At 44.3% G+C, this 71,881-nt stretch overlaps 1 protein-coding gene across 1 annotated transcript; it reads left to right on the top strand.

Moving 5' to 3' along the window:
• The first annotated feature begins 11,716 nt into the window (after positions 1-11,716).
• On the top strand, positions 11,717-45,949 carry AKR1D1 (aldo-keto reductase family 1 member D1). Its single transcript, XM_086740157.1, has 9 exons — positions 11,717-11,968; positions 28,332-28,499; positions 32,964-33,080; positions 36,453-36,530; positions 38,763-38,885; positions 40,666-40,775; positions 41,264-41,429; positions 42,203-42,285; positions 45,775-45,949. The coding sequence occupies exons 1-9, from the start codon at positions 11,876-11,878 to the stop codon at positions 45,815-45,817; spliced, it is 981 nt and encodes a 326-aa protein (XP_086596283.1). The 5' UTR covers positions 11,717-11,875; the 3' UTR covers positions 45,818-45,949.
• Positions 45,950-71,881: the final 25,932 nt, after the last annotated feature.

Consider the following 71,881-nt stretch of genomic DNA (forward strand, 5'->3'; position numbering starts at 1 on the left):
AGCAGATGTTTTCCAGTTTTCAGTTAGTGGAGGGCTGACCAGGGTTTATACACCAGATCCTGTTCCTGTTAAAATTAACAGCTAAATCCCAACCAATATCAATAGGAGGAAGAGTAAAAAGGAGTGCTCAAAACCATGTGCTTCTATCAAAAATCTCAGCTTTTTTCACAAACATGGCCAGCTTAGAGTCTCTCTGATCCCACTAATCACATTTCCATAGCATCACCACAGTAACAAAGTGCAAGAGTTTAACAAAACCTCTCAGAAAACCCTCAAGTTACCTTTCCTTTTTTTTTTTTAATTCAGGTTTCTAATTATATTTGCACAAAAGACATAAGATGCTGTATAGAGGTATAATTGAATGACAGCTGTCTTCATCAAATCCCATTTGCATTCCTAGAAGTGATGGGAAGCACTTTACGGCCACGTTTTTCCCCCAGAGAAACATTGAGCTCCTTCAAGTTCCCAGCCCCAGGGAAGATCTGGCTGGTGAGAAACAGGATGAACCCCGGCAGCCGCAGGGATTACAGCACTGGAGAATATGAAGGAGAAAGTTTAATTCCTTGGTGTAACAGATTTCAGCAAAGGCTTGAACTTCTGTCTCCTACATTGCACCCAGCTGCTCTCCTCTTATAAATAAGTTAATCGCTATTTGTTTTTTTCTCATTTTTCTTCTCACTTTCTGTATCTTTAAACATTGGTCAAGAGGGGAGCAGCCCTAGGCAGCAAGTTCACAGAGGCAGGGGCTTCAGGTCCACATCCAGGTCCATCCGAGTTGTGGCGTGAAACCTTCACCTCCCTCCCCACCAGAAAGGGCTTTATCTTCCGAAATCTCCCCTCCTCAGGTTTCTTCCCACCATCATTTATAAGTCTACTTTTGCTTTGATGAAGAATGAAAACCAGACGTGCCAATCCTGACTTTTTCAAGGGAAAAGTCTTCCATCACTGTTTCCTGCCAGCTCCAGTTGTTGCCTTATTAACATTTCAGGGCTACAGACTGCCTTGACAGTACTGGAAATTTAGGTGGGAATTGTGGAGCAAGGACACAACGTGCAACACAACAAGGATCTAGATAAGGAGAAAATTAGGACTATCAATATTTGTACAAATGTGTTTCTATATTATCTGTGATGATTTTTGCAAAACAGAGGGTCTTTCCAAAAATGAAATTGTCCTGAAGGAAATGACAAATGAAGAAAATGAACAAAGGAGAAGCAGAAAAAAAATGAGATTTATAAAAGAAAGGGACCTCTAAAAATACAATGATGGGGCAGGGTATAGTGAATTTAAACACCAGCCTGTAATAAACTCAGTGTAACAGGATCCCTAACCGCAGCCCGGCTCTCAGGGAGGTTTCAGCTCCACTTTCCAGGCCTATCTCTTCGACCTTGTCTCTGTCACATAAACGAGCTGAAATGAACATATGTTTTTAAGTTTGTTTCTAAAATAACCAGATCGAAGCAGAAATACTGCACTGCCCACACCAGTCTCCCCCTGCCTTCCTCAGGGGAAGGAGCAGAGAAAAACCACGCGTGTTAGTCACATCAGATGAAGTGCTACAGCTACAAGGGTTTATACAAAACAGAGCCAAAAAAAAAAAAAAAAAAAAAGTCTGTCGGGTCCCAGCTGCAGGCGAACAATGAGCTGTGAGGCCAAGCAGTGACAGCGGGATGAGGCTCGCTCACCCCTGGCCTTGCTGGGCTCCCCGAGGCACGCATCGGCCCTGCGAGTGTGCAGGGGATCACCGGGCGCCTTCTGCAACCTTCAGGCCTGAGGATGGGCACCGAGAGCATCCTGTGAGTGGACTGGGCAGGAGGGGCAAGGTATTGCTGCCCCAGCCTTTGCTGTCCTTTCAGAGGCAGAGGCAGAGCACATCCAAGGGACCCGAGGTACCAAGGAGATGCTTTTGTCCTCCAGAGGATGCTACAGCAGCCCAAGAGGTGCCCTGACAGGCTCCTTTCTGAAAAGCAAGGACTTTTAATCACAGTTACTTCTAAATCCCTTTTTAGTTGTTAAGAGACGCGTGTGGATCTGGGAAGGAACAAGCATAAGCAGAGAATAAAGAGCAGATTAAATCGGCTGCTTCCCAGAGAGACAGGAGACAGTTAAAAGAGCATGCGCACTTTTCATGTTGATTGATCCCAACAAAAGTAATTTCTGTTTCAAAATCAAAATGTGAAGGAAATTGTCACAATGAAGTTACCAAGTCTAAAAAACTGTTCTTTACCTCATCTTATTCCACACTCAGTGAACACTGTAACCTCAGGGAGGCTTATTTTACTTCCAAGTTTATATCCCAAGGAATAGGTTTGTACCTGATGAAGATAAGGAAAGCACAGGGCTCCAGCAGTCTCCAACCTTTTATTCCCACTTTGTCTGGGAATGTGCTGGCTTGTGCTGCAAGAAACTCAAGGCAAATCCTATGGCCCAGCATCAATGTTTCCCTGTAGTTCCTCTGCGTATTTCTCATATTGCTGCAAGCACATCATTACCTACAAAAGCCAACTGTGACTGCATCTCCATCCACTTGTCTTCTTTCTGCCCTAAACACTGACTCTTGCAAAGCTTTTTCCTTTCACAGGGCTGCTTGTTCCTTGAAAATCCAGGCTGAATACTCTCCATGGGAAAAAAAAAAAAAAAAAAAAGACATTTTACACCCATGTTGACAATAAGCAGAACAATGTACCTGAAATGGCAGCTTGGCTTTTAATGAAAGATAATTTTCATAAAATTCAGACATATGGTCTATCTAATAATTGTTACAATGCTCAGAAAAGAATTTTCTCATTTCTCACTTTGGAGACTTGATAGTTTTTAGGAAGCCTATCTGAAAGACGTCATCAAATTGGCAGGAGAACCCAAACCCTCCTGTCTAAAATGTCTTTTACTGAGGCTACAAGTAAGATCTAAAATACTTCTGTAAACGAAGGAAGCCAGGAAAAGTTATTTTCCGTTTCAGATAATTTTACTTGTTGTCTGTCCACAACAGTACTGTGCATAACTAGTTGAATTGCTATCACAGTATAGGGTCAGCATTAGCAGAGTATATGTAGGGGTTTTTTTGAAGTAATTAAATATTTCAGGATCTAGTACTTTAAAGGTGTTTTGACAACAATGGAGACAATTTACTTTGCAAAATTTTCAAAAGTTCAAATTAGCCATGTCTCTTTAACTGGTTTTAAAACATTTAACAAGACGTTTTATGGTACAAGCCTACCCTAGGGCCACCGTTAATCCCTTATGGCCATGAGAGATACCAAGTAACCTATAGAAACTGGAAGAGAATGTTTTGTCCTTTGTTTCCCACCTATTACTGTTCACTAAACTAATTACAGAAGATTTAATAAATCATCTCAGGAAAATAAGTTGCTGCAAGCTTCCCTTTCTTGTTATGACAGGCAGCCCCATGACTTATTCTGGGTTCTAGCCTCAGCTCTGCCCTGACTGTTTTTCCAGTCTTACGCAAACGAGGAACTGTTCGTCTGCCTCCATTTCCTAATCCCATATTGGATCCCTACCATTTGATTTGCAGGGATGCTACACAATGCCTCGGAGAGAGGCAGAACATCGTGCTACCTCATTGCACAAGAGGACATGAGGCATGGAAATGTGACAGAGTAGAAGGGCAGGCCTTTAACAAAAGGCAGCTATTTGGGCATAAGCTTGAAGAAACGTGACAATGAAGTTCAAAGGGGCAAGGTGGTATGGAAGACAAGTGAGAGGTTGGTAGCGCTTGGCAGAATACGGTAAGCATGTTACACAATACATCAGGAGATTTCCCAATCAGCCAATGTGCATGTGAGCACCAAAAATTCAGTGTGAACATGGGAAAAGAAAAGCAGGTGGTGAAAAAATATTTTTTTTTTTACCTCTGCTCCAAAGCAGACAAAAAAGAATCTCTATTGCAAATTGAGAGGGTACTGAGAGGAAAAAAAAACCACTTTGTGGTCAGTGTGCAGCACCTTGGTACCAAACATGGACTAAAGAGTCGAACGAGGCTGTAGATCCCACCAGCCCTGATAAAACCTCTGTTCATAACACACAGACACTCAAGTGGGACTTGGCCTCCTTTGGCAGCGCCGCGTTGGCCCTCCCAGTGCTGCCATCCTCCCTGCTGCCGAGATGCTCCCCTTCAGAGCACAGAGAGCTCTTCTGGCACGCCAGCTCCCAGAAAAGGACTACCCCATGCAAAGCCGAGCTTACCTGGCCTTTTAAAGTGCTCTGGCACACTTTAAAAAGCACGCAGGTAGACTAAAATACATCAATGGGATGTGTTTAAGTCTGTGCTTCTAAATTCCCTGTTCTTGTGTACAGAGAGCATCTCCTACTAGCAAGCAGCACCAGCAAAACCCACAATATCTTCTGTTTTTAAAGCATCCACAGGAAATATCTGCAAGGGAAGAAACCAACGGGCTGTTGGACTTTACCTGCAGGGCTCTTTTTACAAGCTGATTGTTTCCTCCTCCTGATGTTTGCTCTGGCCCAGGTGAGATGTACTTCAAAGGAAGAGCCTCCCCGGTAGGGACTGGAAGCTGGAAGTGCTGCGATTGACAGGGACTGGCCAATTTGGGAGCTTCATCTCCAAGCCTGTGTTGCTTTCACCCTTTTGAATAGTAAAAGATAAGGGAAAGGAACTGCAAGTGCCTGTTCCCTGCTATTTTATCTCAAGACCATTTGCCAGGTGGTGTGCTGTGCAAAAATGCTCTATGTTTTGCACGCTGTCCTGACTGCGAGAAGGTGCTAGTGCGGCTCTGTTGCAATTAGTCAGATTATTATTATTGCTGGAGGCAAGGAAAGAAATGAGGTGTCAGCAAGGCTATTAAAGCAGGTAACACGAAAAAAAAAAAATGCTGTTATCCAGCCCAAGGAAGTAAAATGATCACTCGTCAGACCTGAACTTAGAAGACCTGCTGTAGAGCCCTGAGGTGGACCCAAGGGAGCCGCGGGAGGTTATGTGTCAGGTAAACACAGGAGATGGATGAACAGCGGAAGTGTAACGGGGTGAGGCAAACCCTGGCCAAGCTCTGGATTAAAACGAGGCAAGAGAAACCTCATGTTTCTGGAACATGCTGAGATCTGATGATGCGGCTTACTCTGTCCCAAGAGCCTGGTTTGAAGCCCTCAAATGGGGGCATGGCCCTCTCAGTGAGTCACTGCCACTGAATCAGGAGTTAAAGAAAACCCAAACTCCCAAAACACCAGTATCAGCAGATGGCATACTGGAAATCATCAAGACGGGGCTTAGATTTGCAGGATGCCAAAGGAAAGGGCTTTGTACTGGGCAGGATCAAATAGCAGGCCAGACTAAATGAGGTGAGATATGAGGACGCTTACTCAGGGCCAAAGGTTAATGCCTCTCCACATGACAAGGGTTGGTATCCAAGGACTCCAGAGGCCACCACGCAGCTCCTGACCTTTGCTCGGGGATCTGAAAGACAGCGCTCACCAGCTCCAGCATTGTGTGCATGCCATAGCAGAGACAACCTGGGGCAGAAGCTGAGACGCTGTTGCTAGAAGAAAGTGGTAACATCAGTAAACAGACCGGAGGGAAATATAATCATCCGGCTTCTGGCCTGATCTGTTGCAAGCCTTGCTAACACCGAACTTGAGAGTGAGGACAGTGCCCGAAAGACGGCAGGCTCATGAGACAGTGTACACAACATGGGTAAAGAACTAGAGGAGTACCTTTCTGAAGGATTAGGAGGATTACCTTTTCAAACACAGCATCTCTTTCCCTCTCCCGACAGGAGTTCCTGGTCCTCCACAGGGCTTTTGGCCCATCAGTAACACTCCCTGGAGGGTAACAGAGCGACTCAGCACCTGAAATGGACCCCAAAGGGAGAAAAAAAAGCACATTTTAGGGGCCGTACTGCTAGTGCTGGCTGCTCTGCTGTTGTGCCAGAGGAAACACAGAGGCGGTGTATAAACAGCCCAGCTGATTTTGGCTCTCACGTTGAGAGATTTTGCTGCTTCTCCTCTTCCTGAGCTGTGGAGACAGCAAGCTTTGCCGCGTGGCTGCTGCCTCTGGCACGGCATCCACCGCAGACGCACTTGGATGCTACAATCCAAACAAGAGGAGGGTTAAACTGCTGAGCGGGCGCTCGCTATTTGTAGAACCGCCCGCCCTGGCAGAGCACCCTATGGCACCCCACAGCACTTGGCGCAAGGGCTGCGGCAGCGCGTGTTCAAGGTCACACCACAGCCCTGGGCTCTGTGCCTGCTCCCAGGTGGCACGGGGTCAGGGACGGACCGGGATGGCCATCGCTGGGCTGGCTCATGGGGAAGACCTCACATCTCACTGCAGTGTGAGCGCAGCTCTGCAGCCACTGGAAGTGGAGGGAGGATAATCTGGAGCAGCTGCTGGCATTGCTCCTCTACCCCAGGAGCAACCGAAGCAGTGGACTGACTTTTCCAGTCTTACTAGGAGCAATGGAACAGTGTCAAGGATACCTAGGAATTTCCCTTTTACTGCAGCTGTGGCCACAGTGCATTTATACAAAGCAGAAGGGGTAAGTGGCCCAGCCATCAAGTATTTTCCTAATTCTCTCCACAGGCACAAGTTGTAGGCATGTTTTCTCCCTGTCCTCATGCTCTCCATAAGGATCCAGCAGAAGTGCTGCACCAGAGCTGGAAAAATGTGTCCGGATGAGGTCTTTGGAGCTCAGGTACTGCTTTGTGGTCTTGCAGTGAAGAGCTTCACTACAAGTGCATGTATGTTATACTCCCATTACTACGAAGCTGTAAATCAGATACAATTTGCAAGCAAACTTAAGGTCTTCAAAGAAGGACCTACCAAGAACAAATCCTTAGCAGACATAAAAAATATTTAAATAAACAAAAGTGTGTCACTTAAGTGTTTCATTGTTTACATGCATCAGTGGCAGCTAGGGAAAAAGCGTTCACATAGAAACTGCTAAGAAGGCCTATTATATTGCACTTCCCAACAAAGTCCAGACTGCTATGCCAGCTGTGGTCAGCTTCATCGTGCAACAAGCGATCAAAGGGAAAAGATTACTAACGCTTCCATATGAGAAACTCCTTGGCCACTAAGGGAGGGAATCACGCAAGCGGTGTAAGGTACCATGCATCTCACCGGGTGTCCTTGGGAACTATGCCGTGACATAAGTGATGATAACTGGAATCTGCAAATAAAAAGTAAGAAGATGCTACGACATTTTTTTTCCAGAGAAGAAGTGCTCTCCAGTTCAGTTGATACCATTTGTTTCCACAATGAAAAAAGTAGCAAGAAGAAAAAAAAAAAACTCACTTTGTTTATAGTCCCCCTACAAAACACTGCACAGACCTTGTTTCTTAGAGTTATAAAAAGCTAAACTAGAAGTTTTTCTTAATATGTATTAGTTTATCACATTTAATTGTAAGAAAGGAAAAGAAATATGACACATGCTACCAAAATCTCTAAGCTAAGTAGTTGAAAACGTGTATTATAAATAGATATTCCACATACATACACAACGGACACATGCTAGTTTATGTGATTTATTAAAGGACTAGGCTGAAAATATGCAGACTTTAAGACCGTGTTTTAAGAAATTTTAACTAAAAACATATGCAGAGTATACATTCTAGCAGATAATTACACATAGAGTGGAGCACGGCTCATTCAGAAAATAGGAACAGTGTAACAACGTGCCCTTTTTATCTAATTGAGAGATACATGTATTATAAAAGTACTTCCTATTTTCCTTTCTAAAAAGGCTAATTTTTAGGCACTACAGGTCACCCACCTCTAGAAACTCACTAATCTAATCTACAATGTGTAAACAGAGCCAGATTTACAAGATCCAAGAGAATACTATTTTTAACATCTTCCCTTGTCCAAAACAAAACAAAACAAAACAAAAACAAACCCCAAAACCGAACAACAACAATTAAAAAAAAAATAAAAAAGGGGCAACTCACAAATCTCAAAGAAAACATGAAACCTAGAAGATGACAAGGCCAGTCCTTCCCAATTAAAGACTCCTTCTCATTCCCACCTTTTCTCTTCCAAGAACTAGGGAGGCTGTATTTAAAGGCCTTATATATTTTTTTTTTCCTATTCCCAGGATACTCAGCAATTTGAGATAAAACGAGTAAAAGGGTGACCTCTTTACTTTAAAAAACTGCTGACAAGTTTTGTTCAGGTAAGGAGGTCGTTAAGTACTTTCTTTACCTGAGATTTCTGCAATTTTTTAACAGTAAGAAAGCTCAGAAGTTTGATCTACTTTTCCTATGAAAACTTATATTTAATTTTTCTTTCTATTTTTCAATCTATTCTGTTTGTGTGTGCATACAGGGGGGAAAACCCACATTTAAGTATAAGATGCTGCTTTTCAAAACCCTGCTTTTTACTTGTCCGAGATGACGAATGTAGCTATAAAACTCTGCATCATCGATCCAGGAATTGTGAACCCACCTCAGTGGCTTTTGAAGGTGTTCTTGTGTGCGTTAAAGGCTTTATTAGAGACAGCGAACTTGTGTCGATAGGATGGTAATTCCCCTTACTTGCTAGTAAGGCCAGGCTGAAACCTCATTGTTTTTGTTTCCTAGAGAAAGAGCTGAGATCACATCTGCATTTTATAAAAGCTCCTGAATAGTTGCTGATCAACAACAACCAGCAGCCAAATCTTCGCCTCTAGAAACTTGCATTGTTTTGCAGTTGGAGTTTGCTAGATACTATGCCCTCGTAAAAAGTCTGCTTTAGTCATTTAAGCTCTGAAACTGAAAACTGTGCTCCCCTGAACAGCTAGCAGGAATTGTTACTAACAAAAAAAATTATATGCAACAGACACCAGGCTGCATTATTCGGCTTCCTTTGTTCTTTAAAGGATACTCATCGTCAGCTCAAAACCCGCTAGCATTTCTAGGTTCCATGAAATAAGGCTATTTCAAGTTAGTAACTCAGATGTAAATGGAAAAAAAAAACAAACAAACCCAAACCATTTTCCTGTCCATTTTCTGAAGTTTGATATAAAACCTGCAAAGGCATTAAACCAGTAGGGTAGGGAGCTAGAGCTGCTGTGGGAATTAAAAAGTCGCATGTGTGACAAATGTTGGCGCTATTTGCTGCCTGTTAAGGCACAGGGGTGGGGGGAAAGACTTGTAAAATCCTCTGCCTCTCTCCAGTTTCCCTGACAAGCACATTGGGTGTGTTTTTATAAGGATGAATCTAGAAGAGAGGTGACTTTTGCCTGTTCCTCCATGGCTGCCTGTCACCCTGACCCCGCCGAGCGCTGGGGACTTGCACCCACAGCAGGGCTGATGTGCCTGGCTTGCCTTGCTGGGTGATGGACTGCTTTGCCCGACCATTCCTAGAAGCAGGAGTTGTTCTCCTGCCCAAGCTTCCTTTTCTGTGAATTACAGCAAGTCCATCAATCCTGCTTTCCCAGTTGTCATTGAGGGCTATTGTGTGTCAGCCTGGTGCACTCCTGCCAGAGGGGCTCCTTACACTTGCTCACTTGCCCGGGACAGGCACTGCGGATGCAGTTGTGCTTTGCTTAGCTTGGGATCATGCGCGGCTCAGGGCACGCATTGCTCTGATGCCAGAGCACATGAGCAAGCTGGACGTGCTCAGAGTCTGAAGTAAATGAGCAAGCTATGCCGTAAAAGCCCCCTCAAGCTGTTGGGTTGGGAGGAATCATGGAAAAGTAGGTTGTGGGGTGGATGTGAAGTGTGGGAGCTCAGGGGTAGGAATCAGCCACTTGGCAGGAGGGTGTCTTCACAGGATACTAGGACGGGGCTGGAAATGGGGAGGTCTCTGAATGCCCTCTGCCACATCAGACTCTTCTCTATTCACCGCATTTCCATCTCCATGCTTTTGCTCCTCTATTGGAAACACAGCAGAACGAGGGCTTTAGCTCAGAGATGCTGCAGTCTGTTCCCCACGCTGGCATCAACTTGTCCTCCTACAAACACGCAGAGTGCGCTCAGGCGTGGCTGGCATGGAGAGAGGAGACAAGAGCTTCTCCTGTAGCGAGGAAATGGTAGCCAGTTACATGGGAACAAGGGGGAGGCATGGAGGAGGTCACTGGGTTCCCTTTCTCCACGTCACGTGTAGGTAGCTACACCCCCAGGTACCCACAGCTTACAAAAACACGTGGATGTAAATGGAAAAGGGGTCTAGTAGGTCCAGGCTGCCCACAGTAGCCACAGCCAGGCTGTAGTTTGCCCCAGCTTCCCCCCTTCTCAGATGAGAACCCAGTCACCTTACAGCTCGTTCCTTGCATTCCTTTGTCCAGGTAAAGCACAGGCTGTTGGGAACACCTCAGCCACACTCAGCCCACCTCCCAAGGAGCATTTTACACCGCAGCATGCTGCCTTTGTCCTGCAGGATGTCCTGGCTCTGGAGGAATTTTTAGGCAAGAATCAAGTGGGCTTGCACTTAGTCTTGAGCTGCTTGGCACATTCCTGCCAGTAAAAGCAGCAATTTCTCCATCTTCACTGGAGACCCTTGCAGACATCTAACCTGTAATGCTAAAAGGGTCTCTGGGAGAGGTGTTCTCCAGGTAGGTCCCCAGCCTTAATAGACACTAACCCTTTCCCCAGATGGAAACGAGTGCGCACCTATTGATTTCAAGAACCTGGCAGAGATAACTTATCAGGATGGAACTATTAACTCCTCTTGGAATTGCATAACTTGCTGAACTATTACCATGCACAGAAGGCTGTGTGGTACAAGAGGAGATAAAAAAATCCGCCAGGCAAAAGGAGGAGTTACAGCTGAGGAGTCATGTTCTCCGAGAGCTTAATTTCAGGTTGGTCTAGGAAAACACGTACGACCGTACACTTCAAAATCAAACGGGGAGAATTCAGCATTAGGCACAGTTGCAGGACACAAAGTAGCTGGCTCAGGACAGAGTACGTTTCTGTGGAGTAGCGTGAAGGCACGGCCCTCATGGTTTTTTATGAGGGTGAGAAAGAACGGTATGAGCTGTGGGTTGAGTTTCATAAAGGCCATTGTCCCCTTCTGGGATATCAGCGATGGGATACATACATTTTTTCCACAGCAGAGCAGAACCAGACTGTGAGGAACTTGGGCCCATTCTCTGTAATTTGGGACTCGTGCTGAGGCAGAGGAGCCGTTCACCAGCCTCCTGTCTGGGATTTCCTTCATTCCTTCCTTGTCCCTACAGCAGTGGTTTTCCACCTGTGGCCTGTAGCCTTTGGAAAAAAAGAGGTAGCAACCGTCCCCGGAGGACACAAAGTGTCCTCAGTAACCCCGAATTTGTTGGTTTTTTTTGGTTTGGTTTGGGGTTGTTTTCTTTTTTTTTTTTTTTTTTTTTTTAAAAAAAAAGGCTTTACACCTCTGTGGGAAAACTTCCAAGACCTGCCACTCCAAAGCCTGGGAAGCCCCTGCCCTGCTGCTGTGGGGGGGGGGTGGGAGAGCAGGGCACGGGATGGACCCCTCGCCGGCAGCTCCGGGCAGGGACCGGCCCCCCGGGGGCTGCGGGACTCCCACCGCCCCCTGACCGTCACAGGGAGCAGCCTTTGCCCCGTGTAAAACCCCGAGTAAACCCCGCGGAAGGGGTCCGCGAGGGGCGGTGCGGGGCGGTGCGCGGGGGTCCGCCGGGGGAGAGCGGGGAGGCGGGTGCGCGGGGTCCGCCGGTGGCCGCGGCGGGGCGGGGCGCGGGGCGGTGCGCGGCGGGGCGCGGTGCAGGGCCGCCACGGGCACACGTGGCTCAGCCCCCCCAAAAAGGCGCTCCCCGCTGACGGGAGCCGGCAGTTCGTACCTTGGCCCCTGCAGCGGCGGTCGGTCGGTCGGTGGGTCCGGTGGGTGGGTGCCGGTGCGCGGGGGCCGCGGTTGGCTGCGGAGCGGCGGTTCCCGCCCCTGCGGAGGCAGCCGGCGGGACTCAGGACGGCCCTACCTGCCGGCGCGATGAACCTGACCGCCGAGAGCCACCGCGTCCCGCTCAGCGACGGGAACAGCATCCCGCTGCTGGGGCTGGGCACCTACGCCGACCCCCAGAAAGTAAGTCCGGGGGCGCTCCGCTCGGCTAGCGGCCGCCCTCCCCGCAGATCCCCCCACCCCGAGCCGGGGCTACTCTCCCATATTCCCCTTCCCAGTTTCTCTTTCTGCTCCTTTGTCCCTGCAAAGTTAAAGCCCGAGCTCTCCCGTGAGCAGGAAAAGGTGTGCGGGGGCCGGAATAGAATAAATAAAAAAACCCGCACAGGTTGCGGTGTGCGCTCACCGCCCCGGCGGGCTCAGGGGAAGGGGGCGCGGGGTGGGGGACTCTGCCGCTGCCCTGGGTGGAACGGGAGGGGAGGTCCGGTGAGTGCAGCCCCGTGGCCGCCGCAGTCACCGGGACGGGAGGTGACACCCCAGCAAGCGGCGAGTCCCGGGGCAGGGCGGCCCCGGAGCCCTCGGTCCTGAGAAGCCCGGAGCGGGGAGGGTCGGTGCCGCTGGGGCACCCCATCCCGGCCTGGCCCCCCTCCCCTCCTCTGCTCCGAGTGCAGATAAGATGAGGGATTTCGGACCGTCTTGCAGCTGGCCCCGACACTTTCCAAGGAATGTTCCTGAAACAAAGACCCAAATTCCTGCATCCTGATTCCTGCGGCTCCCACAGCTGAGTGCCAGCGGCCAAACCGCTCTCAAATATTCTGCATCCTTCGGTTTTGCGTGTCCCGGGCAGGCATCCCTTCTCCCTGTCGCTGCTTTGGCCGCATCCGTGGAAGCACACCTGATGCTTCCTCCCTCTGCGCACCTGGAAGCGCAAAGGCAACTCGCTTGCAACCGCCTTTCCCTCTCCTAAGCTGCCTGATCTTTGAGCAGTTTTTTTTTTCTTTTTTTTTTTTTTTTCTTTATTTGAAGAGTAAGAAAAGAGATATCGTAGCCAGAACGCCTTTGGTGTAGTAGCATCAGAGTTGAGATGCAATACTGTGTGTATGACTGCACCTACCACACGGTGTTTAAAAACACCTTTTTAAAGAAAACTCTTGATTAAAGCCATTTAACTACCTCTAATTGTACTATGGTATATTAATAAAAGCGTCGAAGAAGATCTTCAATAAATGCTGCTGCAGGCAGCGCACGAGTGATGCAGAAAGGGTGTAAGAAATCCCCAGGGCTGCAGATCTCCCTGGTTAACAATGCTGGTGTACATGGGGAAAAAATAGCGGGAATCTGCAATTTCAGAAGCTGGGCACCTTTCCCCACATCGCCGGACTTTCTGGAGATATTTTCAGCTACTGCCTTCTTTAAGTAATGGTTAGTGAAACAAAATGAAGCTCTCTAACAGGAGTTTTAACGTAGCAAAGCAGAGTATTGTATAATTCAGTGATGAAATAGCTGTGAGCAAACTTGAAGCGTCCCTTTCCAGATTTGTATATCACACCCCCCCCAACTCTTGAGTTGCAGTTTTACAGTAGTTTTAGGTTGAGAAAAGCCAGGCTACCAGCAGATGGGCTGCTCCCGCTTCTCTGCGCTTCTCACTCGCCGTCCAGATGAGCCGTGACCCAGCGCTGTGGCATCAGCCCAGCTCAGGCGCGGAGCTCAGAGCGGCAGGTAACCTGCTGGAGCTGGGAAGGGAGGCGGATGGGATTCCCCTTGTGGGAATTGCTTCTCAGCAATGCTGTAACCCTGCAAAGAGTTCGTTCTGCAGAAATCCCAATGTCCCGAAATCAGGACGGCAGCAGCCCTGCTCCTTCTCCCTCAGTCCTGCAAAATCCCGCTGCCTCCTTTGCCCTCCCGCAGGTTGAGGTGGATGCCGAGCCTTTGCAAGGAGTTTATCCAGCAAAAATGGATCAGTTTTAGGTAGGGTTGGTTTTCAGCTGAATCAGCCCTGGGTAGTGGCTTTTTGCTTCTCGCCTGTACCTCCCATGTTTTCTGGTAACAGAACGGGGTGGGGGGTGGGGGGAGTACACAACAGGAAGATGCAGGCAGGGCATTGCTATAGCAACTCCAATTTAGAGCAATTGAAGCTCCTGTGTAACCGCATCCTCAGTGGGGATGGGTGCATGTACCCAACCACCCGTTCTCCCTCCCCCCCACATTTGTAGGAGTTTGATTTTCTGAGCTGTCTTTCTCTTTCTATGTGATAAACATGTTAGAAAGTTATGGGTGGGAGGAGGAGCTAGGAAGAGGTAGAGAAAGCAGCACGGATAAGGCACTTGCAAAAATCGCTTTTTAGCGGAAGACCAGGTGAAACACTGCATATGGAGCTGAAGAAGTTGGGCTGAAGCTTTACGCGAGGATTAGGACTGCGTATTTGAGTTGGGGAACTTGTCACAGAGAGCAGCTGGGGAAAGGTGGTAGCCGGGCGCTACGGGATCTGTCGCAGAATTTTTTTTGCAACTCCTGGTCAGTGATGGGGTGGGATGTTTAAATAGGTCACAGCTTAAAGCTCACCCATCTCAAAAAGGCTGCTTTGCTAGTAAGAGGACGGGAAAGGGGGGCTTTTGTCGACACCTTGCCATAGCAGCAAAGTGCCACTTAGCTGGGACAAGCTGCTCCGCCGAGTGCTGACTTGCACCTGGTGTAACTTCCACCAGGATGCCTGGCGAGGTTTCTGTCCTGCTCCTCCCGCCTAGAGAGCTGAAAGGCTTTGTGGCAACTCGGGACCGTTTCAAGGTTTATCTTAACAAGCCAGGCTATAAACTAGCACCAACATGTTTCCCTTAAAACGCTTAGCTGTAGCCTTTTGTGGCTGAATTGCTTAAGAAGCAGCATCTGAGCCACCCATTCTCCAGTGGTGGGGGCAGGCAGCTGGTAGTAGCAACGGTGCCAGCCGTCCCCGGCATGCTATTTCTGCTCATGAGTCAGATCTCTGCGACTTCGAGTCATTTTGTGCTTTGATATAAAATACATAGCCATTCATTTGTCATATTATTCATCTTGCTCTTAGAGGCAGATGATTTTTTTTTCTTCCCCCCCTCACCCCCCCAAAGGTTATTCACCCTGGCATCTCCATGTCAGAGCAGCTTGTCCAAAACAAATCTGTTTTCTCAATCTCGTGCTGTAGCCCAGTAGCTCGTAATGAGCCCAGAGTGTTCTTCCTGAAGTGCAGGAATGCACTCACTGGTTAAGCAAACCAGGCAGATCTAGTTAGCCACGGAGCAGGGAAAACTGCTTCTCCGACAGTCGGTAACAAGAAAACAGAGGCAGGAGACCAGCTTTCATGTTTCGGGGCTTTGTCTGGATAAACTGCACAGCAGTGCCTTCAGAATCAAAATGTGTCAGCAGATTGCCTTGCTCGTCTTAAATAACTTAATTGTTCTCCCAAAGACTACTTTGGGAGATAAGTCATGTTTCTCCAGTTGTGAAACACTGAATAAAAAAAAAAAATCTATTGACTGAAATTTGTTCCTGTGTAGAAGTTTACTGACTCAACAAGTACATCACCCAACTGGACCAGAGCTGGATCACTGTGGAAAAGGTCCATTTGATAATCAAATAATTTGAGTTGGATACTCTTTCTTCCTAGGTGTAAGAGAGCTTTCCTTCTGACAGGTCAGGATGACAAGAGCTGAGATAATCCTTTGAGACTGAAAACACTGGTGGTGCAATGTTGGGGATTTCTTTTTGCTTTGTTCTCCTAGCACAGCAGGAAAGTGCAATGAATCTGCTATCAGCTCATCTGCAGGCAGAAAGAAAGGAGTCTTCACCGTGTCATAAAATTAGTGATAAATTTGAGCTGGTTATCAAGAAAAGCACTTAGAAATATTTTTTGCTGCTTTAATTGGTGTTTTTTATCCTTATTTTTAAGGGAAGGTGATAACTGTATAACCAAAAAGCTTAGTTTGCTTTTTGGTGCAGATTTCAGTGCGTTGAAGTTTGGGTTTGCATTCTCCTTCACACAGAGAAGGAAATGTTGTAAGTTGTATTTGAGTCTTGTCTATGTAAATTAGGCTGTTCATCCTAGCAAGGATGGACTCAAGCGAAACACTGAAAATCTCAGTCACTGATTCCTTCCCCTCTTCTCTCTTCCCTTCCCCAAATACTGTCTTGTCCTTGTGGGTCTGGGAAGGAACCACAGCAGGAGCAGTGAATCTGGGCTATCAAGGCCCCCTCCAGATGGCTTTAAAATTTGAGGCCAACTCTGCCTCTGTCTGGCTCTGCGGATCCTTCTGGCAAAGCCCCGCGTGTGCAGGAGCGGCTCTGCCAAGGCTCCAGCCTATACGCCGCGTCCAGCTTTCCCTCCCTGAGGGCCCCCCGAGCCGTTGACCCAATTCTCCGGGGTATTAAATAGTTGGGGAGGGAGGAGGGACAGGGCAGCCCCACATGGGTTGGAGGGTGGAAGAGGACAGCCCCCTTGATGAGCCCACGGCACGGCCCCCGTGCTGCAGCAGAGCCAGATCAACCCCGCAGGCTCTCACCATCTCCCAGCATCAACGCTCGGTTCCCAGCACAGCCCGGCGAGCGGTACCGGTACCTGTCTGGAAGCGGATGGGGTGCGGGGACGAGCAGGCTTAGAGGGGAAAGGTGCTAAAAACACTCCTAAGTCCTGGAAATCCTATGCCTTGTTAAAATGGCACTTACGCCCGCTTCACTTCATAACTCATCCCTGTCAACACAGCTAAGATCATCAGCCCAGTGCCTCTGCTGTCTCCCTGGAAGGTCAGGGGGCCTTGGCCGCAGCTCCTCTCCTGCCTTCCTGTTTTGACTGAGGGAAGCGAGGGCTTGGAGGGAAGGTTGTAGCAACCGCACTGTACACAGGCACTGCTTCTGAAGCAGAAGATTGGGCAAAGCGCTCAAGAATAGCGCTGGGTGAGGGTTTTTGGCAAGTTGTGACTTTGCTAAAAATGAGGTTCTGAGGTAGCCAAATCCATTCATAAATTGGAAGCAGTTTTGTGGAATATTTTCAGGCAAAACAAATGGCAAAGCATTTCATTTTGGGCACTGGCAGTACAAGCTGAGGAATCAAAGGATTATTAAAGCAGTTGGAGGTAGCAAGTTCCCTTTTAGCAAGTTCCCTTTCCTTGCATAGCCTGCTGCTGAGGGAATCCACACCAGCGGTGGGAAACCAGATTCAATCCTCATCTCTGCCTCCGGGGATGAAATTCATATCGCATAGCCCAAGAAAATAACATGATCACAGGGGTATGTGATAGCTAGAGAGAGGCAAGAAGGAATATGTACAGGCTGGAGCGGGAGGAGCACCCTCCCCATGGGAAAGTGTGCTGCCCACCAGCCCCACAGCGCTGGATGCTGAAGAACTCGGGATGGCATCCAGCCAGGAGGGAGAGAGAGACCCGTTTCCCCAAATCCTTAACCTACCACAAAGTAACCCTTGTGAGCGCCCAGACAGTCTGGGTTTTGTGTAAGAAGAAATTGCTGGTTTGAATCAGGGAGAGGAAAAGTTCATCTAGGGCTCCCGTACCCAATCTGAGTGACCAAGTAAAAAAAAATAAAAAAATTAAAAAATCTGTTTCGGATAAGTAAAAACACTGTTTTGGCACCCTGAATTACTTTTTACACCCAAGTTAGAAGCTAAACAGAATAACTTTTCGTTGTAAAGGCCTAGCAGCCCCTCGTGCTCTTGTAGGACCTTTTATGCCAAAAAGTTCCTCGCACAAGGACAAGCGCGCACAAACTGTTTTCAGTCGCTGTTAATGGTGCAGGCTGCATCTCTGCTGCAGGCTGCATCTCTGCTGCAGGCTGCTTGCCTTGGGAGCTGCCGTAGGCTACCTTTAAATCACAAGAGGTAATAAGTAAGTGACTTGTCCTCGTGATGAGATCTGGATCTCTGAGCTGCAGTAAGGGGAGGAACACACACACTTTAATTCCTTTTGTTTTCCTCCTGGCCATCACTGGCTTCTGAAACACCACCAGCTGGAGACAGCAATGATTTCAGGCAACCTGTAGAAAAAGTTACCTGGCCTGACCCAAAGCTACAAAATGGGTCATGTACTGACAGTCTCAGCCAGGAGTGACACCTGAGGTCTCTGGAGACAGAATTGAAGCTTAAAGGCTTCTACTTCTCTCTTTCCTACAAAATTTCTCCTTCTCTGACTCAGACACCTGTCTTCCTCCTGAGGTAAACCTCCCACTCTGCTTCTAGATTTTTTTCTTGAAAGAGAAGCGAAGCAGCGGCAAGAGCAGGAACTGCCCTAACATGCAACAGTCCTTACAGCCTTAGCTTACTTCCCATGACATGCTATTAAAATAAATATATAAAGAAAATGCCACAATCCTTTTAATGTGAACAGTTACACATAAATATGTGTTTGAACTCAGCAAGTACTGTGTCTGAAGTTAGTTCTGTAATGAAGTAACAGAACTGTAAACGATAAAGAAATCACCACAGATGTAAGCCAGGGAGATATTTTGCCTTTTTCCTCCTTGAAAAGGGCACTGGGAACTTGATTTGAACAAACCTGAGGGGAATCAGCTGGGATATTTGGCTACAGAGCCTCATATTTATGCCCTGAACTTAAGTGAAGAAAGTTCCCAAAACAAAATTGTTTTTAAAAACTTTTTGGGCCATACCCCCTGACCAGCATTTCCAAAGGACTTTGTGCCCCTTTACAGTCCCTTTCAGTAACCACCACTGGCTTTCTCAAGCTGTTTGCTTTTTAAGCAGCAGTATTACCTCACGTAGTACTAATTCTTGTTGTCTTCAGGGAGTGCATTGGAGCAGAGGAGCCGTGGCTGGCCAACACATAGCAACGCACGGCCTTTCAGGGCTGGGATTTCTGAGATGCTTCAGAGGGTGGCCTTATGTTCCCTTGGTCTCTGAGGATACCCTAAAACCATACTCCCAAAGTGAGAGCTGAACACTTGAGGCAAGGGCAGAAGGAAAGGAAACGCATCTGCTACGTGTCCTGGAGGGCTCCTTGTCTGCCTGTTAGTAAACTCTTAGCCCAGCCTTCACGCTGAAAGACATTTATCCCAAAACTATATATCTGTAGCCAGATCACTCACTGACAAAGTTGTGACTCAGTTTCATGCTTGAAGGACTAAACCATACTCAGACAATTTGGCTCGCACAAACCGCAGATGGGATGCCTTTCCTTTAGTGGCTGGTGTCCTGGTGTGGAGTGATACCCTCATTGCTTAATCTCTCAGGTTTTACTCCTTATTCCTTGACTAAGTCACAGTAACTGGCAAGATCCAGTTGCCAAGAGTGGGTAAAGGCAGGATTTCTTGGTATTTGGCCCCCAGATGCCTTGAGGAGGGGTGGTAGCAGGCATCAGCTTTTAGCAGCAGAACAATGTGGAGGAGTGCAGCTGCTTGCCAGAGACACGATCAAAAGCACCATGAGTAAGAAGATACAAGAGAAGGAGTCTGCATGAGGTTTCAAGAAACTGCAGTGGCTCTGGGCTGTATTTTTGTCTGAATCCACCCCTGCCGTTTGCTACAGAGATGGCAAATATGCTGGAGGATGAGGGATGAACAGATGAACGTTTAAGATGCTGCTTTCACAGATCTGACTTCTCATAGCAAACGAGTGAGGGTACAGAGTAGAAGAATGCACCAAATTAAAAGGGTCTCAGACAAATTTTGCTTTCATCACTGACTTTGGTTAAAAACTTGACGCGTTTTTAAGTTCCCTTTCATATATGCTTTAATGGCATGTTTCCCACCTACAGAAAGCAGAGTTTGTTTATCTTACATTCACCTTTTCTGTTCTGCCGCTGGTCTTTCTACATGTCTGTGCCTTCAACACTTTGTCTTCTTGGTGTTCAGACATGACCTCTCCTCCCTGTAACCACCTCTTGACGCCTCAATTCCTGCTAGCTCCCTGCAATCTCATGTTATACAGTGGAACATTTTTGGCTTGCATAAATGCAAGATTGCATCTTTATCTCATTAAGAAAGGAAAATTAAGTAATCTAATTAGAAAAAAAAAACAGGTAATCAGAAAAGATAGCTGCTTTTTTTTCTGAAATGCAGCAGGCTCAAAAACTCATCGTTTTTGTGTAAGAACTGTACTTTAACCATTAAAGTTGGATTTTAAAGTTGGATTTGACTTATCACTCTCTATCATGCTGGAGGAAAGACTCTCACATGCACGTTTCTTGAGGACACAAGCTTTGTTCTTATGACTTTGATTGGCACAAAACCAATGGCTGTAAGACACTGTTGAATTTGCAGAAATGCTCATTTACCTCCGCGTAACTTCTCTGCCGGAATCTCTGTGGTTCCTCATTTCTATGAATCCTGAAGCTTAATAGAAAACAAATTGATAGTATGACTAATGTCTGCTTCGTGCCAATGGCTTCTGTGGTGTTTCCAGCTATGAGCACAGTTAGTGTCTAATCATGTGTGGCAGATTAAAAGCTGCATTTACTTAAATAGTCAACATGTAGAATTCCTGATGAGGATGAGCCCAGCCTTGTAGATGAAAGACTATCTTACTAACTAAAAAGTTCATCAACCTACGGAGGACTTCTGAGCCAAATGGCCACAAAATCACTAGTCCTGGAAAATGGTGGATTTTTCAGTTTGCTCTGAGGAGTAGATTATGTTCAGAATTACTCCCCCTCCAAACCTGAGCATGCCCTAAACTATAAGCCTTCAAAAAAACTCTTCTTAAAAAGGGGGTATCTCTAACCTAGGCTGACATGTCAGCTGCTATGTGAAAACATTTTCCACGTACTCCAGGACCAAGAGACATAACCCCCTGCAGAGTGGAGGACTTCTACTAATGAAACCGTTGACAGCCAGATAATCGCCTGGCCCCAGTGCAGCGATGCCTGCCTGATCCAAGCAGAGGGGCTGGCTCTTACAGCCAACCTGGCACTGTGTCACTTGGCTCCCAAACGCAGTACCGACACACACGGACTTGAGACACCGCAAGAGCGCTCCAGAGGAAAAAGTTCCCAGAGCAAGGTGACATTTAGGAGATGACATCTTTGTCTGGGAGTCAGTACAGCTTTCAGATGGTGGATATCAGATGCCAACGTCGCCCACCGAGCTACATGTCTGGCTATGATATAGGGTAGAATTGCGTTTAATCAGCCTAGGTCCCAAACTAATAGAAGGTTAATCCAGATAAGCTTTTAGGACAGGAGCACTAACCAAAACCAGTAATAGGGATTCTTGTTTGAAAAATAACCAAGCAGAAAGTAGAACTTTTCCACTCCATAACTGCATACTGCACTGACAAGCACTAGCTGTTTCAATATACTGCTCTTCCAAAAACTATAAAGCTAGCTGTTGCCAATGCAATAATATCAAGGCCAAATATTGATACTAAAAAAAAAAATACATTTTTTTTTTTCTCTTTTCCTCTGGCTTTCTAAACATGCTGTATTTTTAAGCCTGCTCAAGAGCCACAGGGAAAGCCCTCCTATGTAAATAAAAGTTACAAAGATTGTTCTACAGAAGATGAAACAGGAAATCACTGGCATTGTTGAGGAGGGGGAAAACTGAACCCCTATGAGTGAGTAATCTGAATTAACACAACTGAATGATAACGCTTGTTGGCAAGAACATTTAGAGTCCAATTTTCCAGACAAACCTCAATTTTCTAAAACATTCCAGACTGGCTCCATACGTTAAATATGGCTGTGCACTCCCGTGTGTCCCTGATTCCCCACAGTTCTCTGAAGAACAGTGTAAGCATGTTCTTACAGCCCATGCGGGAAGCTAACATCTGGGTTGTGTCTTCTGTTGACCTAGGAGGCCACATTTGTCGAAACTTGAAAATGCCGTGCAGAAAATGCCTCACTAGGCTTCATCAAAGCCAACTTTTGTTAGTTCAGCTAACTAGGTGGTGGAATTCCCCAAATTTTACATTTGCCTTTGCAAACACTTCTTCGAACTGGCGCCAGAAACCTCTCCCCTTTAACTCTAGGGAAGAAAGAAGAACTACTGGCAACCTTTTCCTTCTCCTCTGTTATTGCACAAGCTGGTTCTTTAGCTTCCTCTTGTACCTCACGCATCCCTGGGATCACATTTCTTGTCTGAAGGGTGTTTTGATAGCATCCACCCTTCCAGTTAGATCTGTGCTTTCCAGGGCTGGCTATTGTGTCCTCCCGCTCTTCAGGAAACTGTCCCAGTCCACCCTGCTGGCACTGCAAGCATGGGACCCAGGTGTGCACATCATTCATTTGGTTTGCTTTAATCCCCTGGCTATTGACAGAGGGGCATGGCAGCCCTTTAGCTTAGGCTTGCATTAAGGGAATTTGCATCAAGTGAAAAGTTGCGGCGATCCTAAAACTGAGGATTCTGCAATCAAGTGGTAAAAATTACTCCAGCAGCCTCTGCCAGCTACAACAATAAGGCTTTCCTGAACACAGCTTTGGCTAAATCCTAGAATAACAATGTCACAGGAATTCTAGAAATGCTAAATCTGCAGTTATGCAATCTAATTTCTGTTGTGCGGGCAATCAAACCTCAGGCTTCAGGCCACTGACAGGACATCAGACTAGAGGAGAAAGGCACCCCTTGTCCATGCTCATTCACACACGAGGAAGCAAACATCACCATTCCCCACCATCTTCTCCAGGCACATTTGCTATCCTCCACTTTCTAAGGTGATGCAGTGCATGACACAGAGCAAAACTCTAGGCTGGCAACTCGTGGCTCTCAACTGTGCTCTCAGCCTCGGTTCTCAGCTCTACCTGCTTTTGCAGAGATCCCTTCTCTGGGTTTTGCTTCCTGGATGGTGGCTGCCAATACTTCCGGGGGACGACAGCCAGATTTTCCTGTGTAGGAGAGGGGGGGGTGTGCTGGCGGTCGCATTTTCCAAGAAAGAGGTGTACAGTACAACTTCTCCTTTACAACATCAAACAATTCTAAGAATGTACCCTGTGTGGCTCATATCCTCTGGCTTTGTAAACTCAACCTGTGCTTCCCTGTAATGCCTTCAGCACACGTTTTCTATGCTCTGTTCCTAACATCTGAAGCCAGTCCTCTTTGCCAGTTTGTCCGGAAAACAGGCAAATGGAAATAAGCAACTGGGCTTCTAGAAACTTGCATAAGAATCCGTGTGTGAGTGCCGAGTGCTGGCGAAGGAAGCTCTGAGCCCAGGAATGCACCTACTTTCTCCTTCCTGTATTTAGCTGACTAAGATTCCTAAACAGCGGTTCAACATCTTAAATTATAGGTTAGGACTGGAGTGCTTAGCTTACAGTTTGGATCTCTTGTGTAATTCAGCTGCAGCTGCGTTCAGATTTTTCTAGGAGATGGCCCTGTCTCTCCCAACCTCAAGCTCTTCCTCCCAGGATCATTATTCCCAGCTGAGGGACTGGATACCATCACACTAACCAGGTGAGGTGCTCAGGACGAAGGCAAACGGCTCCTTCCCTGAAGTGCTGCTTCCTCAGCTCTCACATGCTACCGAGACTGGTGCAACTCTGTAGAGCTGCATGTGTGAAACAAGGCAGAGCAGAATCTGGGAGCCAAAATCAGACTGGTTTCCTTTACTGTATATAGTAATAAAGAATAAACGACAATAGCAATGCTAAGACACTTATAACAGTGGTGCCTATGCTAGTTGTTCACACGGTTTTGCAACTATCTGCCACTAATGCGTCCCGTTAGCTTTGTCTTTGGAGGTAACCAGAATCCCTCTTTATCAGCAGGAAAGCTGATGGAAATTGCTGATCAAAAAAGGATGCTATAGAAAATGCAACAGGATTGGCGGGCAGCTGAGATGCAACACTAAATAATAGTAATGAGCAGGGCAACTGCTAACACTGCTAAGTAAGTCCTGTTGTACTTGAGTAGTAAAATTCATGGGTATGCCTGCAAAAAAAATATTCTCCTGTGGCTTGGTCACATGTAATCATGAGCGAAACTGAAGCTGTACATTTTCTGTGGTAGGGAGAATAGTTTTTGACAAAATAGGATGTGAGGGAAGGTGTCTGGAATAAACATTAAAAAATAAAAAGTTTCATGGTCTCAGAGGAAAAAGAGAGCAGACCCTTTCAGAGAGGCAGAACAGATGAAGCACATTGCTTTTTCAGACTCATGAAATGTGGTAACTGGCCAGTTGGCTACTTCTTCTGTGGAGAAGTGGCCAAATTGCTTCTTCCTTTCTTTTAGTGAAGGTGCAAATCCAAGTCTGCTCCCTCGGCCCTTCTGCTGGTTTTATTTACCATAGAATATGAAGGAAACGGATACTGGTTTAATCTGTCACGCGTGGTGGTAAATCAGCAGGTTTACAAGCTATTGATTGATAGAGGGAATAATCGTCTGTGTTGTTTCCTTAAACTCTACGATCTTAAATATAGCCTAGATGCTATTGAAGCAGCAAGTGGTTCCAGTCAACCAAGCAGTTTTTCTTTCATCATAAAACATATAATAAATTTAATACCTTTTTTTGGCACAAATTAGTGACTGATTGTAAGAGCACTGAAGATAAGAATCTGACTTACAGTGTACAAGCGGTTATAAAATTCCAGTTCTAAAACAACAGCCCTTGATCAAAGTAGCATAGTTGCAGGGCACACCGATTAGAAGCTGAAACATTAATTATAGGTAAGGATCAAGCATACCTCTTATCTATACTTAAATAAAAAGTAGTAAAGAAGCAAAGACTTGTCTTAAGGCCAAAGAGTCTTGAATTACTACTGACAAAGCACAAAGGTTTACAGCATTGAGACACTTCAGTACCTCATCTGGCAATGGTGCTGCTTTAAGCATCAATGAGCCCTGCTTATTTGGGAATGGTGCAAGAATAAAGGCCTGCCTGAAATGAGTAGACGGCATGGGCAATCACGTTTTAGATAACGTACGCTAGTGAGTATAACCCGCAGTAAGGAGGAGGAGGTCTGGCTTTCCTGATAGAGTGCAGGTGGCTGCTCCGTGGCCAAGCGCTGCTCCATCAGCTGCTACGATTGAAGTGCCGACCCTTATACAACACCACAAGATGTACAAGCAGTCATATCACAGACTTCCATCTGCACTTCAGTAGAAGTTGGTTTTCAGTTGGTGATCTCTGATATGGTCACTACTAAAGACTTTATTTCCATGAAAAACAGCAGACTAAAATGCCTCAGGCTGAGCAGCGGGGTGGAGGGGCAAGACGTGCCTTCTCTGATGGAAAGATGGATGAGCAGTGGTGATCTGAGTCACCCAGCTTTAATATAGTCTGTCAGGAAACAATGGAATAAGATACGGCACTTAAGGCAACACTTCTAAAAAGTGGCAAAACCACAACATGACTAGCCTGTGCAACTCATCAGCACAGCTTACCACAGCCCATTACTGCAGGATTTGGAAGGATTAAATATGTGAAATGCTAGAAATGATAGTTTCTCTATTAGAATGAAAACAAACATACTGTATAGAGTTTCCAGACTCACAGATGTCCCAGGCCTTCAGCTGGGACAGTTCAATAGAGGCAGGATTTTCCAAAAACTGTTCCCTAGCTTGTCTTGCATTTTTATATGAAGCACCTTAGACCAGAATCTGTCAGACCTAATATACCACATCAGATGAAATGAACTAGTGCAATGAAAACATTTATATTTAATATAAACCCATCTCCGGCCATTGGTAATCAAGGCCTGATCCAAAAAAAGCTTCCTCAAGCCCCTAAAGAATAAGATTAATCCTTGAGATGGAGGAGTTTCGCAAGATTATTTGTACAGATGTGTGTAAGTTCCATGCAAAAGATGAAGAAACACATAGAAGTTCAGCTTTAGCATAAACTAACTGATTCAGCCAAAGGCAATCGCAGCAACTGCAAGCTTTCTCCGTCCCACCCTCCTCCCAAGTCTGCAATTATGCCATTGCCCCGTGTGTGAGACTCTACCCTTCTTCAACTATTCCTTCTGCTTTTGTTACCGACCAAAATGGCCCTGGTGCTTGAGAAAAGATGGAACTCAATAATCAACATTTCCTTGCTTTGTGGTGTTTAGTTTACAGCTTCGGGGAAAGACTGAGAGGCACGTTCAAGCAATCTCTCAAGAGTGCAAAAAGAAGAGAGAGGAAATCCTAGGATCAGGTCCATATCTCGTTTTCAGGTTCTTCAACAAAAGGGAAAAAGTTAAAAAAAAAAAAAAAACAAACAAACAACAAAACTTTTTTTTTTTAAATAAATCAATATTTATGTGTCACTGTACTCTAAATGTTCTGCTTTCATACACTTGAATGGTAGAAGTCAAAAAGGCTGAAAAAATCTAAAAGTCACACTGTGAAAAAACACGTTTCATAAAGAAAATGCTGATTGCACTTTTAAAAATATATTTCTCTTTTGGATAACTTGGACTTGAGCTCACAAGACCTTTGAGCTGAGCCCTGTTTCTCTGTGCTAGTCAGCCTGAGCTTTGCAACTGCGGCTGCAGTGCCGTGCAGCTTATTGCAGTGGCGGAGGTCTGAGGTTACCATCATCTGCAACCACAGGCTCGTAGTACTGCTCATGTCAGAGCTTTTTGCCTGCTGCCTTCCTCAAATCCTTCCTTGCAGGTTGAGGCAGGGACAAAGCAGTGAACATGTTGGAGGTTGTCACTGCTCTATGCCTCGCGCTTCTGTAACGCTGCCCAACATGCCCAGAGTGAAAACTAGCCATTGACTGCGCCTGAAAGGCTTTTAGCTGCCATGGTCTTCATTACATCCTACTAAAAACTAGGAAAGGGCCCTGGCCTCCTGGCAGACGCTGAGCACGTCTTTGGGAGGCTCCCACAACGAAAGCAGCAAAGCATTTAAACAAGTGTTTCATTGTCTCTCTCAATTAAGCAGACAACATTGCATCATCACTGCTGTAAATACTTCAGTGTGCCAAATTGTGCCATTTTGCAAGGGCAAGCGCCAGTGCCTTTGCATTTTAAGTAACCTTTAGGCTGGAGCAGAAATTCCCAGCCCAGATGGGACACTGAAGAGCAGAGCAAGCAGGCTGGGATATGGTCCCATTACCCCAGAAAAATCTGCCACCAGCCTACAGCTCTGGGACTGAAAGACAGAGAGCTTGACCCCCATGTGTCTTTAGCAGTCCTTCATAGGTCTTTCTTCCATGAATGCGGAAGGGCAGACTAGTGTCCTTAGTCGTTGCAGCATCCTGTGGCAGCTATGAGTTTCACACTTTCTAGTTCAGCAGGTGGTGAAGAGCAGGTGCTTATTTTACGGCAAACTCCTGGACAGCCAAGCCAGTGGCTGCTGTAAGACGGCAGTTTGGAGGGAGACTGATTGCTGTGGTGAAATGGGGTCCTTCCCAATAGCACCTATTGCCAGTCCTGCTTCTTGCCTTTCCTTAATGTTGGCAAAATCGATGGATTTAACATCCACTCTTCGTACCATGTCTCATTTCCAGATGTCTCTGGCATCTGTTTTCTTCATAGAAGAAGCAGCGTTGGCCTTTCACTTGGAGGTAGCAAAATTCACCTCTTGGCATTTGTTGCTGGCAGACAGCAGCACAGCAAAGCAGGTTGGCTCACCCTAATTTCAGTTTTCCTTTAAATGAATTGGGCATCCCTGTCACAGCAGAGCCGTGCCTATGAAAATGGTGGGAGAACCGTGTTGCCATGTGTCGCTGAGAGCCCTTGACCACCACTACTTAGAGCTGCCCTCTCATTATACAAAGCGTGGCAACAATAAGATGTTTTCAGTGCAATTTCAGCAATCAGTCAAATTATTTCAGTTACCAGTCTCGTGCTTTTTTGATTGGTTTGGCCTATGTGTATTTTGTTTGCCACATTGGCTAATAGAAAATATGATTATTCTGAAAAAAATAAGCTTACTCTGAATTTCAGCAAAGGTGAGTAAACATAAGTGCAGCACACAGTACAAAAACACCACTTGGACTTATTAAGAAGTTTCTTGGGCTCATATTAGACTGAAGCAGTAAGATATATCTGAACCAGTATCATAAGTGTACACTAAAGCATCTACTGGTTCACAGCCACACAGTAAGGCCAGAACCAAGAATACCAGTAGACAAACCTTCGGATTGTGATACCACCAATAATAAGCTGATTTGAGGAGAAAGAAGTCAAATCCAAATTCCTGCTCTGCTGAAAGCTCTACTGGGCCATATTCAATATATGGGTATTAAATACTGGGTATTCAACCAGCCCCTGATCAGACAGCTGGTTGACCAGCTCTGCCTAACTAAAAAGCCCTCTTCCACTTGAGTAAGGGATTTTATCAAACTGCTGTTGTAGGAAAGCCCTTGCTTTCTAGATAAGAAATTCTGAAAAATTGTTAATATAAAATACATTCAATTCTATTTTCTGAGGACTCTATTACCTTCTCTTTCCCAGACAGAGAACTTTTTGCTTTGCTCCTTTTTCCAGTCTAATTCCACATTTGCCACAGTTTTGAAGGAAAGTGCACAGCACATTTTCATTCAGAAGTTGAAACACAAGTGTCTGGAGAGGTAAGGGATGGTTAGACTGGATAAACTCCACCATGAATCTTGCACGTATCTCAGGGACTCTACAGTAGTGCAGGAGAGGCAAGCAGAAAGCCGAAAATATGTTTATTCTTTTTCTTCTCCCATTAGACTCCCAAAGGTTCCTGTTTGGAGTCGGTGAAGATTGCCATTGATACTGGTTACCGCCACATCGACGGTGCCTTTGTCTACTACAACGAGCATGAGGTGGGACAAGCCATCCGGGAGAAGATTGCTGAAGGAAAGATCAAGAGAGAAGACATTTTCTACTGTGGCAAGGTGAGAAGCTGTGCTCAGATTATTTACACTACATCCAGGATTTCTGTGAATGGGCTTTCTAAGAATGCCAGTGGTCAACATCTGGCATGCTTCCAGATCCAACATCCTTTATTTTTCTTTCCTTGTATTACCATCATGCCACAGAGCTTTATGAGCACTAGATTTGCTGTTAAGCACAGGAATCACAATTGTTCTCAGTTTAAAACTCTGTCAGCAGTGGGAACCATGCAACATCCATCCTGCCTAGTGTTGTAGGTACCTGCAAGTTTAGACCATTGCTACACTCAGCAGTGCTGCCCAAGCTGTTACTGTCCCACGTGTTTTGCTGGCATGCACATTTTTATAGTCACACACTGAGCCCAATCTGGACAATGATTCTGCAAATGAGTTACTTTCTGTTACAGCAATTCCCCATACAGGTTTGCCATGAGATTGCACAATGAAAGGGGTGGCAGCAAGCACGTGCATGCAAGTGTCTGTGAACAGGAGAACAGCAAGTGCTTACATTGATACTACTGCCAGAAAATTACTCATCAAGCTACACCCTTAGTTACTGTATCACCTGTCATTAAAAAGTTCTAGGATGATGAATCAACTTACTGGGAGAGAAGATGTCATCACACTTCTGCTCTAGAGCAACAAGGCCAGAGTAATGCATTAGCTAGTTAATGCTTTAAAGTCTTCACTCTAAGAGTTGATTCTCTGCTAGAAGAATTAAATCCCTTCTCCGATTAAGTGTCTGACAAAAGCTGTTGCTACTACGATGACTATATCCCAGGTATAAGAGAGTGCTCTCATTGTACATTGCAGAATAAAGATCAGATGGCCCCAGAAAATTCATGGTGCCTGTCCAGTTTCTAATGGTGTTTGTGGCCTCACATTCCCCTTCCTGCAGTGCTTCTTTGAACATATCAGCCTAATATTTTCCCCTTCTCCTTTCCCAAATAAGACGTAATCCACAAAAGTTACTCAACAGCCTTGGAAATAAATACCATGGTTCCTAGAGTGAAAGATCTCAAAGGGTAAAAGGCCCATTTTACTGTGAGCAACTTAGTTAAGCTCTAAGAGCTGGGAAACTAAGCTTCAGATTGGGTAGTTTGCAGACCCAGTAGATTTTCAGCAGCTATAGACCAATTTCCAAGTAAAAAAATTCCAATCTGTAAAGTATGTAACTCAGATTTTCTAACTTCCCTGCTTGCTTCTACTGGTAACAACCTTGCCATCCTGAGAAAAGCTTCACATCCCCGAATTTTCCACCTTTATCAGGGTAGTCTCTCACAGTCTTTCATATGCCAAATATGTTGATTCGGGTCAGTCAAAAGATTTTGTTTCAACTGTTTTATAGTTTCATTACTGCAAATTACCAGTAATATTTTAAATGAAAACCACAAAGTTGCGCCAAAAGGTTAGAACCAGATGTCCCAACAATTTTGAGTCTTAACTTTCCCAACCGCTTCCCCTGGAGTTTATTTTCCCATATAAACCTTTAGGTTCTGAAAAGTGCATCTCTTGGTAAAATTTTCAAACTTACTTTATTTATTAAGCCTTTCTATATTCAGTTCTCTGATCTAGTCACTAGATTATTTTCCTAGTTCATAATCACTACTTAAAGATTCAGCCATCTGTGAAACCATTTGATTTCTTGATTGTACATTCAGTTGTTCCCTAAACTGCAGATCCTGCAAGCCACAGGCAATACCACAAGAGTCAATGCCCGTGGTTCCAGCCTGCCTTGTGACTGTGAGATGGAACACACATGAATTTATCTTTCTGTTGTGTCCTGTTTGTGCTTGACAAAACTGCAGGTGCTCAGGGTGACAGTTCATTAGAGCATCTCTGCTGTCTTTAAAGAGCTCAAAGGCAGAGTGGAAAATATTCTGTAACCAATTCGATTCATCACAATCCAGGATTTTCACAAGTTTCACTGAACATTTTCACAGCAGCTCTGAACTTCCCAGCAGGAGTGGGACTGGATGTCCCTTACCTTATGAGCTTACGTATCTTTAGCCTTATGTACCTCACAAACTTATGTATCTTATGAACCACAGGCAAATATCAAGCCACCAGTAGATACATTAGCCATTGATTGGTAACTGGCCGATATGAACAGGTGCATCTTCTGCAAAACGTGGTAGACAGACCATTCTTGGAAGCAGTCTGCACAACACAAGTTGGTTTTGTTTACAGCCTTACTGACATCAGAAGTACTGGAAATTCCCAAGACCATTCAAACTCAAGCCCCTGATGTAGATCTTTCCTTAAAGAAAGATGATGCAAATTGAAGGCTGGTCTGTCAGCAGGGGCTAACGAGAAGAGCCCCGCTGAGTGGCAGTGTTACTGGAATAGTGACTTGGTGCAATCGGGCTGCATCTGCCAGTTGAAATCATCAGCACTTGCACTTGGCTCTCAATGCTGGCTGGCTGATCAGGCAGAGCAGCTCAGCATCCAGAAATTTTAGAGGTTTTATGTCAACTGCCAACATCTCACTTGGCTTATACAGCAAGACCTTTTTGGTCTCCTCTTTCATCCCAGGATATTTCTTTCATTAAACTAGAAGTAACATTTCCAGGAAATGTGGTGTCCTGAAATGCCAAAGCCAGCTGGCAGCTTTGACTGCTCAAACGTCTACATGGGTTCTACTTAGGTAGATAATACAATAACTTGTACAAATCATGAAAACTGTTATGAAACTCTTAAGTTTCCATGGCATCTATGTGTTAACATAGTACAAATGTTTTGCTGTTTGCAAAGGCTGTTTCTTTAGAACCTCTGCAGTTTTTTAAAGGGAAGTATATCCACTGGCAAGAACTGAGCTCAACAGTGCTGGGCTAGAAAGGTCGCTCGGAAAAACTGCTTCTAAACTATCAACATACCCTAGGTTACTAAATTTCTAAACCACAGCAACGAAACAAACTAAACATGAAGATCATGTATTACCTGTATTTAAGTCCAAAACAACATCTCATTTTACACCTAAAGTGCTTTAAAAACGCCCAGACCAAAGGCTTTCAGGAAATCCAGCAGAACAGCTTAGAACTCAGAGCAGGACCTTGGTCCCTTTACTGTAGCACACCTCAGCCTGTGTAACCATCGTCTAGTGATCATAAACTCTTCATGTCTTGCACCATATCGCTAGGGAGGGTCTAGTATGAATCTCCAGGTGCCAAACCCTGTTTTGGTTTGTCAGCTTAGGGCAGGGTCAGATGTGCTGCTCTCAGTACTACTGAACTTCAAGATAACGTGTCCTTGCCCCTGCTGGCAGAACTGAGCAGATAGTTATTCCCCAGAAAAACAGTAATCCAATTTAAAAAAAAAAACCCAGATATCTGAAAAACTTTAAAACTTACCCAAGCTTTGTCCTTTGATACCTATAATCATTATCTTCTCCTCAAAATGGCAATTCAAGTGTTTCATTTCTCAAGAATGAATTTATTATATACCTTGGCATATGGAGACTGCCAGCTTTGGTGGCAGAACTGGCTAGGCAATGTCCATACCAACAAACAGCAGGTTTTTCCAGCTAATAAAGGTGCCAAAATCCTCAACACGACTCCACGTGTCAGTTTTGTGCATTAAAAAAAAGAAGATAAAATAGCCCAACTTATTGAGTGCAAACAAATGGCACTATAAACCTTCTATTGTGTGTTAATTCTGGGTTTTGTCAATTTTAACTGCAGCAGTCAGTTTACAAAGAGCTCTTGGTTACTAATTACCATGCTATGGTTTTATTCTTGCAAGAGATTTGCATCAGCAGAGTTCAGTTGGAGATAGTACTGAAACCTAATCAGCTAAGCACACTCCATAGCAACCTCAGGGCATAACCCTGCAAGGAAGCAGTTGTGATTAAAGAGGTTGGAAAGGCTGTGCTTTAACTAGTCGCACCTGCCTTACAGTAACTAAACAATAATACATCTTTCAGTGAGGACTGGGGGGCAAATTAAAACTCCCCTAGGTCAGGCAGTCCACAACCACAGGAGAAAAAACAAAAGATTCTCTTCGTGCCGGGTGCTTGGCTGTTCAGTAGCTAGCTCACATGATCTGAGCTGCTGCCTTCAAGCATAAAACTGACCACAGATTTCTCATGGGAATAAAGTTTTCCAGTGAAAGCATATGCTTGGAGAGCTCGAAAAACAAAAGGAATCTGCTTAAGTTCATTGAGCAAGAGTTTGCAATATACGCAACTCAGAAGGACCTGTCTTGTAATAAACAAATAACGTGATGTCTTTACTGGGTCAGCACTGGGACTGTCCTGGGCGAGGATTCCTGTCTTAATCTCTACATCTGCCTCTGACAGAGGACAGGATAAGGCCCCTCACCTTTGCTTGCTGTGATGTAGACCACAATGTCTTTGCGCTGTGCATAATGGGCTCAAAGGGCAAGAGGGGAGGGCCGGGGTGGGGCACCAGCTGAAGGATGCTCACTGTTGCTCCTGGCACTCAGAAAAGCGTGTGCTTGCCTCCCCAGCTGTGGAATACTTGCCACCCCCCAGAGCTGGTACGTCCCACGTTGGAGAGAACCCTGAAGATCCTGCAGCTGGACTACGTTGACCTCTACATTATTGAGCTGCCAATGGCTTTCAAGGTAAAAAGAAAAGTTGCCCAAAAAAGTGCATGATTGGCTTGAACCAAGTTCTCCATCTAGCATGTTCCTTGCAGCTGCCATTCTACATTTATATTAGCACTTTGGCCAGATAATATTTGATATATACTGCATGCATACATTTCTGTGCACTACCCACACAAAGAGAAGCTTCTAGGTGGTGTGAGAACAGTTACTGACAGCTGTAGCATAGGGTCTCGTCCACTGGAAGGACAGGTCTTCTGACTGGGGTTGAAAACTTTCTATGCTGAAGAATTACTGTAGCTGAAGCAGTACGTGTCTTAATCCTCTCTGAGCCAAAAGTGGGTCACTGGAGCAAAGTGGCTATACAAGGCAGTGAAGGGCTAGGGACAAAATTTGGAGGGGTAGAGGGAAAGTGAAAAAAGCCACCAAGTTTATTTCCTTACTCTGTCCCAAAAACTGAATAGCCTCAGTAGTGTTAAAGCCACTGGGCAAGTTGTGGTCATGAGCTTAATCTCCTTAACTCCAATGCTCCTCTCGGACAACTTCAGTAGATCACAGCTGGTCCCAAGCATGGGTTGTCCATCTCTCAGTCTCAAATGTCTGAAGAGTTAAAGCCTGATATTCCTTTGTACCACTAGCTCTGGACAACTTGTAGCCGAAACCTTTGAATGCAAGGAGCTCACATCTAAGTTGCATGCCTTGCTTGCAATGAGCTCTTGTGAGTCTCCAAATTTTCTGGTTTCACAGTCATTTGTACCTTGCTTTACAATTTTCTTCTATGAGTACACAATATGAAGGCAAAATAAATAATAGTGAAATTAGAAGAATGATATTCAAAATGTACTCAAGTGGTTTTGAACCAGTTAAATCCTTTTTCTTAGGGAGAAAAGGATCAGGCAATTAGCTGGCTAATTGTTTCTGTGGGATGTTTGAGCTCTAAACTGGCCCCTTTTTGCAAGAAAGGTAGTTCTCTGATTATTAAAATTATATTTTACTATGGCCTCCAAACTGCCAGAAGCATCAGATAGGAAGCAATTTACCAGAGAAGAAATAACCTTAGACCTGCAGTTCCTTTTTCGCCAAGGAAGCCACTAAGTCCTGTATAGGAGTAACTGGACTCTGATATTAAAACTTTATTTATACAGTCCTATGTATGCAATCCTTTTGGGTAAATTTTTTAAAATTTCCCACCACTTGCAATTTCCTGTTTCCCTTTGCTTTTATTTGTATTCTGTAGTAGTTCATTCTCCCACGTAGTGAAGGTCATTGTCTCACAATATAAAGATATAGACAGCTGGCTTTAAAGTAATGTACATCTGACTCCCTGAGGCCTGTATCAACAATCTGAGCTGTTAAAGGAGCAACAGTCCTGGAGATTCATTCATGTCTCCCACGAGAGGAGAGAAAAAAAAAAAGAAGTTACTTTCTGCCTGAAAAATATACATTTTTCTGTGCCAAATACACTAAGAAAAAAAACCCATCCTTTTGCAATGGTGATAGGTTTCCTTTCTTTGCTCCCTCTCTCACAAACACACCCATCTCACATGCGATGCTTGCCTTGGGTGAGGAGTATGCAGGAACAATGCTAACAAACTCCTAGTCTACAAATGTTGGTGCTTTCCTGTCTCCTGAAAAACCTAGCAAAACTAGTCTGTGCCTGGAAATCAGTGAACAACTCGAGGCAAAGCTTACAGTCCCACTCTGAAACCAGTGGGAAATGTCCCTGCAGAGCCCAGCGATGCAAGTTCTCATACGGGCTTTTAGGTAGAGCAAGAAGAATCTGTTTTCAGAGAGCACCACTCAGAGGAGGAAAGCCCCACCAGGCCAGCACTTTTAGAAGGATTGATCCTTGTGGAAATCCACACCAGCACCACTTATCTCAGTCAAGACAAATTCATCTTCAAGCACCATTCTACCTGACTTTGTTCACTTTTTAGAGCACAAGTGATAGAAATAGAGGGAAATGGGGGGATGATAAGTTAGCTAAGGTAATTGTGTATATTGACTGCTATCATAAACTAATGTTGAACAGAAGTTAATGAATTAAAAGTGGAACAGAGTAAAAAGGTCTTTAATTCAGACTGACCCCCTGAACTCAAAAAAGTCCAACTACTATGCACTGAGCTTGCAGTCCTTGGAGACTCTGCTGGCATATCATGAGGGTGAACTGTTTGTTCCAAAATGGAACAAACCATGGCATGGTTTTTGTAAATAGTGCTTCTCCACCTCAAGTTACAATGGCAAACAGTTTGCCTTCTAATAGAAAAGTGTACCAAACAGCCACCTACCTCCTTCTAGTCAAGAGCTGGGGTTTTTTGTTGTTTTTTTTTCTGTTTTGGTTTTTTTTTTTTCCATCAAGACACAGCAACAAAGGCAACAAGTGATTTTTGTGGAATTCATTGAGGAAAACCAGCACATATGGAGGAGGCAGGCTTATGGCTGTAACTTAGACCTTGGCCTCTGAGATCTAAGGCTGTGTTTTCCTTAGACTCACTTTTCCGATGAAATGCCTTGAATTTTAACTTCTTGACTGAATTGAGAAGCACCAGTTACTGATCATATTAGTCACAGCTGCATGTTCCCCAAAGGGGTTACCATGTCAACATCTCATACCCAGGCCTTTGAAATGTAGCAGTTTGCAGTCAGATCAAGTGTCAAACATCACTGAAGGGTTTCTATGAAAAAAAAAAAAAAAGAAGTTAAGTTGCGATCAGACAAAAGGGAGGAAGATGTTAATGCATTGCCTGCAACAGCAGTGAAATGACCAGCAAATAAGAAAAAGCTGTGCTCGTGAGATATCATCTCATAACTCATCTCTAAAGTCTTTTTTATGGCATGTAGAGATAGGGAGAAAGAGGTTATAATGCTCAAAGAAAGGTGGATAACATACTTAAGAGGTTCACAGCCTGTACTATAGCTAGGCACATGGCCCTTTACTACTAGTAAGTAGCTCTTGGAAACTGCTGGGAGCTGGACTGAGCTGGTACTCTTCCCAGGTGCCTCAGACACAAGCAGGATCAGAGGAAGGGCTGGGAAGAAAGGAGGGGAGGGAAGAAGTAGAAAAGAATACAGGTTGGTACTCTAACCTAGTCCTTTGGAAGGAAACTAGCCCTTTGGATGCTAAAAGGTCAAAAGTTTATTGAAAAACAAGGCCGTCCAGGAACTCCTGAGTGTGCACACATGTGACAGTTCAGAAGTGTATCCAAGGACGATGTAGAGTGGAGGATGTGGTAAACCCAGCATGAATGACCTGTTGAACTTAGGGTGTTTCAGAAAGTTTTTGAATTTTTTTTTTTCTTGTCTGCTAGTAGAAACAGTCTGTGGAAAAATCTTTGACCTGAGGAGTGAAAATTTTCCTTTAAAGCACAAAAGTGTGGTTTTACTTTTCAGCCTGGAGATGCAATCTACCCAAGAGATGAAAATGGAAAAATTATCTACCATAAGACAGACTTATGTGCCACTTGGGAGGTAAGCAAACACAATATCCATCCATATATGCTTTAAAAACACAGATCCTCATTCTCAGTTTTGCTTGTGGCCTTCATGAACAAAGCTGAGATATTGACAGGGCAAATGGATCAAATTCTGCTAGCTCCATGGATAAATTTTACTTCTGTCCCTAAGGATGTTGCTTCTTGCCATCACTTAATTATTTTTATAACAAAATAAAACATTGTTGAAATATCTGACATCCACATTCCTTCTTTCAGAGTGCACTCTACATGTGCTAGTTGAAATATCTGCAGGTTTTTACCACTCTCTCCTCTTTATCAGATCTTTACAGCAGGGCAAAATTGGAGTCCTAAGTAGTAACTGGATTCTCCTCAAAAAAGGATGCTTTTCACCTTCAAGATAAAACAGAATTTGCCTTAAAGCTCACCATTAAAAAAAAAAAAAAAAAAAACCCACAAAAAAATCAACAACAATAAAAACCCAAAACTCTTGCCATCAGAACAAGTTCTCTCACTTCTAAATTTAATTATCAGATGAGAACACAAGGTTTTTCTACTAAGAAAACTTGGAGGGAAGTAGCATTTGCCTGAAAGATTGCATCCTAAATTTTTTTGTGATGCACTCTAATTCCATAGTCAGGTGTCTGCTTAAGCCTACTACCACTTGGCTTCAGGATCTCAGTTGAGGCAGAAAGTGAGATTAGTGATCTCCTCATGTTCCTTTCAAAGCCTTGGACACTCTTTAATTTATGTCCAGAGCTGGTCAGCTCTTCTTCTGCACCAGGTCTGCTGCAAAAGCATCACTATTTTAGCCCAGAGAGACAACATGGGCCATGAAACATTCCACTTCAGCTTTCACCATCCAGAGCTGGATAGTCATGTCCCAATTTAGATCTACTCTAGCTGCAGCAGATAAAGATAAAGCATGGGTAAAAATCAAAGTTCAGAATGGGAGAGAGTCCAGGGTGGGCTTGGGCTTTCCCCTGGCAGCTGAGCCATCCAGGCTGGGTCCCAGGAGGAATGGGGACTTCCACGTTAGTTGTTTATGTTACCCTTGTCTTTGGCTGATGCGCTTCATTCCTCTTTCGCAGGCTGGTTACTCAAATGTTAAAAGCAGCAGCTGTCCGAATAGTGTTATGTTTTCGTCTTCAAGCTGGTGCTTATTGTAAAGGATGTGTTTTAGCAGGTCACTCTCTTCAGATAATAAGCCAAGAGGAAAAAAAAAAAATAGATGGTGGAGAGTGTCTGCAAATAATAGCATCAATTTAAGAAAAACTGGCTGAACTCAATCCAGATAATTTTCACTCTCTCAGTATGGTGCTAGCAGGCAAAAACAGCTCCAGATGACTGTATTTGCTGACTTGTCACTGGGTGATACAAAGCATATGAGGCCAACTAGAGGTCATCAAATACGTGGTGCCTCTTACCTCCCTGCTTTCAGCTCCTGTGAGACAAAAAGGAACAACAAAACGGGCAGGAGGAGCATCCAGCTCCACCATGGGGTCTGCTCTGCCTCAAACAGTCACTGCATAGTTTGTCTGCAGAGTTTCTTGGAGCAAAGGGGAAGACCATAGGAAAGGACTCTCTTTCCCCTTAACAACCCAGCAGATGAAACTAATGAAGATCAGGGCATGTATTCATATTCAGTATCCATAAGACTTTCTCGGCTATTAGGATTTGTCTGAAGTGCAGAATATCTGGAATTCCTCTCTCCTCTCTTTTTTTTTTTCCTACTTTATACTTTACTGAGGTTTTCTGTGCTAATTTTGTGATGTGCCTTGCCAGATATTTAGGGGATTTCACAGGATAGAGACTTCATATGGAAAACTCTCATACAATCAAAAGGAATAAATTGACTTATCAGAAAAGCAATCTGTTTTGTTCACTTCCCTTCTCCAGCTTTCAGGCAGTGCTAAGGCAGCGTAAAGTAAGCAAAACTCTTTGAAAGCAGATGTCTGGCACTTAAGTATCTGTATCTCAGATTAATCTTTCTGCTCTCCAGATAAATTCTGCCTTGACAGGAGGTATAAAACATTAAGGTTTGGTCTGGAAAGCAGGCCTACACAGGAACAGAGTTTAGAAGAGTGGGATGGCACCAGTCTTCGTGCTAATGGAGCAGTTAGTTCTGCTGCAGTAAAGGTTTTTCTCCAGTCTCAAGAATGGACTATCTTCCACCTATCTCTAAAACACGTGCTCCAAGGAATCAAGCCAACATGTGGGACTTCACTGGTCTTTGCTTTCTTTGCAGGCTATGGAAGCATGTAAAGATGCAGGCTTGGCAAAGTCTATTGGCGTATCCAATTTCAACCGCAGGCAGCTGGAGATGATCCTCAACAAGCCAGGACTTAAGCACAAACCTGTCAGCAACCAGGTACGACTGCAAGCGGAGGGCAGTGCCTGGCACAGGGACACTGCCCTGTAGGGCACACAGGGGTAACACATGGCCTAAGCTGCCATGTGCAGAAGGGTGACATACACTTTGCCACAGTGGCTGCCCTCCATGCTGTCACATTTGGATTTCTGGCTTGAAAAATATTACTCATCCTATCTAGGCTAAAGATAAATATTTGAAGGTGCTGAAACAATTGTTTTCCTCAGTTCTTGCTCCAGGACTATAAAACTGGTGCCTCTGTGCCAAGCTCCATAACAAGGTTCAATGCTGAGTCAATGCAGATCTTAAATCTCTGCCACGTACATTACTTCAAGTCCAAAAAATTCCCCAAGACAAACCATTCAGAGCTCACCAGTCCTCAACGAAGCCATGTCTACCTCAGCTGACACCAAAACAAAACAACCCTAAGTATCAGGGATCCTGAGGCACTCTAAGCTTCCCAAGTTTAAAAGCCGTTAGAAGTAACTTCTGGATTTCCTGTACTTGCTCTCTTGTGCCTTTCCCATAAGATATCAGTAAGAGTTAGAAAAAAACCCTAACTTAAAGAGGAGATCACATGAGGTGACCGAGGTGAGCTGAACAAGCCCATGAAGATGATAGGCATACCCAAGTTAAATTACAGTCGCAGAGCTCAGAGAAGGTGATAAGTGGCAGTGACCTATCTGAATGCCCAATACCTTTGACTCTGGCACTTGGCAGCTTACTGCGTTTCTTAGAAATCCATGGGAAGCTCTTCTGATTCATCTGGCACAAACGAACATCCATGTTAACAGCATCAGAGAAGAGGCCAGAGGCCAACTGGGACCAAATTCCCACCCTCAGTGAGTTGTCTGGAAGGCAGGATTGGCATGGGCAGGATAGGGTGGCCAGCTATAGCCTACATTTCTGTCTTCGGCCTGCAGGGAAAGGCCGCCAGAGAGAGGAGGAAATTCCAGCACCCTTCACTGGTATTAATATGCCCAGCAGGCGTAAAATGCAATTGCTGTTTCTGGCGTGCCCCTAAGGCTGCACCAAGCATTGCTACTGCTTCCCAGGGTGGAGGAAAACCCGGCAGAAGATTAAGCACAGCTTAGGGCAGCTAGCCAGCAAGCATAGATGTGCCAGCTAGCATCAGACTGTCCACAAACAGTGGTTGCTCTGTCACCTTGTAGACATCCCTTTCCCGGAGACTTGAGAATGCAGCCAGAAGATCCCTGCCTGTAAGGGAATGATGCACACTATTTGCAATGTGGGAGGGCAGACCTTGTAACAAGGTCATAACTGTTATGGAGATCTCACCTTTTTCATATCCCCCTCCCTGGCCCCACCACCACACCCTTCTATCTGGGATAGCTTCTTCTAACACTTCCCCTAAAAACATCATCAGATTAGTCATTCTGAATGCAAAAGGCAAAGAAACAGAAGATCTGACCCACATGAGATGAGTTGCCTTCTCAGCCTACATCTCTAGTGAGCTTCCCTCACCTCCATCCTCCCCAATTAGTGCCACCTTTACACTGAGGGCCAATAAAAATTCCCTGCAGCCAAATTATAATCACAAATGTTAATCTGCTGTCCACCAAAAAGAGGAAAAAAAAAAAAACACCCAGCAATGTACAATTGGAACAGTAGCCACAGACTGAGTTTCCCTGTTCCTTAGCTTACACATATGCTTTCCTGAAAGCATCATCTTGTCTGTAGCTCTCTCAAATACTGGGACACCATCTGCTTCTATATCTGGTCCCATTGATTAATCATTCTTTCTATGTTACTCTTGTAGGTTGAATGTCATCCCTATTTCACCCAACCCAAACTCTTAGAATTTTGCAGACAACATGACATTGTTATTGTTGGGTACAGCCCACTGGGAACCTCAAGAGATGAAACATGGTAAGTCCCCACGTTACTTTCTAACAGGAGGGCTGCTATCCAGGAAAAGAATAATAGTTCTTCACTGCTGGGTCTCTGTGCAGAATACCTTTGTCCTCATTTTTCAAAGTAGTTTTGAACTTCAGTGTCTAAATATTACTATTGTGCATGTAAACTTGCAACACTCCTGCTGCATGCTGTCATCAAAACCAAGTGTCTGTATAGGAGGTCACCTTAGGTCTAGTCTAACAGAAAGCAAGTGTCTGTAACTGGGAACGCTGAGGCTGAGGTGAGGAAATAGAAACTAAGTCAATGTTAGGACATCACATAGGAAGTTGCCTTTGAAAGCCCACCAACTTAAATGCCAAAGGTTTTCTCCTGTCTTTCACACTAGTCAAAAAGGTGTGGTATTCTATCCACAAATCCACAAACAAGTAGATGCCACTATGTTTTGACATTAAAGTTAGAGTGGGGTTTTTTTGTTTTCTTTTTTTCCAATTTTCTTCCAGGGTAAATGTGTCCTCCCCTCCCTTACTGAAAGATCCTGTGCTGAATGCCATTGGCAAAAAGTACAACAAGACTGCTGCACAGATTGCTTTGCGTTTTAACATCCAGCGAGGGGTGGTGGTCATTCCAAAAAGTTTCAATCCACAACGAATCAGAGAGAATTTCCAGGTAAGTTCATACTCTGATGGTGCATGGATGAATCCACTTACATTGACTTGCCCACTATAGAAAGAGATTTTCCCATTTCTTTCTGTAGAGACACAAGGCTTGACCAATGTCAAGCTATGCCATATTTCATGCTTTTTTGTCCCCATCACTTAGTGGTACTATGATATGACAATAATAGAGTAGAGAGGAAGTTTTGGTGTCTTCTAACCCTCTGGAGAGGTTAAAGTTCTAACTGGTGGTGTAGAGAGCACCAGTTGCTGCAGTGAGCAGCACAAGCGAGATGAAGCAACTCAGTAGGCCAGCAGCACAAGGTTGCTGGCTGTAGGTGTTTGGGAACGACTGACTTGTTCTACCCAATCCTCAGCTTTGTTAAGGAAGTGTTGTTGCATACAGATGTGCCAGAAAAGCTCATAACCACACCACCAGAAAGCATCTGGCTTGACCACCACACCCAAATAAGATGAAGCGTTCTTCCCATGCCCCTTAGTGCTCAGCACCCACACAGCTCCCTGCTTTCCCTGCCAATGTATTGCTTCCAAAGCTGGTGGCCCAGTACTTGCCAAACTACCTTTCTCTTCTTGCAAGAGAGCGTAAGCAAATGTGACTGGACTTATTCATGTCCTCAAGACTTTCCTATAAATGCAAGCAAGTATGGATTTGTGGGGGAGATGGCAGGGGGGAAGAAAGGAGGTTAGACTTCTGAAGACTGGAACATATGAACATTGATTGTGTCAAAAAAATGCTAACTTATTCCTAACTTCTCCTTGCATTAGATCTTTGACTTCTCCCTCACTGAGAAAGAGATGGAAGAAATTGCAGCCCTGAACAAAAACGTGCGTTATGTGGAACTGTTAATGTAAGTCCAGGAGGTACTGTAGATCCTCACAGAACATTTGTGTCTTTTCAGGGTACTTAAAAAGAAAAACTTCCTTTTAATACTAATTTTTGTATATAAAAAAAAAACCAAATTTATTTTATGGTAAGGCTTAAATATGGGAGGTCTTTAATGCAGCCTGAACACGTACTTGGACCCACTGCAAAAATGAGCGTACAATACTTGCTTACAGCTCAGATGTCAAAAGCCCACCTAGTAGAAAGTGACTGTATCTGGCTATCCCGTCTCTGCTCCATCTCCTTAAATGCTTTTTGCTGTATGTTGTAATGACAGTCTCTGCCACTCACAAGGCATAGCATTGCCCTTGTCTCGCAGTGTGGATATCAGAGCCAAAATTCAAACAGGAGCACTTTGTCTTTCCCCTCTTTCCCATCTGCATTTCTAGTGCTCAGCAAGCCACGTTGCTGCTTGAGTACAACAGCTTATGGATTGTAAACCTAGTGTTTCCAAAGGCAACTTGTCCTAAGGCTAAGAATTGGAAAGCTAAGAATTAAGAGCACTGCTACATGAAGCCACAGGGGTAATTTAGGGAGAGCTCTGCTCCTTCTCACTTAATTGGGTAGAACACCAAAATTTGCCTACCCAACTTCCTCATAAAAAGATGATATATCTTAGTGATCACAGGTGGTCAGAAACTTTGTTTTGACCTTTTCTTTGACGTTGTCTTCTTTAGCAGTCTCCCTCTCCTGCTGTCATGTTGAGTTGTACCTTCTTATATGGAAAGCAGAAAACCATGCAGCTTGTTTGACTGCTAGACCACTTCCCAATTAACTCTTTGAGAACTAACAAGGCTTGATCTCTTCCTGCTTGTGATCTCAAGCTTACCACCCAATGTAGTTTTGCTTCACCAAAAGGCTGCACTACCCCACAAGGCTCAGACTGACCCAACATCTCCTCTTCCGGAGAATGAGGCTGTTTGTTTTTCCTTCAGCTCAAGAGCATCTACAGTTTATGTCCAAACTTTATGCTTTCCCCTTTTCAGGGTACTCAGCATGTAGCCAAATGCTAGAGATTAATTTCCATGCATTTCTCTTGTTACGTTGGATTACCTGTGTCTTGCCAAACTAGTGTGCTCAAGCACTGAAAATAATGAAAAGCAGGAACTTCATAGCACTCTAAAACACTAAGTTAAAAGCATCATAATGGAGTTTGTCTTTCACATTTAAGCTCAGCCAGGTGCTCTAAAGCTGTAGTTTTTTAAAAGCTTAAAAGAGCCTTCTATTGATTAGCAGCACTTAGTTCCAGAAGGCTTCTCACAAATGGCCTAGCAGATTCTTTTACATGTGTTTTGGTGTTTGAAATTGTTTGGTTTTTCATAGCTAAGTTGAGCTATAACATTATTTAAACTTTTAGTGAGTATATATATGAAATACAACCTTGTGCAAATGCAAGAGCGTTTTCTAGAAGCAAAGTTAAAGGATGCAAATGCCCACAGGAGAAGAACTTTCTAAACCAGCAATCCAAAAAACTAATAAACTAAATGCTTTGCTTTACTAGACTAAATTTGGTCACAGGAGGCCACTGAGGACAAGGAAAACAGGATGCATAGGATGGATATTGCCAGCTCCATTTTTCACAGGAATGCCATGTTCAGGGAAAATGCTTAAATACAGTCTGACCTCAGCTGTGAAAAATGCCTTCTCGGAAAAGTGATGTTGCCATGTAAGGAGCCGCTAAACATATCTGCCTACAATGTGTTCTCACACCAAAGTGTCTGGAATTGACACTGCAACAGATGAGTTACCAGTCTCAAGAGATTCTTATTTCTCTTCCAGTTATCAGCTACCATGGGTACAGTGTGCAAATCTGTTACTCTGGTGGTGTGAGTAAGCCCATACAAACAGGATATTGCAATCGATGGAACGAGCTAGCAAGTTTAGGCATCTGAGCAAAAAATGGAGGCTTTGTGAAAATATGAGTACTCCAGGAAATCTCAGTCTGAAATGGTTTCTTCTCCTCTTGGAGAAATCTAGATGTATTCTGCTGGGCAAGTTTTACATTAATCCATCTGCTTGATTTATCTTGTGCTCCTTCCAGTCTCTGCTGTGGCCATTCCTCCTTACCAGTTACTCCAGGCTGCATTGACTCCTCTGAGTGAATAATTTTCACTCAAAGGACTCAGACCTTTGAACATGAGATCTAATTAGCATGTATGCTCCATAGATGGCAAGTAAAGATTATGACGATGGCAACTCAGACATTGTTAAATTATACCAAAACTAAACAAGCCAAAGTGTTGTGGCTTGTTTTTTTGAATCAACTCAATCTGTTAATGTGTAAACACTTCAGCTTGGCTGAATATCGGAATGAAGTGTTTTGACACAACCGATTAAAAATGTTTGATGCCTTCCAGTTAGTTAATGTCAATATTGTTAAATGTATCCTTCCCAAACTGGAAGGATTTACAGCTGGGATAAATGCCTGTATTTGTTGTGCTCTCCTGTAAGGCAAGGCAGCCAGCTGCCATGGTACACCTGAGAATGTTCTTTAGAAATTTTTTTATTTTACTAATGGAAAATGTTTGTCAAGCCAAGGCTTGTGGTTTAGCATCATCTTCTCAAACAAACAAACAGGAAAATGCACAACAAACAACTAGCTCTCTCTCAAGTCTGCAAATAATGGTCAAATGTAGTATTATTTTTTTCATCTGCAGTTGACCCTGAGAATTTTCTTTTTGCCTTTTACAATGATCCTGGATCGTGCATCTTCCCTCAGCAGGCAGTTTTTAAGATGAAGCCTGAAGTCTCTCTACTTTCGGTAGTACACAGCCATGTACATCCCTTTCTCCCCTCAACCGGGTCACCTCAAAGCTTCTTTGTAAATTCTCTGCCACTGGTGCTTATTAACCTGTCAGAGAATCTACATCTAGGCTGAGCTAGAGGGCAGCTAGACCGAGCCTGGATATGACAGCCACTTGGAGAAAGCACAATACCAGACCCAGACCTGTTCATGCCAGCTCTAAATGCATAAGCCAAAGTAGTACAGTCTGGTGTCTCCACCTCTCCTGGAAATATAACCCTTATTTCTGAGGGTTTTTCTAGACATCTGAAAAAAAAGAAGTCTTCCCCTTCTACAATGGACACATAGTGATGCCATCCCACTTCCCTACAACACTTCTACTAACCTGACTTAAATCCACAAATATAGCAAGAATAGTTGACGTGAAAACTCTTGTTGGTTTTTCCCACCTGTCCATAAGGTACACAGTCTGTAGGCCTGAAAAAATTGTTCTTCATTGCCCTCTCCTTAAATGCACAGGTTTTCTTCCAACTCTGCAGGGAAGATTATCCAGAGTAGACAGCTTCTGAATAAGCAGAAGAGCCTTCCATGAAGGCCATCTGTATATTGCAAGGAAGAGAAGAGGTTTGATAGGCACAGGACAACTGCCTCAGTGATGTGAAATCCTGCTTCACCCGAGAAGCTCACTTGTTCTATCTGACCTATTCACAGGTGGCGTGACCATCCAGAGTATCCCTTCAGTGATGAGTACTGAAAACAAGGTGTGCCTGGGCAGGTTCCTAACTCAGTGCTGTTAGGCGTCGCTGAAAGAGACTCAATGTTTGGTGCTTTGACTTCATGGAAGACTGTTCAAATCAGCATTAAAAACATAACATTTACTAACTCATGTCTTGTCAGTCTCTTATTGCTGCTAGAGAGCAAATCTATTTAGTCTATTGTATCTCTGGTTTTGGCTTTGGAGGCTTTAACTCCGAGCATTGAAGCTTCAGAGTGACAGCTGATAAAATTTCTCTTGAAAACAGGCTCACTAGTTCAAGCCAAATCATTTTCAGTAATGGCACATTCTTCATTGAATTTGAAACAATTTCTGCTTCGGTAGATGTGAAGTAATATCATTTTTGTTTCACAACTCGAGAGAAAATTAGGAATGGGGAACTAATTGAATTTGAGATACACATATGGACATATGTATGCTGAAATATAGATAGATATATTCATTACTTCATGCAGTGAAGCCTGTTTCACTCTGACTAGAGTATTCTTCAGCTGCATACATGGCCTGCATTCTGGAGGTACACCCCAGCTGGCTCCACATATAAAGAGCTCAAGTCCTAAAGCATTACAAGCATGTTCATATCCCCCTCACCTCAGCTGAGGCCATCAGTGAAACACAGGAGAGTCTGTGACATCTATACTTGAGCTGCCATACACGAATGGTATTGCATAATGTTGTATATGCAACCTGGAGCTAGCACTAGTGAGAACCTCATCTTGTGAGAATAAAAATCCCTTAACTTTCTTTTCTGCTCTGCAAACTGTTTCACCCCCAAAAACCTTCTGTTTACTTCAAATTTCTTACAGTCTTTTGTATAAAGTTCTGACCAAGGCAATACTGAATTAGGAAGCCAAGTTTTAAAGGAGGAGAAAGTTGTATTTTGTTAAATATCACTTTCTACCATGCTTTGAGACTGGAGAACACTGGGTAGGTCCAAGAAAGGGATAGGAATCAGGCAGAAGGAACCTGGAGATTTCATTCAGTCTGCCCTCAGCTCTCTGAAACATGGTGACAGAAGCACGGACGCAAGAGTAAGGAAGACTAAATCCTTCAGCATTAATTTCTTTTTCAGAGGACTTGTTTGCTCAACAAGTTTTGCAACCTACTCACATCTGCAGAAGGCTACTTTCCCACCCTCCAATGCCTGAGCACTCCAGTTTCCTGACACAGAGTGGGTACACTACAGAGGTATTGGAGAAGAAACTAAACCATAGACAGAAAGAGTACTTCATGTACTAAAACGTGCGTACTGCCATGGGAAAATGGGTCATACATAACCTTCGGTCTATAGCATCTGCTTTTATTTATTACCATTGATATTTATTATCCCCGGAGTGACAGGAACAGGAAAATGCCAGCATTTATGGTTCATGGAGACATTTCTGTTGGGTCAGGGTGTGCTCCTCACAGCTGAGGCAGAGAAGTGCAGGAGTGACCATTTCACAGAAGGAGCAGGCAAGGCTCCCAAAGGGGTTTACTGCCAACACAACCCTGGATGAGCTCAGTAGGCACCACCAGAGAAGCCCCTTCATGAGGACAGGTGGGTGGCCTTCACATAGTGTCTATAAATCAATTTATAAAGGTGTGTCAACAGAGGACATTCTGCTTGCCAGAGCTTACCCAAGGGCAATTCCCATTTTATTCTATTACCCACTTAGGCCAGAGGGGGAAATATAAAAGGCAGGGGAGTTATAGCTGAGGAGGAAGACAATATATTGTAAGTCTGCTGGTATAGATCCAAAGACAATCACAAAGTCAGGTGGAGCTCTGCTCCCAGGTGTGGGCAAAACCACAATCACAGCCCTGCTTTGCCCCTTTGCAAGCCACCTGAGGGCCTGGCCAAAAACCTGAACAAAATCCAAGTCTAAATAAAAGTGCAAGAGAGGAGCACAGTTACTGCCATAGCCAACATGCTGTTCCAGTTGCTTCATAAGTACAAGCCTTAAATAGAGCTATCAGGGCTCAGCAGCTTAACAGTAGCACCATACGAGATTTGCACTGTAACTTGACCAGGTTCAGGTCTCCAGCCACGGCCAACATTCAGGCCAGGTTTGGCAGAGCTCTTACTCTCTACACTGCAAGTGTCAGCTTGAATGCTCACACCAGCCTCTTCGCAGCTATCAGCTCCTTCTGGACATCCTCTCCAGAGGTTAGGCAGTGCCTGGGGTTCTAATACATCACAGTCCCTTCATCTGGCCTTGTACGTGTGAGTAGGGAAGATGACACACTGAAGCCTCTCTAACAGGAAATACCCTATAACCAAGCCTTCAATCTGTACTGTATTAACAGATTGCAAGAGTTCCTCTGGCCCAAGTCACACCAGCAAATCCTTTTTTCTTTTTCCCCTGCCCTCTAATTTTAATAGAATCCTCTCCTTCTCGTCTGCATTACCTCGTTTGAATCTGATGAAAAAGATTAAGCCTCTTCCCAGGGACAAATGCTCCCATACTCGTTTCCATCAGTTATGAAACTGCTACTGACGTCTAGCCTAGTTTTCCCCCCGCTTTGCTCAGTTTCAGATCATTGCTCCCCATTGTTCTCCATCTTGCAGGTTTAGAGGAGGGAAAATAAACAGGGTTGCAGATGGGGGCTTGGGAAACGCATCCCTCCGGCAGCTGCCCAAAGAGATAGAGAAAACCCAAACCCCAGCCCCACGTATGATGTGGTCACATCTAGCAAATTTCAGAGGCGTATTGAACTCGCTGCCTGGTGCGAAGCACGTTGCTTGGAAGCGCCGTATACAGCCCTGCTCCAACTGGGAGGGTCAGGTGCGGACAGAGGGAGCTCCAGCACCTCCTGCTCTGATCGCAATCACACATGACAAGAATAGACCCAAATGTGTACCCGGAAAAAACGTTACTTGCTTTTACCGTCAGTAACCTGAATAGTTAGTGGCTGTTACTGTGGCTGCAAGTGAAATTAAGTCCAGACCAAAGAAGTTTGCTTCAGCTATGCCCAAGTGACTTCATAGCAGAAAGAAGAACAAGTGAGGCAGCATTTTGGATTCTTTTTGCAGCCTGAGTGCTGCTCTGGCGACATGCTCACATCCCCAGCAGCAAAGCGGTTGCCAGAACTGCACGTTGGAGCACGGGCTTACCTGGCTGTTGGAGGAAGAGGCATTCCCTGCTGTTACACAGGCTCAGGGCCAAGCACCAGGCTTTGCAGCTGGGCCCTTCCTCGGGCACGTGCACCCTCAACATTTAATAGGTGAAGCAACAAGGAAGCACTGTCAAGCAGTTATCAAACAACATGCCGACATCATCCCTGCCCTGTGCTACATGGTTAGCTGAGTTTGTTCCCCTGTGGGGAAGCAGAGCTTCATGTTCCCCAAGACTAAAAATCTGGAATAGGACTCTGTTTCGGAAGGGGTGTGCATCCAGTTTTCCCTGATGCTGTGCAGGTGTCTGCCAGAGGAATAGGGGAAACAGTAACAGGCAAAGTGGGATGGGCCCTATGTACATTTTACAGCCTTGCATTAAGGAACGCCCTTTGGATTTATATCACACATTTTTGTACCACAAAGCTATCAAGAGGTTTTACAAGGGTGTATAATGTGTCCTGTGGAGGAAAGGGCAAGTGGCCATACCAAGCCATTAGTTGGAATTAAGACACAGTTTTGGGTATACAGAACTGGACACAGGGGAAGAGAAGGCAGTTCCTTCCATAGTTTTCATCCCTTGCCTCCCATTGAGACCTGGGCGCCACAGAGCTGGGTGCTCTGTAGTAAAAGCGAGATCTCTCTTCTCCTGGCCAAAATGTAATGATAATTGAGGACAGAAAGAGAGTTTTGCAAACAGTAGGAGAGGATTGGAAGCCACAAGAGACAAAGCCTTTGGTTACATACAGCAGGGTCCTCACCTGATGAGGCTTCCTCACTTCGTTCCTTTCTGGAATCCAGACCCCAAAAGCTGCTCACCTCCAGACTGGCAGGATATTTAACCACTACCATATCCTTGGGACATGCAAAGGAATTCAACAGTAGAGAGGCTGCTATTTTGCTTCACTAAGTAAGATCAGCTCATAACGACAATCAAAGTTGATACTTTGATTTAGCATGTGAATCATTTAAGTGTGGAAGCAAAGCCATTGTTGTACAGACTCAGAGAAAAAAAAGAAGTTATCTGCCTGGGACGTGCAAGGCATCTCTTGGATCTCTGCAGCGAGTAGAGAGAACAAACTCAGATCCCTCACATACAATAAGTCTGATTTGTATATTTAAGACTAAATACTACCTTCCTCACTGTGAGGAAAAGTCCCCTTGATGCGATCCGCCAAATAAAAACACTTCGAAATAAATCCGTTTGCTATTTGCACAATTTCCTTATTTTCTTGGGGAAAGGAAGGGAGGTGCTGTTTCCAGACATATTTTGCCCAGCTCTCAACAGGACACAATTCACACATGTAGAGGAAAGCACTGAAGTGGAGAAGAAAGTCTGTAAGAGTGACATGTTAGAATGAGATTCAACACGCTTACTCCACTTGTGACCTAAACTGCAAACACATTTGCTTTTGGGTTGGGGTAAGCAGCACGCAGTTGGGCACTAGTGCAATTTTTATACTAATTGATTCTCAGCAGTGCCATATTTCAGCTCTTCCCAACATCCTACTACCCTGGAGCAAAACCCCTAGCTTATAATAAAGGGCTTTGAGAGTGCAAAAAACAAAAAAGTTAATTTTATTTTTTCAGTGCCAGGCAGACTCCTTGGGGAACCTTAACTCAACATGCATGAGCAATACTCACAACAGGACAACACATTGCAAATAAAATGCAAAGCAGAACCAAATGGAAAAAGAGGAGGCAGAGAAGGAGCTGGAAAGAACGACAACGCATGTGTGTGTAAACACATACGCATGCACAGAGGGGAACCACTCGATGAAGCTGCTCGGTTTTCACTCTGCAGACTGCAAAGCTACCTGGATGGAGGCCTCAGATCAGTCCAAGGTCATTGAATATAGCAAAGGCAAAATCCTGCACAGGGAAAAACATGCACTCAATTACAAGTAAAATGAGAACTCGTGATGACTTAGAACACATCTCAGAGCAGCCTCATGCATAATGAGGAAAGATCATGTAAACACAAGGTGCTGAGAGCACTGGATAGGATCCTGCTAATATTTCAGCACATACAAACCAGGAGTGACTCTGCTGACTCATGGTTTACACCAGTATAGATACACAAAACAGAGGCCACATGCTCTCAGTGCAAGGAAACAGCTCCTAAATTTTCTGTTTCCCCAATTGGTCTGACCAATGTCGTTCTCCCAGGTCAGGGCAGACCCTGAGGAAAGCTTGCAAAGAGTATTTTGTCTTTGTGGTCTCTTAAGAAAACTGCTTTGCTCCTCACGCCACCATGTCTCAGCTTCCACCTACAGGGTCAACATGCATTGCTCCTCACATGTGAAACAGGAAGGTTTCCCAGCAAGGTGACCCCACCAGCCCACATGTTCAGTATTGATGTGCCCAGACAGTCCAGAATAGCTCAAATCAGCTGTTTGGCAGCATACTTTACACAGTTCCTCCCTCTTTTTCCATGGTGGTGGGACTGCAGTCCTGCATTGCTTTTCTGTAAGATGAGGAGACTGCCTTTACATTTCATTGACTGCATTGATCTGTACTTGAGGAACTTCAAAGAGGAATCTCCAACATTCAGAAACGTTCTTCTCAGTCATGGATTAGAAATCCACACTCTCATTCAACAAGCCACTGCTACCTCTCTGGTCCCCTGTGAGGTACAGTCCTCCCAATATAGAGTAGAAGAAAAAAAAAAAGCAGGAAGGTAAGAGACAACATATTAGAAATACCCACATGATTTAGGATTTCTACTAATGTTTTCTTTTTTCTAGCCATGGCATTTAGAGCACACCAGCTGTCATGACTTTCCTTGACAATCTATACCTCTCCAGGCCTGAAACCACCAAGTCATTTGGCTCACACCCCCGTGTCCACAGAATTGGTCTGTTGGGTGTGCAAGAGTTTGAGGCAATAGAAGTGCTCCCAAAAAGCACAATTGGAGGGAGGGGGGCCTTCCCTTTCCTCAGCAGTTAGAGTACTGAGAAGTGATGCATCAAGTCAGGTTCAAGTCTTTATGGGGGTTTAAACCTATGTGTCTCACCCCATCCAGTTTTACCAAGCTGCACAGCCTTCTAGAAGGGATCTGGCTTCACCCACCCCATTGATCTTTTCAACTTTGTATGAGAAATACACCACGGTGAAAGGGCAAAGGACCAGATTAGCTAAGAAACAATGCACTTTCTTGGGAAGGAGGGCACTTGCAGTCCAGTCCTTGCTCAGGTCACTGCTAACTGGAAAACAGTCCCCCAGAAAAAGGATCAAACCTTTTCCACCTTGTACGATGGCTCATTCCTATACTATGCAAGTTGCTCTCTCTGCTGTTTCTTTTGGATACAATAGAAGTTAGTTTATCAGAGAGGATTCTCTGTGTTGGAGATGATGATGTAAATACTCCTTTCATCACAACATGTGCAAACATGAATTTAATTGCATTTCTAGGGTTTATTACTACAGTGAGAGCAAACCAAATAGCATCACTTAACCAAACACTTACCCCAGCAGGCTGCACAGAGATACTAGAGATCCAACTGAATTAAGACATTGATTTGCACCTCCCTCTCACTCAATTGCTCCAGAACTCCACAGACATTAGTGATTTGGCTTGTAGGATTATCTTTGCCTCCTCCACACCTTATTCCTTTGACCCTTTCTGCAACTAAACACATCCATCCAGCTTCTCTGCTCTCCCACAAATTTCATTTTATCACACACCTGAACAACTAATTTGACAAATTTCACTGCTGAGCATGGGTGCCCCTCACACACTGTCACTCCCTGCAAAGATCACTTCGACACTTGTTCCCATTCTTCTTGCTTCCTCCCATGCACTGGAGAAAAAGGCCTTGACGTGGCCCACCTCCAGGGAAAGGTCACTCACCTAAGCTGTTTCCCAGATCCGATAAAACTCAGTATTTAAAGAGAGCATTGAGTGTGAAGTATATCTTTCCTCTGGCGTTTACAATGGAAACATGGATATGCTGTGCTAGACCATGAGAATTACAAACCAAAACTAATTAGGAGAGTGAAAGCACAAGGAAAAAACATTGTACTCCTTTCAGTAATTTTGACCCTGTGAAAGATTATGAACTCTGCATGGAATAAAGGCCTGATGTATCCCACAGAACATAGCCTCTGGCAGACTCAAGACTGGAAAAGGGTAAAAATTATGGTGGGGAAGGCGAGGAAACCCGCTGACAGAGGCTGGCCTGTTCAGAGCAGAACAGAGAGAAGCAAGACTCTCCTATTGCAAGCCATATAATAAGGGAGATGCATTAACCTCTACATTTACAGCCTATATCACAGTACAGGAATGAGGAAATACTCAGAGAAATCAAGGAGCATAACATTAGTCAAGATATGAGTTTTTAACTAAGCAGGGCTCCATCCCTGGAAACATTCAGGGCCAGGTTGGACGGGGCTTTGAGCAACGTGGTCTAGTTGGAGATGTCCCTGCTCCTTGCAGGAGGGTTGGACTAGATGACCTTTAAAGGTCCCTTCCAACCCAAACTAATGATTCTATGATTTCTGGAATTCATGGCTACAGCCATTAAAGGGCCAAACAAGGGTGTTGAGGTTTGAACCTAATGGCTTGTATAACCATCAGTGCATAATAGCTCTGTAACAGACACTGCCTAGCTGGCTGGACAGGAACAGGATGGGACGAGGAGAACTTTCCCACCTCACCCTGCATACTGCACACAGGATTATATGACTGAGGACCCAAAAGGGATTTGTCTGGTCCCAGGGTCATACACTGCTCTGGGCTTAATACTTTCAAGTCACATTCAATAACAGCACCTTTTTTTTAAGAAGTGACTCCAGCACTCCAAGAGGAAAGCCGGAACACAGAGAGATTTGGAACTTTTCAACCAGGAGGCTGAGTGTATTTATGACTGCAGGCTTACATGGGTGTGTGTACGCAGGGGTTGGGAATCTTGCCCTCTGCAGAGTCCTGCTGCACATTTCCACAAGGAAATACTGGAATGAGGCATATCAGCTTCCATAGGCACCCAGAGCACCTCATCTGCTACAGCTGGACATACAGCACTGTGCTGGCACCAGAGAACCACAGGGTGAGAGAAGCACAGCATCCTAAACCCAATACTTACACTGCAGATACAGCTCCCCAGGGAGTATCACTGGGGTCTGACAAAAAAAACAAAATGCTCGAGTCCTTTGCATTAGCTTAGTATCAGGTTGATATTAGCCACAGATTGTTTCACCCCCACTCTGCTTTGTAGCTTGACACTTTCTGTTCACAAAAAGGTTTTACATTAACAAGCCCGAAGCAAAACCAAGAAGCATTTTTTTCCCCTTACATTCTCCCAGTCTTTTTCCAGTTCCTCAGGAATCACTGCAGCATCCCACCTTGCAGACCCATCATCTGATCAGGGAGGAGGCAGGGGCAAACTTACTTTACCTGACACTTTCTTCCTTTTTCTTTCCACTCCCCTGCAAGTACAATTATCTTACCTGAGGGAAGGAAAAGGTGCAGTAAAACTAGCAGCCCCCACCTCAGCAACTTGAACCAGGAAAAGAAACAGGCCACTCTGACCCTCACATCTAAGAAACACAGAAGCTGTGGTGAGCTTGTGTGTTGCTAATTTAGGAAGTCACAGGTGCAGCTAATCTCAGCTACCCCATCCTGAGAGGGGGAAGAGGTATAAAAAAAAAAAACCCCGAGCAAGTCTCTGTGCTATATTCTTGGTTTTGGCTAGGGCTCCATCAGTGAGGTAAACCACTGAACTTGGGAAAATAGCTGTTTGTGTATGGCTTTTAACTTACATTTTTTTTCTTTTTCTTTCCCCTACATATGAAATTTATCTCTACTGTTTCTGGGTCATCAGTCTGCAGATCTGCCTTAGTCATCCAGCTAGAGTGTTCACAGAAAAATAAATAAATGAATCACGGTCTTTGCAGGCAGGGCTGTGAAATAGCTGCCTCCCCCTCGACTTTGCTGTGTTTCCCAAGTTGAGGAAGCCAAAGCCTACGGCAGCTGCAGTGAGTGCGCTTTGGCCACTGACTATCTCTCCGGGCAGCTTTGCAGGAAAGCAACCTGTGCACAGCTCTGCTGCTGCCTGCACATGGGGTCAGCTTGTGCTCGTGGGCTGCATCAGCCCCACTGCCTGGTTGGGGGCCTGGACTTGGCCCCACAGCACCAGGAGAAAGAGAGTGAATCCACGCTGGGAAGGGTACCACAGCATAGGCATATCTCACACGCATCCCCTGCGTCTGGGGCTGGGATGTCTTTGTATTTGCAATTTCCTTAGATCTTGAAAATTAAAGCAGGCAGATAAGAAAAGGCAAAAAGAGAAGCTCAAGATAAAGAACACTTAACACTCCAAATTCCTCCTACGTGTGGGTTCAGGGGGCTTGAATCCATGCTCTGCACTGGGCTGTTCAGATATGATTTTGAGAGTCATCCTACCCAACGTGGGAGAGCAGTAGATGGAAGGAGACCTGTTACCGTCTGGTTTAATTTGCAGCGTGAGGGCCTTGGATGGTGCAGTGCCAACCACTGTCACACCAACTTCTGGTCCCACCACATTTGTGACTCTAAGGTTGCATCTGCGATTCTGGTGGGCAGCAGGACCTCGAAGAGCCTGCAAGGGCCATGGATGTCAGAAGAAAGTTCAGAGAGGAGATGTAAGCCTCAGTATACTTCCAGAGTGAATTAAACACTAATATTTTGGTTGTACGAAGGCTCCCATTTCCAATTTACTTCTGCAGAAAAACATGAAAGTTTTCCTTCTGACAATCCAGAAGATAAGTATTTGGCCTTTCAGAAACTTAATGAGGAGGACAAAAGGAATTTCCACTACCCTCTAAACAACTCGGTTCTCCAGTCAATAATCAGAGCATTAAGCAAATCCATTGAAGACCTTGGTTTTAATCTCTTTTTGACCCTAAAATATTTGCTCCCCTTGACATTTTTGAGGCAAGTGTCCTAGCATAAGGTTTCAGGGGATTTGCTGAACCTGTGTTTCCATAGCTCTTTCAGGTTGTGTGGTGAGTTTAGACAAATCATGACAATCTCTGCTGGAGAACTCTTGCAGCCTTCTGAGCAATCAAGTTCAGTGCTTCAGTTCATCGGTAGGGTTAAAGTTTGCTTGTCTTTAACAGCCTTCTGTTTATAGCAGGAAACCCAAAGAGCACTCCCAGGATCCCACAAGCAATTGCTCTTGCCTATTTGTAACTACTACGACGTGTTAAGATGGGACTTTCCACCCATCTGGGGAACACTATACTTTGGTCTAATTTCCGGAAGAGCGCATTCCTGCTGGGATCAGTCCTCCCTCCAAGCAGCCCCTTGTTGAAAGCTCTTCACAGAGAGCTATGCAAAAGAGATTTATGTGCAAAGTGACCTCATTTTTTTTTCCTCTCCTTCTACTGTATTTTTTACTTTTTCTATACCTTAAGTGATCAACATTAAAATTGTATTTTGCTAGTAACTGAGTGTGATGTTCTGTGTGACCCTTCTGAGAATAAATTAGTTCAGATCATTTCTCTGAACAAGCTGTGAGACGAGCCAGTTCTCAGGACTTCCCACAGCTAGTTGTTTTCTGCATTTCTAGCAACTGATGGAATAAAATTACTTGGCCTTCAGTATTTTAATAAAACTTTGCTCTTCCGAACAAGGTGTAGAGGTTGTTGTTATGTTGTTACAGCTCCGCAGAATAATTTTTTCCTCCAATGGGAAACTGCTCCTCTGGAAATACTTCAGCTTTGGTAATACATGTATAATAAAGTTGTAAAATTTTATTTCTTTATATACATGATTATACTTAGATTTACCATTCTTTTTATCACTTTACTTTTCCACATTTCTCTTCTGTGAGTTTGTGTTGTCTTTTCATATAAGGAAGCATTATATTAGCACAGTGTAGAGAGCAGTGCATTTATCTGGTGCCTTGATACTTAGTACTATCTTCATTCCCGATGATGCAGAGTCCTGGAATTTTAATTAATAATCAGTCTAATTCTAGCCAGTTAAAAAAAAAAAAAGCATAACTGAAAGCCCATGAATCCTTATGTATAACAAACATGCCTAAAGTAAGCAGTCATCTGTCTATTCAAGTGATCAAATGGAACAAAAGACAGCTAGCCATAACACATCCACTCCTATTTACTAACTTCTCTTCCTGTTCCCAGCTATACACACAAATGGATCCCTGACTTTACCAGAGTGATTCATTTTACCAGTGTCAGAAGAGCAAAACACTGTAATGCTTCTGCGAGGCTCTCAGGGCTGCAGCCAATGTCAGTGTCCCGCCTGCACTGACCTCCACCGCAGCATGGATGTCTACATCCTCCTGAAGCCACTTCTGTGTCATTGGCACTCACGGGTCCCCGTGCACCGACCTCATGCCTTTTAGCAAGCAGAGGCTCCTAGATCAGAGGTGACAGAGGGTTTCCACCTTTGTGAGAATTGCTAATCAATGCAAGCTTTTGGAGAATCTGTGTGTGGATAGTGGGATAGGTTTGAGCATGAGTGGGACAGATGTGCTCCCAGAAATGGGTAATCTGGCCTCTAGACTAGTCTGGGGTGGTTAGAAAGATGAGGTGTGAAGGTGTGATCCAGCTAAACTCTTTGAAAGCCATGGTTTCAGGAGATGCCCAGGGTCCCTGTAATTTCCGAGGATTTCTTGTGCCTGTGGATGAGATCTTAGACAAGCAATGTTCCAGCTACTATTTTTTAATTCCAGTTAGAGGCTGAGAGTGCTTTGTACAATAGTCAGGGAATGCTGTTTCTGAGAAAATGGTTGAAATTTTTTTCAGAAGTTATTTCTGTAGATAAATCATGGTAAGAGAGGAAGAAACAGCTAACAAATGTTTTGTGATCTATAGAAAAAATATGGAAAAGGATCTGGACAGGACCACAGCAGGCCATCCAACCCCAGGATGAAGCAAGCATAACATTTTGACAGATATGCTTACAGACTTTCCTGAGTGGGATCCTCACTTTCCCCAGCAATTTGTAGTAGGGGTACGCATGGGTACGCCCTCATGCTCCCCTGTTCCCATTGAATAACACACCACAGTTGCAGGGTCTTTTACCACAGACCTCCCGGTTGTCTTGAGGGCCTCAGGAAGCTTTTTTGAGCTGCTTAGAGTACATGTTGTACCAAGACTTTTGAACTAAACATCTACAGCTTGCTAGAAAAGAGAGATGGGTCTCAGTGACTTGCTCATCTCCTCCCAGCACCGTGTTTTGGTGCTGAGCAGCTCAAGTTAGACACCATTGGCATTTAACGTCGTCTGAGCACTTGAGAAAGCTATCTTCCCAACGCACACAAACTGGCACATCAGATCAAATCAAGTAATCTTGCAAAAATAATAAGAGAACAACTATGGGAAAATCTGTCCTTTGGAGAAATTTTATTCTAAACATCCATCAGGTAATGGTCTGGGTCGTGCCTTGAAATGGTAAGGGATTTATACTGAAAGGTGGTTAATGACTATGAGAGGGAAAAATATTGTTTTGAATTAGACAAAAAAAAAAAAAAACAAAAAAAAACCCCAAAAAATATTTCCAGGAAAAGAAAAAAAATTTAGTAGGATGAGTTGTCAGCCTTCTGCAAATTAAAAGGAAAGGACATTCCTTAAGGGAAAATAGTTTTAAAATAAGCCCAAAAAATGTTGTATTTAGAAAATCTAAACCATTGTAACTTTTCCCAGCTTGCTTTGTTTGCTTTAGCTTAAGGCAGTCTGGATTTGTAGAGCACATGCTCCATCTCCTACCTAGGCTGTCTGTCCTTTCTCTCTCCTTCTTCCTGATTGGCTCAGTCCCTATGCATATGGCTTCCAAGTATCTTGCTTCATCTTCATGCAGCTGGCACTCTGGACATGGTTTGTGGAGGATGTTCTAGAGAGAAAAACTCCAAAGACCTTGGACAAAATGTAGATAGAGCCTTTTCCCCAGTTCAGGAGCTTCACATTTGCTGCCAGCAGCTGCATACACCCTAGGTAAACTTCATGCAGACCAAAGGTAAAAAGTTGTATGGGGTCATTTAACTTGTTCTTCACAAAGTGACCATCATGTTATTTAAATTCCACTCATAGGGGGGTGTCTGATCAAGTGCTTTAGTCCTGCAAGAAGGTCAGCATTCATTCACATGCCACAGTCACTATTACAGAGGCAAGGAGGCTTTGACAGTCCAAGTGACTCTCACTGGTTTTGGTGGTTCCTCATCATTACTGCAAGATGGATGTATCTCCCAGTCTTGAATGCATTTACCTCCTCAGCATTCATCTGGGTCAAAGCAGTGACCCCATTTTATGGTCTGGGAACTGAACCCCAGAGAGAATAAAGACTGGAGCAACCTATGCAAACACATAGGTCCCCATGTTTCTGCCAGGCTTCCCCAGCTCCCCCTGTCATGACCACAGCTAAACATTCACATGAACTCCATATCATGCTGAGGTCCTGCTCACATAGTTCAGCAGCCAGAGATCAGCATGAGACCAGAGCAGCAATGCTCATTGCTTGTTATGGAGGAGGAGATGACAGGGAGGGTAAGAAAAAAGAAAGCCGCCTTTTTCTCGGTGACAATCTCTGACTGCTTTTTCAGTGAAGTATTAACCAAGAAACTCCTGCTTGGATACACCTTTCCATTCATTTTTTTTAATTGTCACTATTTACCTGAAGCACGCAGTTGTAGATGGGCAGTGAGTTTTCAGTGCTAACTTGGAGCTGGCATAGCAACAAAACATACACACTTGTACGTCTACATGGCGGGTGGAGGATGTAACGCTGACTACTGCTGGGTTGCCTCATCCCTCCTATTCCAACACCTTGATTTTCACCGCAGCTAGCTTTGCTCTGTGTAAATACTGAAATGTTCCATGTTGGAGAGCTGCTTCCGTGTGGTTATTGTTGTTATTTAACAACATTAATATCCAAGGAACATTATAACATTTATTCCATGAGGAAAACTACGCTTTGTAGCAGAACAGCAAGTCTGGCAGAGCAGTAGTTTTCATGGCAAGGCTGCATCTTTTGCTAATCCCAGGAAAAACCTGCCCAATTTGGTCAGTTTATAAGTCTTTGCAAAATTACACTTCACAAATGTGCTGTTGAAATGCCTTTAGACTTCTTGGCAGCTGAGCTCCCCTATGGTTTCTCCGTGTTGCTCAGGCATTTGAACAACCAGTCCTCGAGACTGCGGCTCATGCAGTCTCTGCTACCTTCTCTGCTGGCCTTCCCTTGCTAACTTCTTCAAGAAATCACTTTTGTACTCTCAACAGTTTCTTTAATCTCCTGATTTTTGTGCATATGTAATCGAGTACAGACAGGCTATCTCACAGCAACAGTCTGAACTGATTTAAAATGATTAGAGGACCTTGGCAGGAGATGCTAGAGGAGTACGAAGTGTTTATACTGCATCTGTTTGCTTGTAGCGCACCTTTGCCAGAGTCATAATTCAATTTATGCCTACGGATCAACTTTTTAATACCTTCCAGGAATAATTATTGTCATCATTTTATGTTTCAGTGTGTGTATTCAAATCAAAGATGTTGCAATTGGACTGAAAAGGCTGAATCTTGTTTTGGAAAGTGTCATTTAAAGTTAATGGGTTTTGGCACTTTCAAAATAAAAGTCATTTTACAAGTTGTGATGTAGCAGTCTTACAAACACATTTTTGCAAAATATGAAGACATATATTCCTCCGTGTTCCTCCAGAATTTAGCCTAATGAAGTGTGATTTTATTTAGTAGCTTTCAGAAATACATGCTTCTAAATATACACATGCATGTGTATATATATAAAACATAAAGTCCACAGCTCTGTATGCTCCAAATTATTTTTGTGATCTTAGGACTATTTGAAATTTGTAATTATTGCTTCTTGGCTTCATTTAGAAGCACTTTCTGGTGCAGTTACAAGAAACTGCTGGAGCTGTACGCTAAGATGTACACATCAACAACCGTGTAGGCAGGAACGAGCAATACACTGCAATCCCATACAGTTCCTCCAGTTGTAAGAAGTGCAGTCCCATGCTTTTCTCAATATTTTAACTACTGAATGTTGAAATATTAAATAACCACTCCTTAATAAAACAATGCCAAAAATTTCTGTAGAACCTACTTTCTTGATGGTCAAGGCATACTGCCAAAATCAATAAACCCCTTGGGGTAAAATTTGTCAGCACTGCTAAGAACCATAGAAACATATTATCAGTTGTGTTTTATAGATTCATTTTCTTTTTTATTTTTAATTGTTGGCTGAAAATTGACCTTTCAGTTGGTTATGAAATGAATGTTCATTTTCACTGACAGCCACGTGGCTGACATCACAGACAGCCCCCAGACTCCACAAGCCTAGATATGCCGGCAGGAAGGAGTCCTCTTCGCACAGCAGTCATCCACCAAGTCAGTGTAACTCCTGTAGCTTCTTGTTTGTGTCCACATACACAGCTTCTCCAAGGTGGGTGCACATCTGGAGTAAGCATTAGTGCAAATCAAGCCTTGACTGTGTCCACTATCAGGTTCACAGAAGGTACTGCTGGAAACCACTATGGCTGCCGTGTTACACCTTCTGTTGTGTTCCCCTGCCATCTTTGCAGCCTGTGGAGACTCAACTCCCCAGACTTTGAGGCTTGAGGTTCTTCTGCAGCGTCTGAACCACAGTGAGCACCAACATCAGGCCAATGCTCCCCATCCTTCCCACCCTCCAGCGTGGTCCCCAGTGCCTCGGCTCACGAACATTGGCAAAGGAAATGCCAAAGACCAACTTCACATTTGCACCATGCACAAAAGCAAGAATGTAAAGAGATGGGATGATTTGGCCAAATACTATCCAACATGCTGCATTGCAACAGTGACACGATCCTGCTGCAGATTTGTATGGAGATGCTCCTGCACGGGCCTCTTGGACCTACCGCAGCAGAGACCTCACCTTCCCGGGGGATTACGGAGATGCTACCACAGCTTACTGGTAATATTGATAATTTGTCAGAGCTATATAACAGATACACTTATTTTTCCACTGCTGTGGGTGACTATATAAGGCTTCAGATAACAGTGGGTCTGTTGCTGCACGTAGGCAAAGTCTTCTAGGAGTTATAGTTTAATTCACACAGTGACTACAGATACAATATCTTACTGTGCTTCTTGTTCAGTCACACCAGTTTATAATATTCCTCATGTCAGTTTAATATGACAGTTTCACTTAGTATCATTGGTGAGGGAGAGACTTTTGGAATAGAAGTCACCAATAACATCTCTGAGTGCAATCATAGAATAGTTTATGTTGGAAGGGACCTTTAAAGGTCATCAAGTCCAACCCCCCTGTAAGGAGCAGGGACACCTTCAACTAGATCAGGTTGCTCAGAGCCTCATCCAATAAATAAGAACATTTTAATTAATCTGATTTTTCACTAATCAGCACTCAGGAACAGACCGTGTTATTCCGACTTCAGCTGAGCAATCAATGAAGAAGTTTTATTCCAATGGATATCGAGTTTTTCTATATCAACTGGATCAATTTTCAAACTGCTCTTCAAGAGCATAAGTTGCAACTGGGAATACTTTTTTTTCCCAGAAAAAAAAAAAAGGGAATCAGAATAACTTTTCCAATTCCAGCAAGAACAGCTACTATTAAAGATTTTGCTTTGGAGTGGGAAATAGCTTGTGGTTTTGTACAGCAGACATTTTTTGTGGCACACGGTCAGCACCACGTCCTCTTCTAAGAAGCTGGCCAATTTTAGTCCTTGGCGCTCGCGGGGCAGTGACAGCCTCTGGAGGAAGAGTGGCTGTGGCCACCCTCCGGCTCCCCAGCACGCCTCTAAAAATGAATCCTCACATACTTGTTTTTCAGAGAACAGCAATGGGCTTGTTTCACAACAGCTTTTGCTATATTTTTACTTATGTTTCTTTCTCTTGGTCCCTTCAAGGAAGAAAACATATGAATCAAGCCTTTGTTCAGAGTGGCAGTCTACATGGCTTAACCCTCACTGCCCCAGAGACACACACCATCGCTGCCTTTCTGACACAACACCTGCTGGGGACAGGGCACACTTTGTCACCTGCGTAAGCGTGAAAAACATGGAATCCCACCTACATATGACAACATATGCCTTTGTTGTTTTCCAGTCACAAAATCATACATTACCTAATCCAGATCTTAAAATTGAGGTGCCCGTGTCCTGCTTGGGGCTGAAAATTACTAAATATGCCATACATTGCTGGTGGTTTGCTTATGCCTTTCCGCTTAGGGTATGTAACAGTGCTGGCTGCCAACAAACTGCTGTTATTGTCAGCAGAAGTGCTGTTACACATAGCAACGTGAGAGAACTTCAGTGTTTCAGATATACAAACCTCAGCTGTTCCACCTGAGATATGTAGATCTCTGAGTTTTGTCCAAACTGATACTGCCCACGTATTTTTTTCAGGAAGACTAAAGCAAGCAAATGTCAATATATATCTAATTACTTAATTATTGTCTTGAATGTTGTTGAACATCTGCAGAAGAATGACAGAGCATAGAAGCGTCCTTATCCATTTAACACCTGAGTCACTCACTGCATGTCATTGTCAATGGATGCCAGCAGCCCAGGTTTGTGGCAATGTACAACACAGTGTAGTGCCATCTAAAATTATGATTACAAGTTGAGAAAAAAAAACATACTAGAAATAACAAAATCACGCTTAAGAAAATGAACTGATGAACCATGGAAAGAAAGAAACCAGGACACTATCTATGAATATTAATATCAGAAACTTTGCAGCAGTCTGTTATCAATAGTTCTTGCCATGGAGATATATCAGACAACAGTTTGTCCATTGGATACTGAAACTATTATTTAAAAAAAAAATGATTGAAACATTTTGTAGAAAAGGCATCTAATTTAGAATTATAAAAATAAACTTACAAGAATAAAAATTTTTTAAGTACCATACTTTTATTCTATGTTTTCCTCGGTCTTCATTATTTTACTTCAAATGGGATGGAATCTACACTAAACTTTCTGTTCGGGTTTTCACACAGCGTCAAGAACCAAAGCGCTCAAATACCAAACCCTGCACTTCAATCACCAACTCGTGATTTTTAACCCCAATCCACCTCATTGTTTATGTTCCCTGCTTTGACCTGCTGATAATACCAAGCCTCACACTGGCTGAGGTTAGATGTTAACAAGGTTATCTGAGCTCGGCTAGGAGCTGGCAGGCTCTGCTGCTGCCGGGGTGAACGACGGAGTGGGTGACAGAAGCTAACTGCAAGGAGTCAAACATTTCACCCACGTGTACCAGCCCGCTTCTGGCTGAGGATGGAGGGCCCTTGGACACACTGAGGAAACCTTGTAGAAGATCCCCTAACAGTTGCCACACTTTTGTGAGGGCTTAAATTGTATGATTTGTTATTCAAGAACAAATTCCTTGAGCCTGGGGAAAAAGAAATCCCTGGAATTGTGGATGACCTGCAAGCCTAACAGACAGCCTGTTGAAAGATTTCTGCAGGTTCAAGTTTGAAGCTGAGCTGCAGTATCAGGGCACACTGCAGAAAACAAGCCTACATAAAATGCATAAAATGAAGACTGCAGCTGTTGACAGCCAGACACCAAAACAATTTGTTTAAAAATAAAGCAACTCAAGAAAACATACTAGCAACTTCAGTGCCTTAACAGAAGCAGATGCAAAATGTTACAAAGTGATAATTACAGCGAACTGCCTGAATGCATAGGGCTGTTGTGCAAGTCAGAGCAGTTTAGAAATGTACAGCTTGTGATGAAATATTTGCTTGTTCCAAGCCATAAGAATACAGAACATTGAGTTTTCTGTTCGGAGGGCGTGGGGATGTTTGGTGGAGCCAAGGTCCTGCTGGCCAGAGGGCACTTTGTGCTGCAGCAGGCACCACCTTCTGATAACATTTCTTTTCCTCCCGCGTGGGAAGACAGAACCTGGGAAGAGGAATTAACAACCCAAACCAAAGGGATCTCCCACAGTGTCAAATTCCAAGCTTGCACTATTTGGCAGTGCTGCCAGAGACTGTGACAAAGACGATGCTAACACCAAATGGGTGGCACACACTTGGGTTCTAAAGCCTGCTGAAGAAGAGCAGCATGTGTATGCATGTGTGCCTGTGTGCACTGGACTCTGACTTTGAAATGAAGCTGTTTATGTGGGAGAGCTGAATCTCCAGTTTTTGTTTTGGGTTGGTTTTTTTTTTTTTTTTTTTTTGCATAAGAGCTCTCTGGCAGTTTGCCTGATTTCAGAGCAGGGCTATTTTGCAATTATTGTTGTCTGCAGCAGGACAACCCTTTGGTGTACTCTCTTCTCCTGCTTCCAGGATGGTAACCCATGGCTGCAGAGAGGTCAGGGAGGCAGTGAGGGGCTTGCAGAGGAGGAGGACCATGGGGGTGATTTCTGTCTGCCGATACGCATACCAGGGGTATGGATCATACAACAATGCATGGGAACAACCAGCCCTCCTCAGCTAATCCATTAAAATAGCTCCTAAATCCAAGGAGTTGCTTCTCTGCAGGCAGCATGACTACCACCGTGGTCCAGCAGAAAGCACTTGGGGCACATTTCCTAGGAGGGAGATCTGAGCAGGGGCTAATGTGACCCCTAAGGGGTTTCCTTCTAAACATGCCTAAAGCAAGGTGGATGGCTGCTTGCTACTGGCTCAGTCTTTTTTGTTTATTTTCCAGAATAAAATCCAGTCCAGAGACCTCCCTGCCATGCAGCTTCACACCCTCACGGGTGGATAGCCTTTGTTCCACCTGGACCGCCTTGCTTGCACCGCTGAGTTTTCTCCAGAAACCTGTTGCTCCCACTAGACTGCGATGGATGCGGATGGTGGCTGTGAAAGAGAGCAATGGATCAGGCTCAGCTTCTGACCAAGAAAATCAGCTGGAGTGGTGTGGCTGCATTGTGAAAGGTGCTTCACAGTTACAAAGGCAAATTTCTTCTCCCACCATTCTCTGGGAAAGGTGAAGGAGCAAAGGGAGGACCTTGGGTGGAAAATATGCCTTTGACCATCCCAAGCCGAAAGCAGAACCTTTCCAGTTCCAAAACCAGGCTGAGTAAATGTCACAGTCCCCTTACTCATGTTAGGATATCCATTCATCCTTTCTAGGTTTTAAAGGAAATATGTTTCTCTCCCTCTGCATTTTATCTTATCCACTTATCTCCAGATTTATCCTAAGTTCTCGTGTAATCTCAGATTCGTTCACACAGAAATGTAAAATCCTAACACTATATCAGTAAATGCATTTTTCACTATTAAAATTGAAAATGCTCAGGTTTCATTTGGATAAAAATAAAAGTTTGAGTTAAAGTGTACTCACATTCACATCACATGTGTGCATATCTATGTACAAGTTTGCTCAAAGCTGTTCGGGAGAAAGAGTGCCTACCATTGGATACGTTATTTTAGAATCAATCTGGTAAAATGAATCTTTTTAACCGTCAGGAAACAGAGAAATTAAAACCATGGTGAGTGGGAGGGAGGGATGGAGAGAGGTAAGAAAGTGTCTGATTTTAGAGATCAGAGAAGAACTAAAAGAAAAGGAATGGCACTGTGCTGAGATGCTGAAATCCAAAACACGCCCCTGCGAGATACACTGGGTGCACTACAGGTTAGACTTTTTGAAACACAAAGATCACCTCTTGTCTGTTTTTAAAGGACATTGCAACTAGAAGCACCAGCAGGTACTGAAGTGTGTCTGGTATGGCCATCAAGCATGAACTACCGAGCTTTTCATACCCTTCAGAGACACAGACTGTCTGATGGACTGCTGTCACTGCTGCTAAGCAGCTGAAACAAACAGTAAGTGAAGTGGTCAGGGCCTCGTTTCCACTGCACACAGAAGAATTCAGATCAGCAGTATAACTTTTGGGAGCCTTGCCCACATCAAGAAACTCAAAGCAAACATAGCCATTAGCTCAATAAATGTATAGTGAACTGGGAATCCTCGTTAATTCATTCAGTAAGAGGGCACACACTAATTTGTTTGCCAGGAGCATTAGTAAATAAGATCCAGCTGAGTATGACCTAAGCCATAGGACTTGTTCTCACTCAACTTTGCAAAATAAAAGCAATTAACAAGGCAAAGTACATAGGTTGTCCTAAAAGGAATCGAGTATTTGAAAATACTATTTAAAAATAAATTTTAAAGACCTGGTCTGCTGAGGAAAGGACACTGTGTTGTTTCTGCACTTTGAGCACCCTCTTTGTTATTTGCCAGGGCATAGTTCATAGCAGGAGCAGAAAAACAGATGGTAATCCCTAGTCTCACCAAATGGGAGTCTTTCTGCCTGCTGTCATCTGCCCATCCAGCCTATGCGTTGTGAACTGAAGGCCCAGTGTTGGGGTACAAAAACAATTTTATTAACAGATGGAACTGCTGCTATGGAAGGACAGGTGTTTGGGTACGTCATTTATTAAGGTTTGGATGTTGTCAAACACTGGGTTACAAGAATGGGGAAAAAACCTTGAATGGTCAATTACTTCAGATAAAGGTATTTTGTTCTGGCAGGGTTAAAGAATTTTATATGCTACTATGAAACTACAGTAATTTCAGAATTTATTCAAATAAAATTTGTTTAGAATTAATTCATAATTAATTTAATAAATTGTGGTATTTTTGCAATATGTTCAAATGCTGTTTGGAAAAAACAGGGGTTTTTTTGTGTGTGTATTTAAATATCCTTCTCTTTCCTTCTAATAACAACCATGATGTAGTAAAATTTGTGTAAAGATGCCACATTTGTAACCTATACAAGAAATAAACTAGATGCAGAAGAAATTAATAGAAAAGACAGAGAAACTTAGTGGAACTAATGGGAGAAGAAAGAAAATTAAATGCATATACTAAAGAAAACTAAGCACTATTACATCCCAGACCTATTAGAGGGATTTGAGATTTATCTAGAGCTTGCACTCCTTTCTGTGTGATGGTCAATCGAATCCCAGCCTCTGCTCCAGTGAATATTCAGGGATTTCTGCACAACGAATCGATCTAACAACAGTACAGACCAAGTGGTGCACTTTAGGGAACTATATTGCTTATTTGATGTTTTGAAAGAGTATTTGCCATAGCCTGGTGTATTTGAAGGAGTTCCTTTTTCCAGAGTGTAAATACTGAGTTTTAGATTATCTTGCTTAACTTATCTGAGGTGCTTGTCTTTATAGTCCCTGCACCTCCTAAGAAATAGGTGGTGTTTTTTCTTCATATGACGTATTAATGAATGTGCTTGATATACCTTGGTTCTCAGAGTCCACCTCACACTCAGGCAGCTACTGTGTGCAAGAACCTTTTAAGAGGACAAGATGTAAATATTAAGTGACTTCTGCTGTTTTGAGGCCAAAGACATGGCAATGAACGAAGGGATGCAACTGCAATCAAGCTTTCTACTGTCCCAGAAACAGTTTTAAAACCAGAACCAGTGCTGAATACTCATCTGCACAGCAATCTTTCCTTCGTTTCCAAGCCATCAAATGCCTGCAGACTGGCATCCCATCTACAGGAGCTGCATTGCTCTGCAGAAAGTAACACAACTCTGTAAGGCCAAGGAAAGAGCACAGTCAAGAAGTTCATTGTGTGAGCCACTATTAGGAGAAAAACATTGACTGCATTTCTTACCCTGAGCACTCTGTGACCCCTAGGGATATGGTCTGCTTTACTATGGTTTGGCTTTCTGGAGGAGGAGTACCTGACCAGAGCTCCAGCCTTGCCCTCAGGCTCAGATCCTTCTCAGGTTTCTAACTTGAAACCCAAACAAACTTTCAGTTTCATCCTTCCTTAAATACTCCCGTCACCCCCTTTCCATATGACATCTGTGAGTAACCCCTACAGAGACCTGGTCCTCTTCCAGCAAAAAGCTACCATCCTGTCCTCCAAATTGGTGTAGTAGCCAGCTCTTAACATGCCTCTCAACAGCATTTCCTTCACTTTTCACTTACAAAGAAAATCCTCCTATTCCTCTGGGATAAGCTGATTTCTAAGGAAAAATCTATTACAGCTGCTATTTGCTATTTTATTGTGTTAGAAGCCTCACTGGGCAAGATTTTGTGCAAGAAAGCAAGCCCTTCTTTGACAGCCTCCTACCAAGAGGCAATACAGAAATGGGAAATCTTGGTCCAAGCAGAGAGAGCAGATACCGACATATGAGAGAATGACATGACTGCCAGCAGCCTTTCTGCAACCATCTTCTGATTCGGTACTAATCAGCCATTTCTTCCTACTGCCAGAACACCCTACCTACCATTACCAATACTAAACTGGAAACCTTATCCAGACCTGCAGGAACCAAAAGTCATTATTTCCTATGAGAGTTATAAATCCCATGCAGTAAGAACAGCTACATTTATCACATCCATGTATAGGGACATAGTGACTTTATTTGTGGGGTGGGTAAATAAGTAATCAGTTTAAGCCCCATGGGGCTTTCCGGGTGGGTAGACAATAACTTATTTGCTTGGCAGACACCAAATCCTCTTCTAGCTGTGCCATCTATGGCCAGTCGGTATTCCCCAGTAGCAGTCAAAGTCCATCTCCTTCATTTCCTTCTGCACCCCAATGGACAGAAGTCACTGTTTTCCTTCATCACACAATAATTGAATCAAAATGTAAGAGCAACTTTCTAATAGTGCTCTGGGGTGCTTTCCCTTTGGGATGTGACCACATGAAGGGATAGCATGCTCTAATGGGGTGGTACCCCTCACGTGAAATCTTGCCAGAGAGCTGAAGAAGATGCACAGCGAACAGCAAGTTATTACATTCAGTTCACCAGTGCTTGGCTGGCAAAGAAGTCTTCAAGCATTCAGAAATACAAAATGCTCTAATCCATAGCATTTTGTGACATTATAGGTATGTCCCACTTCACCTTCAAAAAAACATGAAATGAGATGGCTGGATTTTGAGTTACAAGATTTAAAGGCAGAGCAGGAAGGAAACGACCTCTTTGCCTGCAAGTGATTTCACTAACAGTGTTTGCTCTGTTACAGCTCTGTTGATGCAGGGTGTTTTTGTTAAACTGGGAATCTGAAATGTGGCTTCCATAAAAAGCATAGCAGCAGACTCCCGTGTATGTACACGGTCAGTCACGGGAAGCAGTTCATTTGAAACCCTTTGGGGTATTCTGCAGGGCAGAGGAAATATTTGTACCCAGTAATGGCAAGAGTCCATCTCAGACACCCACACACGTGCACCTCCATCCCTGAATCGGAAACTAGTGATTCAGTAGAATGGGGTCCTCAGATTGTTATGCAGAGGTGAAATGTGCGCTATCTAAACAGATGGGAAACCTTCAGGGGTAGGAATATGAGATTGGATAAACCTGCAATGAAAAGCACCTACATCCCAGCAAACCCCAACAACACCTAGCAGGACTAGTGGTTTGTGGGAGCAAGAAGGGACTTGGATTTGGTATGCTGGTTACCAGAGAGACAGAGTTAAAAGAACAGTCTTCTCACCAACTGGAAGCATTGTCTAGTAGATATCGTCCCTTCCAATGTGTCCTTTACCTCCTGCTTTCATCGAAAGCCCTGTGCTTAGCCATGGTTAATGAGATCCACATCCACTAGATCCACAAAGCTCCCGATGAGCTCACTAGTTTGCTTAAGGAAAACCTTCAGTTTCTGGTTAAATCCCCCAGCTCCCCACAGAACAGTATGAAGGTGGAAATAAACCAAACACAGCAATCCATTCCAGGGGCTTAATTTACTGATGGGATTTCCTACAGACATGAGCTGAAAGTTGAGATGGCAGACCAAGCCCACATCCATCCTGGTCGGAGCACACACCGCTGGGACGCTCCTCAGTCGCCTGGAGAAGTGCCAGGCAGCAGCAGGGCAATTCAAAACAGCCACCACCAGCTTTGGTCTGCAGGGTGGGAAGTGGGGTGGCCCTGCCAGTGGCCACCCCTCACAAAGTCCCTTTGCCTCACTGCTGCAAGCACTGGCTCTGCGGCCCCAGTGGGACACCGCCACGTGCTGTTATTCAGCTCACCGTGGACTTCCTCGCTGCTAATGTCATGGTGCGATGGGGAATCTAACTTCAGCAGTTGCTATATCCCTGCTTCTCTTGACCTAAACCAAGGGAAGCTCTGCTCTGGGGCAGGACAGGGCAAGGACAGGGCATCACCAGTGGGAGATTCGACATAGAAGAATAGAGCAGGAAGTGCTGACAGTGATGCTATCAGGAAACAAAGCAAATCACATCCCCAGTGTTAGTTACTGGGCTCCTAGGATGTTTTATAGCATCAGTTTCCTACACTCCCAGGGTTTCCCACTGGCAGAGGTGCAGGGCTCCTCCTCACAGTGTTTCCCAGTGGCCGTCCGGGATGGGCCACCAGCACTCAGGTGTTTCCAATGTTATGATCCCAAACTCAGCTCTGGGCAAGGGTAGGAGACAACATCCCCAGGAAAGAGATGACTCAAAGCAGCCACGGTGCTCTGTACCCTCAGCCCCTGTATGGGCCTGCTGAAGCAATTGTAGACCCACAGGGGCCTGGGCTGCTCATGCAGGATGGCCAAGTGTGAGGGCTGGCACCAGGGCAGAGCTCAAGGGAGCTGCTTCCAGCCGGTCCATGGACAAGATCAGTCCTCAGGCAAGCACAGGAGAGCTTGCTCTTCCCTCATCAAGAGCAAAATCTGAGCAACAGCTGCCTGCAATGGCACCACCGCTCTGCTTTCCCCACAGCTCCAGTTTAACATCCGAACATGCCGCAGCTGCCCTCAGCATGGGACGGCCAGGCACACAGCAGCCTGCTGCACACCTGTGGGGTAACACCCAGCAGAAATTCACTGCAATGTCCTGGTGTGAATCCAAGGAACACTTCACACTTGTCCTTCAAGTTTCTGGAGGGAGGTTGCATAATCTCCTTAAAGTGAGATCCCAGCCCAGCCTGCAGTCCAGGAGGGCACAGACAGCTCAAAATAACAACTTAGCTCTTCCTAGAGGGGCAGGAAATTACTGTTGTTTTGATTTGCGGTATGACTGGACTGCAACATAGCCTGTGGC

Source organism: Chlamydotis macqueenii, chromosome 1 (assembly GCF_036417535.1).
Source record: "Chlamydotis macqueenii isolate bChlMac1 chromosome 1, bChlMac1.mat, whole genome shotgun sequence".
In the NCBI taxonomy this organism is placed as follows: Eukaryota; Metazoa; Chordata; class Aves; order Otidiformes; family Otididae; genus Chlamydotis; species Chlamydotis macqueenii.

Bases quoted from the DNA above. Each gene is read 5' to 3' on its own strand.
- AKR1D1 (XM_086740157.1), top strand. From the start codon at position 11,876: ATGAACCTGACCGCCGAGAGCCACCGCGTCCCGCTCAGCGACGGGAAC. The intron at 28,500-32,963 runs GTGAGAAGCTGT...TTGCCTCCCCAG, and splicing joins ACATTTTCTACTGTGGCAAG to CTGTGGAATACTTGCCACCC. The intron at 40,776-41,263 runs GTAAGTCCCCAC...ATTTTCTTCCAG, and splicing joins ACCTCAAGAGATGAAACATG to GGTAAATGTGTCCTCCCCTC.